Source organism: Amphiprion ocellaris, chromosome 21 (assembly GCF_022539595.1).
Source record: "Amphiprion ocellaris isolate individual 3 ecotype Okinawa chromosome 21, ASM2253959v1, whole genome shotgun sequence".
In the NCBI taxonomy this organism is placed as follows: Eukaryota; Metazoa; Chordata; class Actinopteri; family Pomacentridae; genus Amphiprion; species Amphiprion ocellaris.
Window position 1 is genome coordinate 26,129,145 of NC_072786.1, and position 56,256 is coordinate 26,185,400.

The 56,256-nt window shown below is 36.6% G+C and overlaps 2 protein-coding genes across 6 annotated transcripts; one reads left to right on the plus strand and one right to left on the minus strand.

Annotated features, from left to right (window-relative positions):
• Positions 1-5,831: 5,831 nt before the first annotated feature.
• rab3ip (RAB3A interacting protein (rabin3)) lies at positions 5,832-35,099 on the minus strand. 5 transcript variants are annotated; one of them, XM_055006681.1, is made up of 14 exons: positions 34,942-35,099; positions 25,458-25,585; positions 24,916-25,032; positions 22,793-22,962; positions 22,542-22,707; positions 21,439-21,534; positions 19,567-19,644; positions 16,246-16,449; positions 16,031-16,159; positions 12,582-12,694; positions 12,456-12,479; positions 12,070-12,169; positions 9,605-9,674; positions 5,832-7,680 (listed from the first exon to the last, which is right to left on the minus strand). In XM_055006681.1, exons 3-14 carry the CDS (start codon positions 25,003-25,005, stop codon positions 7,598-7,600), a joined length of 1,323 nt encoding a protein of 440 aa, XP_054862656.1. In that variant the 5' UTR covers positions 25,006-25,032; positions 25,458-25,585; positions 34,942-35,099; the 3' UTR covers positions 5,832-7,597. The 5 variants fall into 5 exon arrangements, with proteins under 5 accessions (XP_054862656.1, XP_054862657.1, XP_054862659.1 ...); XM_055006682.1 differs by lacking the exon at positions 34,942-35,099 and adding an exon at positions 28,670-28,824; XM_055006684.1 differs by lacking the exon at positions 21,439-21,534.
• A 2,679-nt stretch (positions 35,100-37,778) lies between these two features.
• LOC111585443 (proline and serine-rich protein 2) lies at positions 37,779-54,393 on the plus strand. The gene is made up of 4 exons (XM_023294936.3): positions 37,779-37,930; positions 42,060-42,255; positions 47,581-47,875; positions 50,529-54,393. Exons 2-4 carry the CDS (start codon positions 42,184-42,186, stop codon positions 52,052-52,054), a joined length of 1,893 nt encoding a protein of 630 aa, XP_023150704.2. The 5' UTR covers positions 37,779-37,930; positions 42,060-42,183; the 3' UTR covers positions 52,055-54,393.
• Positions 54,394-56,256: the final 1,863 nt, after the last annotated feature.

Genomic DNA, 56,256 nt, shown 5'->3' on the forward strand with positions numbered 1-56,256 from the left:
GTAGGCGGGGAGGTGGGAGGAGTAGAGAGGGGGAGTCGGCCACCCACCCCCCCGCCTACTCTCCGCCTACTCTCCGCCCTGACTCCACCCAGACTCCCCCACCACCCACCACACCTTCCCCCGCCCGACGAGTTTTTCGAGTCTCCACGAGTTCTTCGAGTCTCCTCGAGTTCTTCGAGTCTCCACAGGTTTTCCCGAGTTTCTGGAGTTTCCACCAGGTCAGAGGCAGAACAAGTTGTCATGAAGAGGTGTTGAAGTCGGCCAGGATGGACTGACTTTCTACAGCGACTAGAAGGAAGACGACTAGAAGAGCAGGTCTTTAACCACCATCCATAAAATCCATGGAGTCGCTCCAGAGAAATGAAGGGAGGTCAACTTTTATCAACCTCCATCCACATGTTCAACTTCATATCTTTACTTGGAGATTTTTAGTACCACAAACCTTTAGTATCACACTTTATTATCATTTATTAGGACTTTCATGGAATCCACCAGCAGATTTAGTTTTTCTTGACAAACTTTATTCTTGTCATCGTGGGACTGCAGTATTTAAAACTGTTCCTTCTATTTGACCTCATGTTTATTAGTTTTAGTGGAGAAACTTATTTTAATTGTCCATTAGTCTCTTAAAAACCAAATATAAATTGGATTAGTCAAGAGCTTTAAATTTCTTACTTTGTCATATTTTAAGTATGACAAAAAAATATAAAAATAAAGTGTCTTGAGACAATTTGACCTGTAATTGGCGTTATATAAATAAAATAGAATTTAAATTGTATGTATCTTGTAATGTTGGATTAATTCAGCCATATATGTTGGAAAACACATTTTCTTTGTCCATTAATCTGTTGATTGTTTTCTGCAGTAATTCATTTCTTGTTTTAGTTTATAAAATGTTAAACCCAAATATATTCAGTTTACCGTCATAAAAACCAAAAAGATTTACATTCATGATGCAGGAATCAGGCAGTTTTCCACTTTTTATCTTAGTTTAGTCAGAAAGATAGTTGATAATGTGTGAATTGTTGCAGCTTGTGAGCCGTAAAAGGTTTTAATCTTTGGGGCCGAGTGTCAAAAACATTTAGAAACCAACATCAACAAAACACTCAACAAAGATTTGAACATCATTAAAGGGAAATCCAACTTTTGCATGACAATGTCTAATTAAAGGACATTTATTTCCAACGTAAATGTGTGATATTCATCCTCTGGAGCTTTCTCTTCACATCATCTTCCACCTGGACTGGTTTGGTCGGGAGCATGTGCAACAAACATTTGAAAAACTGCACTTTAACATCAATGAATGACACTGAAGTTTAATCTCTACATAAATGAGACTGAGTCTGGATGTGCTGCTCTGTCATTAACTCCTAAGTTTAGGGAAAGTTCAAACAAAAGAGGACAGTTCAGATCAGACTTGAGAATGAGCTGATTTTGAACAAACATCTCAGACTTTCTGAGCTTCAGCACCTCTAGCAAGATATTTTAACAACAAGCAACTCAAGAGATCCAGAAGTTGGAGAGAGTTAGCTTTAGCTGAGCCAAAGAACATGTGGGACGCTAACCTAGCAAACATTTCAGACTTTTCTCTGTGAATTCTGAGAAATAATTTCCTATTTAATGACAGAGCTACACATCTTAACTCAGTCTCATTAAAACAGACTCTAATTCAGTGTCATCCATCCATATTAAAGTGCAGTTACCCAAAATGTTTGTTGCATGAGCTCCAACAAAACCTGTCCAGGTAGAAGGCCACTTTGACAAACAGGAAGTGGAAGATTCCAAGCAGATTTATAGAAGGGGGAACCGGACTGTACTAAGTGTGGTCCAGTATAGAGGGGTGTTCTGTGGGTTTTTAAGGCTGATAATGATTATTAGTGAGACATTTGGAGTAGATATTCATTTGCAGTAAATGAAAGTATTTAAAATCTTGTTGTTAAACTTAGAAGAACTTTAACAGAAAACTTTGTTGTTACCGTGTTGTTTATTCATGTTTTACAGATGTTAAGGTAAAGGAGACTTTTTGTGACGTATAACCAATCAAATCACTCCAGAAGACAGAGCGACCACAGGTAGATAAAGGTTCAGAGCCAAAGTAAATGTATTTATTACCGGTAAAAAATACCAATAATCAGAAAATCAGTCAGCCCACAATTACTACAATTCTACAGTGTATGTCTCTTTGCTTTGACTTGTTATTTATACAATATACTATGTATATTTTATACTATACTACTACGTTTGTTTCCTCCTCCACTGTTGTTTTCTGGATTGTACTCAGCTTCATGCCTTCGTCCACCAGGCCTCCGTTGACTCGTCCCGCCTGCCGTCTCTGGAGCTGAAGCTGGATTGGAACAGACCAAAGTACAGTCCAATCACGATGCCAGCTGCCTCTCAAAAGGCTCCTTCATCTGGCAGGTGGCAGCACTTCTTCTGAGGGGAAGCTGAGCTGGTCCAGCAGAACTTTGGAGATGTGTTCCAGTGGTTGGTGGATGTGTGGGGAGATAGAGAGGGACCTTTGAATTGTTCAGAAAGGAAAACAGGGAACACATTAGTAGTTTTAGTTTAGGGTGCTACTGTGGTGTGTTTTTGGGTTTTAAGAGGTGAACAGGAAGAGTTTTTTTTCATATTGATTATCTTTTACTTTGTTCCTGGTTGGAATGCCCATCAATGTCAACATGAAGTTCACTTTTAGTTCTGTTTATTTATTTTTATTTTACTAACACCCATTAGTTTTTAACCCCCTCACATGTGTTGTTGTAAACTTACTCTTTCAAATAAATACTCATCTAACCCTCTGGAAACCAGTGTTTGGACTGTTTTTGTGTTGCTCCTCACCTACTGACAGCTGTGGACTAAAGGCTATACTGTGATGTTTTTAGAGCGACATGCTAAACTATGATGTTTGTTGGGCGATACGCTATACTATAGGCTTTTTTAATTGACATATTACTGACGTTTTTTTTTGTTTTAGTTTTTTGTTTTTTAGCAACATATAAGAATTCAGTTTTAAAAGTTACTATACTTTTACTTGTGCAATGAAATTATTATTCTATGGCATTTTTTAGATGACATATTATACTCTGATGTTTTCTTGAATTACATACTATTTTGACAATATCCTGCACTATGACATTTTTTGAACCACATATACATGACAATTTTAGGCAACATCCTATCATTTAGCACTTTTTGAACCACATAATAATCTATGTTTTGTTTTTTTTTCTTGCCAACATGCTGTACTATGAACTACAGGCCATACTATGTTATTCTTGAGTAAAGCATACTATACTTTTCTGAACTACATCCTATACTATGGCGTTATACACAGAGTGCTTTGGTTACATGTTGATTTATAATCTAGATTTTTTTCTGTATTGTTTTTTGACGGGATTACCACAGACCTGACCGTGAACACTGTTGACATCCACCTCAGGGAGATGCTGCCTAAGATCTCAAGGCTGCTTGGTCGTGGTCTTTCTGGCACGTACTCTTCCAATAGGGTCTTTTGACCAAAGAGCACCAGGTGCTAGGTTGGTTCAAAGTTGAGAGCCAGTGCTTTTTTGGTTCAAATCTCATGCCGCCCCAGAACGGGTTTGTGTTTCCATTCGGAAGGAGCAAAGTTGGAGCTGCGTCATTGCGCCACCACAAAACGTGTGTACGTCACTGCGTACGTAGCCGTTCAACAGCGTTCGCGCCGTACGGAAACCCACACAACAACAATGGAGGACTTCATTGGAGTGGTGTTCATGGCTTTGCTAGTGTGTCTCGCCATCGCTGAACAGCAAAACCTTCTGTTAGGGGTTACCCATCGGCATCGCCGTTCCAATGCCCGGCGATCACGTTTGGCAAGAAAGGTAATTATCAAAGACGTTTGGATACTTAACAGTAAACGTGCTAGCGTTAGCTTAGCTACTTAGCTTCGACTACGCTTGCATTGATTACTTAGCGGTTAAACACGCGCAATAAGTTGATGATCATATCTATGTTTATCTTTTTAGATGTTTTTAGATGTCACAACGCCCCCTGCCCGTGACATGCTCGGCTCTCAACTCTGGCCAAGTCTGGCCCAGCAACGAGTTGGTGCCCGAAACAGCCCCAGTTTTTGGAGCTTGGAGCCGCAGCTCCGGTGGTGGAAAGACAAAAAACCGGCGCCAAGTCGGGCACCGGCTCAGACTCTGAACGGGCTCCACCCCGGTCGAAAGCCCCTACAAGATGAGCCGGGAAGTTAAACACTGATGGAATGACACCAGGTCTAAGCCGACAAACTTCCACTTCCTCTTCAACCCATAGTCTCTGGGAAACCTACATGGAGTAAGAAAAGTAGACAGAGAAGTAATTAAGTCTGTACACAACATATTAAAAAGAAATCATGCTAATAAATTAAGTACAAAGAACCAAATTCGCCAATATACTGGAGACCAGAGCTATTTAATTTGATAAGTATAACCTTGTTTAGTAACATTTCAATTAATAGAGCAGTCCTAAAGAACTGCCTGTAATCCCAATCATAAAATGGGTTTGGAGGATGAACATAGATGGTAATCTGGATATACATGAGTTAGGCTTTATAACTACTACTGGTAGTATTGGTGGTAGTAATAGCAATGTGACTACTACTAGTAGTAGTGGTAGTACACTCACTACTGCTGCTGATACTGGCACTGCTACTACAACTTGTAATACTATTACAAATGCTGATACTACTTCTACGACTCTAACAGCTGTTTATACTACTACTGCTGCTTGTACTTTTAGTATTACTACTACTGTTTGTACAACTATACTACAGCTACTATTAATCGTCTGGTATTTGGTTGTCAAGCTGCTAGCTCACCTTAGCGTTTTGCTAGTGGCTAACTAGTTAGCTCTCATAGACTGGAAGCTCTCAACAAGATTTCATAATGAAAAACGAGCCAAAAACTATTCTTACCTATGAAAAGTCATTCCAAGTTTCCTTGTCCCAATCGTACGACGTAATGTGTAACTGTATGCAGCACAGTGAGACGGCATACTTGTTTCCGTTTTCACGCCGTCTACATCAACGGAATGCACTGAAACTTTGCCCCCACTAGCTTAGCCTCGCTGTAGCACGCAGCTCAAAGGGGCGTGTCCTATCTACTCATTCATATCTATGACAACAACGGTGGCTGCACATAAGGACGCCTGACGTTGATTAGCTGCGTAAATACCATTATATACAGTCTATGGTAAATACGTATGTGAATCGCATCATTGGCTGCAGCAGCCAGTCACCTGTCACTCACTGACTCACACTGAAAAATAGCACAGAATGAATTGTTACGTGTTTATTTTATTTACAATTTAGGTTGGATTTTTTTTTTTTGTGCGCAGCGCAGATTTTCTGTGCGCGGAGACCGTGTCAGCAGTGTGCAATTGCACAGCTTAGAGGGAACAGTGGCTGGGAGCCATAATGAAGGACAAAAAGTTAGTGAATGTAGCACAATCCAAGGTGGAGTGCAACCAGAGAATGGAAACAAAGCCGTCTGATAGCGCCACGTGACGACGTATTCATCCGCTCTGCTCGTCAACCAGTTCCACGTAACCAGTTCTGATGTAACAATGAAACGCTGTAGGTGGAGGACGTCGTAAACCGAGGACCTCCTGTATATTAAAGTATCAGACATCCTCAGGTGAAAGCATCATATATTCCCATGCTAACCTTTGTAGCAACTATGAGCCATTTTGGGTTGTAAAAGTCACTTGGCAAAAAGTCTGTTTAAATGTTTAGTGTTTAGTTTGTGTGGTGCAACACATTCTAGCGTGTTGTGTTTCTTACCTGAGAGGAAACAGTCAGACAGCGGTGGTTCCAGAGGTATCACTGTTTTATTTCAGAGTGTCTGAGAGAAAAAGGCACTAAAACCAAACCGGGAGCGACTTTAGAAGTGGGAGAGATTCAGAGATTAAATTAACATTTAGAAAGTTACACAACAACACACACTCTCTCACACATGCACACACACACACAGTCTGAATATCTACACAACGAATCCTCAAACATCAGCAGCTGTTTATCAGAATTTAAAGGCGTCAGAAAATCCGTTTATTTCGTTTTTCATCCTCGAAACTAAACGTCAGAAGAAACGATAAATAAACGTCATTTTTCAGCTTTAAAACACCAGAAATGATCCCTTCTGATTATCTTTACCTCAATAAACTCACATTAAATAGAAGCTTTTACACGGTTTAATAAACAACAACTGATTGTTTTAACGTCTTATTTCTCTGAAACACAATGACAGAAACCCAGAAAAAGAAGATATTAGATCCACTGTGAGGAAAAACAAGATTTATGGAATAATTAGCATATTTTAACACAAATATCACAATATCAGAGAAATTTAACTGGAAATTCTACATATTTTTGAGGAAAAATATCTACTGCAAAAATGAAGCTGTATATTTAAAAGAAAAAAATAATTGAACATTGGAGAACAATGTCAATATCTTGATAGGTGTGTCCTAATTTTGTAATTAAAGGCTCAAATTTTAAATAGTCACAATTTACAAGAAAAAAGTTCTAATATTTTGGTAAATAAGTTGTAATTTCAGGAAAAAAATGTAATTTATTTTATGGAAAAATGAAAAAAGCTGTCATATTAAAGAAAAGAAGTTCAATTATTTCCAAAATAAAGGCTGCTATTTTATTGTAATTTTATGATAAAAGTCAAAATGAGAGTAAAGCTGCAATCTGAAGACAAAAAAAATTATATTAAATAGAAATAATTCATAATTAAAGGAATAAATCATATTATGAAGAATAGTTTGATTTAATTTGCATTTTAACAGAACAAAAATCAAAAAAAGTTTCAGATCTGAGTAAAAACTCATTATTATTTTTTTAACTATTATTATTACAACTTGTATTATGTCAAATTTATTGCGTTTTCCTCTCAAAATTCCAACTTTAAACTCATAAAATTACAACTTTCTCTGTAAATATTTTGACAATAAAACTTTAATCTCAAATCTGATATTTTTCTAGAGAAAATTTGTGTTTTTGTTGTTTTTTATGACCTTATTCTGTAAATATTACTGTTTTTTGTGTAAAATTTACCCAATTTCTCATAATAATTCATACAACTAGATATTTATACATGGAATTAATTTGTTTTTCTTGTGAAATTTCTAATAAGATATTTTTTGGGTAATTTCGGGCTTTATTCAACTTTTTATCAACTTTTGTCAAAATATCTCAACTATATTCCGTAAATTCTAGATTTTTCTCCTCACAAAGTGACTCTAAATCTTCATTTCTGCCCAGAAAATTGTCTTTAATAAGTAACTTAGGACTTAAAATCTCTTCCTGCAGCCTTGTTCTTCTAATTTACTGATTTTTTTTGTCATTGTTTTAGCGTTTTTATACGGGAGGAATAAAGCAAAAGTCCAGTTTCTATTTCACCTCGAGTCCGTTTCTTCACATCTTGGAGTGTTTGAATAAAGTAAATGTGAACCGATGAGTGAAAACCGTCCTCCATGGATAGATTATCCACTCTGAGGGGGGCGGGGCTTCCTGGATGGGGGAGGAGCATGGGGGCGGAGCTTCAACTGGGAGTCTGCTGTGATTGGTCGGTCACAGCTGGTCTTTGTAGTAGCCGAGTTTAGCGAAGGACATTTCTCTGCGGAGCTGCATTACCTCCCAGAACATCTGCTCCGCTGAGAACGCAAAGACAACGTTTCATCAACCAACAACACACTGGGTTACCATGGCAACTGGTTAACCTATAACTTCACATAAAGTACAGAAAAAATAAGACGTACATTCTTTGTTGTCATTTTGTAGTTAATTTGTGTCTCTTTCAGTTGTTTTGTGTCCATGTGGTCGTCTTCTGCCTCTTTGTAGCCATTTTGTGCATCTTTGTAGTCGTCTTTTGGCACTTTGTTGTCATTTTATGGTCATTTTGCCTGTTTGTAGTCGTGTTGTTCTTTCTTTGCATCCAGTTATCGTCTTTTTGTGTCTTTTTATAGTCTTGCATTTCTTTTTAGCCATTGTGTGTGTCTTCGTAGTCGTCTTTTGGTGCCTTATTGTCATTGTATGGTCATTTTGCCTCTTTGTAGTCGTTTTGTGTCTCTTTGTGGTTGTATTGTAGTTATTATGCATCTCTTTATAGTTGTTTCAATTTGTAGTTGTCTTTTGTCTCTTTGTAGCCATATCATAATTAATTTGCATCTCTTTACTGTCGTTTTGTCTTTGTAGTTTTTTTTTGCCTCTTTATAGGAGTTTTTAAAAAGTTTTGTGTCTTTGTAGTTGTCTTTTGTCTCTTTGTAGTAGTTTTGTGTCTTTGTAGTTGTCTTTTGCCTCTTTGTAGTCATTGTATGGTTACGCTGCAGGTTAGGGTCTTTTGTCAGTTGTTTTGTGTCTTTGTAGTTGTCTTTTGTCTCTTTATAGTAGTTTTGTGTCTTTGTAGCTGTCTTTTGTCTCTTTGTAGTAGTTTTATGTCTTTGTAGTTGTCTTTTATCTCTTTGTAGTAGTTTTGTGTCTTTGTAGTTGTCTTATCTCTTTGTAGTAGTTTTGTGTCTTTGTAGTTGTCTTTTGCCTCTTTGTAGTCATTGTATGGTTATGCTGCAGGTTAGGGTCTTTCATCAATTGTTTTTGAGTCTTTGTAGTTGTCTTTTGTCTATTTGTAGTCGTTTTGTGTCTTTGTAGTTGTCTTTTGTCTCTTTGTAGTAGTTTTGTGTCTTTGTAGTTGTCTTGTGTCTCTTTGTAGTAGTTTTATGTCTTTGTAGTTGTCTTTTGCCTCATTATAGTCATTTTGCATTTTTTTGTGTCTCTCTGGTTGTTTTCTAGTTATTATGCATCTCTTGTGCATTATTTTGTGTCCCTTTTACATCTCTTTGTGATCATTTATAGTTAATTTGCATCTCTTTATAGTCATTTAGTGTCTTGTAGTTGTCTTTTGCCTCTTTGTAGCTGTTTTGGGGTAATTTTATGTCTCTTTGTTGTCTGTAGCCTGTTTATAATGGTTCTGACCTACTAATTCCACTGTATATACCTTTAATTTGCTAATCTGTCTTCTCCTGTTAATTTCTAACTTGGTATAAAGTAGAGAAAGTTACCTAATAAAGACATTAACATTCTTTGTAGTTTTATGTCTCTTTGTTGTTGACTTTTGCCTGTTTACAGTACTTTTGTGTCCTTGCAGTTGTTTATCACCTCTTTATGGTTGTTTTGTAGTTATGTTGAGTCTCGTGTTAGACGTTTTGTGTCTTTTTGTAGTTGTCTTTTGCATCTTTGCAGTTATTTTGTATCCCTTTATAATCTTTTTGTGTCTCTTTGTGGTTGTCTTTTGCCTATCTATAGGCATTTTTGCATCTTTATAGCAACTTTATGGTTGTTGCATGAGTCTGCAGCTGCTCTGTTGTCATTTTGTGTCTTTGAGGTCATCTTTTTCCACTTTTGATTCATTTTGTAGTTATTTTTCATTTCTTTTTGTGTTTCTTTGTTGTCTTGACTTTGTGAAGCATTTTTTTTGTTTATTTGCAGTTGTCATGTGATCATTTGGTTTCACGTTGTGTCTTTTTTGTTTTGTAGCGTCTGCTTCTGGTTACTTGTCTATCATTTTGTGTCATTTTGTCTTACCGTCCTGCTGTTTGACCAGCCCTTGGTGGATGTAGCGAATGTAGGTGAAGAAATTACACACCGCTGTGATCTGAGGATGAAAAACCAGAGACAGAAAATGTTAGAAAACACCAACCAGCAGTTTGAAGCTTGTGTTTGTGAAATTTCTTTGAGGCTCCAGATGAATAAACAGTTTCAGAGTGAAGTTCAGAGAGTTCATAATTGAAGCCACTTCATGAATCTGGATGTTTTATGCTTCTACAAGTTTGTATTTCTGTCCGTTTCCATTTCAGGGTGGATTTTTGTCTCTCTTGGAAATGGGAGGATTTTAACAACACGGTATTAATTAGACTTGCATTTATTTTCTGTGAACCTCCTGTAATTTAAATCCCATCCAGATAAAAATCTTTGTATTCTAAAGAAGATCTCTGATTTGTTTCTGAATGTGGAGCTGCTTGCCTGGAAAGCTATAAATCCGACAGGTACAAATTAGTGTTTTTAGACTATATTTTTCACAATTTGTCAAATGATTTCCATTAAAAGCAGCTGAACCGATGGATGCACAGACAACTACCACTGGAGATGAAAAGAAAACTTTCTCAGGCAAGTTCTGCTGTTTCTATGCGTGGACATCAGAAATAATGACATCGGTGTGTTTGGTGCCTGTGAGTTCAGATTTAACCGAGTCATAATTCAAAGAAGACGACTTTTGATTCCTAAAAAAGGATCTTTATCTCCCTTTCAAACACCTCAGTCAGTTTCCTGAAGGCTTCACCTTCCTCTGTAATGTTAATCCTGTTTTATAAATGCCTTCAGTGTTTCTGATAATAAGCAAAAGACACAGCAAAATGTTAATTTTCTGCACTGAGTCATAGCAGCTTTTGCAGAAACAACAAAACCTCAGTCGAGCCGTTGGGAGTTCATCCCGTCGGTGCACTCAGTTCACAGCTGGAAGGAGCTATGAAAGTTATGAAAGCTATTTTTATTGACTTCTTTATTAAAACAATGTGAGTTTGTCTGGCTGCACCGTTAAAGGATATCTCGAATTAAGACCGACGCTCAAAGATAAAAGAATTTCTTCTGACGCTGGTCCACATAAAGTTCTATTGAAGAGAAATATTAAGCGAGCCCAATCAAATCTTCCGACAAGGACGAGCTTCGGGGCTTTTTGTCACTCGTGGGAAAGTCATTTCTAAAATGATCTGTGTAGGACATTAAAGCATAAATATCTGTCTGTTTATGTACATGTACCTTGAGCATAGAGTACAAGGTGTGTTAAAAAAGTTCAGAGATTTTGAGTTTAAATAAAATACACCAAAACCTGCACCTAATTTGATTTTGCCTGCACAGTAAAACTCTGCTCCCAGTGCTCCTGTAATGCTTGTAATGTTTCCTCAACGTCCTGTTAGCTAAATATCTCAAACACCATTTTTGAAAAGCATTTAGTCTCCTGAACTGTGTCGAAACAGTGACTCCTCAACTTGAATTTAATGTTGTGGAAACTACAAGTCCAGCGTTACGCGTCTTTACGTCCAAGTGACATGAATGTCATAATTTGCTCAACTTCAAATCGTCAGGATCCTTCTGTTCGACCATCTCTGATTTGGTTAAAACTGTTTTCATTACAAACTACAGATATTTAAATTGGTATCTGTGAAATTTTTGCTTGATATTTAAAATATTTTATAACCCATAACCACAGATTGTATCATCTACTCCAATATTACAGATTCTGAATCAATGACATCATGAATAACAGGAAAAATTTCAGGTTTTTATCTTCAAAAGAAAAAAAAAATGCGTCAACAGATGATTTTTTAAAAAAAAAAAATCTTTAATCTCGGAGGTCATTAAGCATCACAGAAGTCTTTGTCATGGTGCCCCTTTACTAGTTAATCCCCCACAATGCTCTCTGCTCATCAACATAAACTGTAGTCTGAGTGACACCTCCTCTGGTCTCTACAGTACTAAACAGTAAGAGGCTCCACCTGGTGGAACAACCAGGTACTACAGCTGATCTACAACACATTTATTGACATCATGGAGAGAAAATAGGTTTTCTCCATCTTCTGGACCTTGTAGAACCGATACAGGAATGACTTTTCTTAACGCACTGCAGAGCTATTCAGTTGTCAACCAGATACACTGGATTGATTTTTACAATGTTAAATTATTTAAAGTATGTGTAATTGAGGAAAATTGTACCAGATTAGGATTCCACTGACACTAAATAATAAAGAAGTACTTGACTGGAACATCCCTAACATGAAAGATGGATCATCTAGCTGCTGTTTGTTCTTTGTGGTCACAAAAACATCTGTACTGGTCCTGATGTAGACAGCTTCATCTACTGACTTCAACAGTCCCAGGACTTTTTGATTGCACCTCCTACGTCGTATTTCTACCATTACACTTTACAACAACAGATTTGGCCATGAACACAACAGTGAAAATGTTCAACAGGACTAAAGTGTGTGGATACTCACTCTGTATCTACAGTAGGGAGACACATAGTAATAGTTGGACGAATCTCCAAACTTGATTCTGTGCTTACAGGTTTTGGTCTGACCGCTCAGGGCACATTTTCTATAAAAGACACATCGAGTCAGTTGTTGGTTTTCATTTCTTTCCACAGTGGGAAAAAATTGAATCATTGACCTAAAAAACAAAACTGCACAGGAGCAAAACTACGACTCAAGGAGGCAAAGGAGGGAGGAGAGGGAGGAAGGATGAGCATTTATCAAGGTTCGTCTCGTCGGGATCGCTTTGATAAACCTGGACAGAAGGAGGAAGGACTGAAGGTTATGAGTCAGGAGGAGCCAGGCAGGTTTAACCGAGGAGAAACTACAGAAACGTAGAGAGTCAGACTTACGTGATGAGCTCAGCCATTCGCCCGCTATAGGAGGAAAAGTGAGGGAAGATGGAGACGATGAAGGAGTGAAAGTTTGATGAAGAGGAGAAAGAAGTGACGAGTGTAGGAATGTGTTTGTTTGCTCACTTTGGTCCTCCACACTCCACCGCCGAGGCTTTGACCACCGGCAGCGGCTGGAAACCGACCGGCTCCACACTGAGCGTGTTCTGCTCTACGGCTTCCAGGATGGCCGACCCCAGCTGAGGAACAAGACGACAACAAAACACTTTAAATAATAGCAGCAGCAGAGGACGACACTACGAAGGAAGTCTGACTCCAGGCTTTATTTCTCTAAGTTGGTGCGACTAAACTAAAAAAACATTTTTTAAAAATCAAGTTTTCTGCATCAAAATGAGGCATTTAACGCGTCATGTGACTCTTCTTCTGCACAAAATGAACCAATCGTGCAGCTGCTTCAGTCAACAGGTTGTTTTAATGCAGAGCTACGAGGAAAATAAAAATTTATGATGGTTATTTTTGAAGGGTTTGGAAGCAGAGTGGTATGACCCACTTTCTGTAGTTTTTGAGAAAAATGGGTTCAAAGTTTACTCTTTCCAGAATGTGCCACTGTAACGCTGTATTTGGGTTGTGGATTAGACCACTCTGTCACTAAAACCTAGACCATAAAATATGACAGAATTATATAAAACTCAGTTGGAACATTTTGTGGGTTAGACCACTGCTTCTAACCGCCTCATATTTTATTCTACTGATATGAAATATGTCGACCGCCATCTGCGAGTAGCGTAAAATCTCCTGATCTGTGTTGAAACAGTGACCTTTAACTTGAATTTTATTTTTAGGGAAGAAGAAATCCAGTGTTATGCATCTGTTAGGGTCCATGTGACATGAATTTCATAATTTCCTCCACTTCAAACCGTCAGGACCCTTCTGTTTGACCATCTCCAATTTGCTTGAAATGTTTTCATCACAGCCTTTGGATGTATAAAAGGGTATCTGTGAAATTTTAGCTTGAAATATTAAATATTTTTCGAGATGATTGTTTAAAAAATTGCCCATTAACCCACTTTCACCAGTTTTTGTCTGACTGTGCATTGTGGGAGTTTAGCTAGTAAAGGGCACCATGACAAAGACTTCTGTGACACTTAATGACCTCCGAGATTAAAGTTTTTTTTTTTTTTTTTTTTTTTAAATTAAAACATTTTTTTAAAATCACCCGATGACTAACTTTCAGCAGGTTTTTTTTCGGCACATTCAAATTTGAGGCTGTTTGAACAACAGTATCTTAGAAATTATTAAAGACAAAAACCTGAAACTTTTACTGTTATTTGTCATCATGTCATCAATTCAGAATCTGTAATATCGGACAATAATAATAATAATGGATTAGATTTATATAGCGCTTTTCAAGGCACTCAAAGCGCTTCACAATGAATCCATTATTCATTCACTCACACATTCTCACTCAGCGGTGGTAAACTACATTTGTAGCCACAGCTGCCCTGGGGCAGACTGACGGAAGCGTGGCTGACAATCTGCACCTACAGCCCCTCCGACCACCACCAACATTCACACGCATTCATACTCCAGTGTGAGTAGCAGCACTGGAGGCCAGGTGGGTAAAGTGTCTTGCCCAAGGACACAACAGCACATGACCAGGACAGAGCGGGAATCGAACCGCTGACCCTTCGATCATTGGACGACCCGCTCTACCACCTGAGTCTCAGCCGCCCCCAAGCAGATCAAACAATCTCTGGTTATCGCTGAGTTCAAATATTAAAAAAGCTGATGCCGTCACATATAGTCCGATCTGGGCTACTCCATCTCAAATCATAACATTTTAGGAAAAAATTCTGCTCAGCCATCTCTGACTTGTTTGAAATCTTTATAAAGCATAAAATATGGATATTTATTAAGTTATTTGCAAAATCTTAGCTTGATATATAAAATAATTTACAAGATAATTTATTTTAAAGAACTGCCAGTACTTTCCCAGATCATTTTTCTAAAAAAAATAAAAAGCCTGTTAACTCACTTTTTTCAGATGTTTTTTCACACAGTGATATCTGAAGCTGTGTGAACAAAAACAGGAACTACTGAAGATAAAATCCTGGCGACCACAGTGACTGAAAACAACGTTATATGCCCATACTTTAAACTGTTTTCCTTGGTTATATTCAGAAAACCATTCTCAAACTCCAAAACTCTGTTCTGCTTGGATTATTTCACCTACCAATACTTTAGTTCAGTGGTACAACTTGATAAACCTGCTCAATCAGTTGTGAAAATTCACAGAAAACTACTTTTTTAAAAAAAAAATTTTGTGACCAAGTATTTCATATTAAAAGAACTGTATAAGTTTAGTTTTGTATTCTTGTCCAGTTTTAGGGTCCGTGTGATATGATTTTCAGAATTTCCTCCACTTCAAATCATCAGGATCTTTCTGTTCAACCATCTATGAATTGTTTGACAATTTTTAATCACACATTATAGATATTTAAAAGGGAATCTGTGAAATTTTAGGTTGATTTATCAAGTACTTTCTGAGATCATTGTTCTTAAAAACTTTTCTGTTGACCCACTTTATTCAGACGCTTTTTCTTACATTGAAACGTGAGGCTATGTGCGGACAACGATAACTCAGGAACTGTTAAAAATAAAACTGCTGTTGCAGCCATTTCAATCAGTAACCAGTACGTGGTGCTGTGACCACCAGTGTATTTAAAGGCTACACTAATTGCCACAGGTGTGCCGCAAACAGGAGGCGAATTGTTTTTGACCGTGGCGTGGAGGACTGATGCAACGACTTTGCTCTCTGTAGATTTGATGAACTCCAGACGGTAAATAAATTGATGATACATCTGTTCATAATTGTGAGTTTGGACAATTATTTTTTTGAATATATTTGTTATTTTTGGGGCCACGACGGAGTACAAGAGCACGTCAGAGTAGCCAGAAGCCACGCGTTCTTAACGGAACCAAGTGTGGGTCATCAACTGCATTCAGTTTTTTTTTCTGAGTTACACTACTGTGCAAAAGTTTGGGGTCACCTCAGCAATTTCATGTTTCCATGTAAATTCACACTTTTATTCATGTGCTAACATAACTGCACAAGGGTTTTCTAATCATCAATGAGCCTTTCAACACCATTAGCTAACACAATGTAGCATTAGAACACAGGAGTGATGGTTGCTGGAAATGTTCCTCTGTACCTCTATGGAGATATTCCATTAAAAATCAGCCGTTTCCAGCTAGAATAGTCATTTACCACATTAACAATGTCTACACTGGATTTCTGAGAGAAGCCACTTTGTTCTTTTTCCTAGATATGTGTCACAGAAAACACTCTGGGGCAAAAAACTTGTTTACCAAATCAGTTAATCAGTAAAAACAGCATATCTAACGCTGTTCACTCCAAATAATGGGGATCATTGGTATAATCCTGCACACTGTAGAAACTCCTACTGCTTTTTATTACTTTTATGATTCCTTGGATTTGATGAGCTTCTTGGAAAATGTTCTTGTGCTTCATGTTGACTGTTTTGCACCAAAATATCAAATCCACGTGTTCGTACCTCGCTCTTGCTGAAGGTGAGGCAGGGGTAGATGTCCTCTCGGTAAACTCTCTCCAGGAAGCAGCAGCTCCGGTCGAGCGTCGGTTCTTCCTTCCAGGCCTTGAACTCACCGAACAGCTGACCGTCCAGCTGCATGTGAACGACAGTGAACGTCACACGGTGAAGCTGCAGTTATTTATTATTGTTTTACTGTGTTTACCGAGTTGCATGTTTACCTCTCTACACTCCCGTACGATGGGCTGCGTGGCCGACGGGTCGGGCTGGGTGCCCAGGATGGCGGAGGAGGTGCTCTTGTTCCTGCTGTGGCCTTTTCTGAAGGGAGTCTTTACTCCTGCAGAGGGGAGTTCACCAACGGGGGAGGTGGGGGAGGAGAGGACCAGCGTCTTCAGGGCCTGGACCTCGGCCTGGAGAACGTCGATCTGAACAGGAGACAGAACAGAATCAGGATCACTGGAAAAATGCCCCTCTCAAAACAAGAAAAAAAACTTTTTTCAAGGAATTTTTACCTTGAAATGAGTGAAAAAATCTGCCAATAGAACAAGTGAAATATGGTTTGGTAAGATTTCTTGAAATAAGATATTTAGAATATTGAGATCTTAAAATTAGCTGGGAAAACTTATTTTAAGCTCTATTTTACCAGGATTGTCAAGCTTAGGTGTCTTAAAATAAGGCAGACATGCTAAAAAAAAAAAAAAAAAAAAAAAGAAGCAGTTTTTCACTCAAAAATAGATTTTCGCTTTCATGTAACCTCCTAATTTGAGATGTATTAACCCTCCTGTTGTCCTCATTTATGGGCACCAAAAATTATTATTTCCTTATCTGAAAAAATCTTCAAACAATTTCCCAAAATTTCTGACAATTTGCAAAACATTCAGGAAGAAAACTCCAATAATTCTTTAAAAGTTTCCCTTAAAGGTTTTATTTAAAAAAAAAAAAAAAAGTTAATATTTTCAAAAAATGAGTAAAAATCTTCCAAAAAAATCCTAAAAATATCTAAATTGATTCCATATATATCAATAAAACTTCTAATATTTTCTTTAAGAACATTCACATAAAAATCAACCAAAATCCATCAAATTTCGCTGGATTTTGGTTGATTTTTTATGTGAATGTTCTTAAGAAACATTTTTAGCATTTCTTTTTTTCCCACCAAAAAATGTTCAAAGATTTCCCAAAAATGTTGAAAATGTGGACATGAGAAGTTTCATTCCGAATTTTTTTTTTTCCCCCCACATTTTCAAACTTTAAAACGGGTTAATTTGACCTGCAGGACGACATGAGGGTTAAACTTATTTTGAGTTTTCTTGTAAAATTCTACTGAAAACAAGATATTTTCAAGATTTGACTTAACAAGATATTTAAGATGCATTGTCTTAAAACAAGTCCCTCCATCTGCTGAAATGTCTCTTGTTAAGTAAATTTATCTTAAATCAAGTGGGATGAGACATTTGGACTAAAAATAAGACAAACAGACTTGGTAAGATTTAGAGTTTTTGCAGGGCAAATGAGGAATCTGACTTGGATCATGCGATGGACAGGTGGATCAGTGTGGCGACAACAGTAAGGTGTGCATTGTACCGAACTGTCAGTTTACCATCCATCTACGTTCCAACCCTCGCCTATGGCCAGGAGCTCTGGGTAGTGACCAAAAGAATGAGAACGCAGATACAAGCAGCTGAAATGAGCTTCCTCCACAGGCTGGCTGGGCTCAGCCTTAGAGATAGGATGAGAAGCTCAGACATCCAGAGGGAGCTCAGAGTAGAGCTGCTGATCCTTCATGTCGTAAGAAGTCAGTTGACGTGGTTTGGACATCTGATTTGGATGCCTCTGGAGAGACTTTCTTTGGAGGTTTTCCGAGTATGTCCGCCTGGGAGGAGACCTCGGGACAGACCCAGAACTCGCTGGAAGGATTATGTAACTCGTCTGGCCTAAAAGCGCTGCTGGGGGGAGGGACGTCTGGAACAACCTGCTTCAACTGCCTCCACGACCCGACCCCAGGTAAGCGGAACAAAATGGATGGATGGAATCTGACTTGGTGTTTTGGTGTAAAAACAACGCTAGCGAATACACCGATCAGGCATAACATTATGACCACCTGCCTAATATTGTGCTGGTCTCCTTTGTGCTGCTAAAACTCCTCTGACCCAGTGGTTCATGGACTCAGGACCTCTGTGATGTCCTGTGGCACTGGGATGGTGGCAGTGAGTTCTGTGGGTCCTGTGGGTTGCAGGGTGGGACCTACCTAGATCAGGCTGATCCTGGTACATCCCACAGATACCCAGTAAGAATTGGATCTGAGGAGTGTGGAACCCAGGTGAACATCTTAGTTCTGTCGAGTTCCTCAGGATGCTCCTGTGTGTCATGGTGTCCTGCTGAGGGTGGAAACTGGCATCAAGGACTGCTGCTGCCGTGGGGGGTGGAGGGTTGCCTGATCTACAATGTTTAGGTGGTACATCTCAAGCATCCACATGAATGTCAGGACTCAAGGTTTCCCAGCAGAACGTTGCATTATAACAAGGTGATCGATGTTATTTGCTTCGTCTGTCAGTGGTAATAATGTTGTGGCTGATCGATCTATGCTAAATGTTGATGGTTGTAGCTATCAAGTGTACAAGATAAACAAGCAGCAGTGTTAAAAGTGAAATAAATATGTAAACGAGATCCTGAAATGTGCAAATGTGTTCCCAAAGCAACCTCCTCCTCCCAAAAACAATAAATATCTGAACACAATCTCCTGCAGTCGGTTGCAGCAACAAGGTTTACATTTGGTCTGAAGCTAACTTAACCTGTAACTTGTCATAGTTATGCCATCTGTTTCAACTAGGTTAGCTAGGAGCCACTGATTAACTGATTTAGTGCTTGTACGGAGGATTAAAAGTTACTCGTTCACTTAATCATGGTTTGAATTTATAAATAGAACATAATAAATATGATCTCAAGAGAACACACAAATAAAAAATCATGTAGAATTTTAACAATTTATCTACAAATACAGGTTCTGCAGAGCTTATGTTGGGTCTTAAAGGAAGTCAGTTGTAACTTCATCTCAGTTTAAGCCTTCTTCTTGCCAAGACGTAAAGTGGAATGCTGTATCTAGTGAGAAGGAAGTATAAAGTCAACATCTGGGCTGTTTCTGAGGGTAGTTTTAAGTGAAATCTTCACTAATTTTGTCTCTTGTATCTTTTCCAACCCAGCTGAAACTTCTCTAATAATGTTTTCTGGCTGATGGAGGTCTTTCTTCGTCTTGCTCAGAAGGCCTGTAGACTTTTTCGTTATGTCATTTTATGAATAAATGCTGCCTAAGAACTCTTATTTATGCCATCGGTTATTCCTCTCTAGCCATTCACATGAACATGCATCAGCGAGATCAGATGTCTTAAAGACTTTAGTTTGGTTGTGCAGCTGGCATGAAGAGATTCCCTCCAGTCATAAAAGCATAAATGCAATTACTTCAGTTCCCAGAAGTCACACCACATCTGCATCTTTCTGAGAATTTCATGCCCAGTTAAAACCTTGACAGGATTCAGTGTGGTCACCTTGCCCAGGGCTTCTTTCAGCTGCTTCTCAGCATTCGCCTGCTTGACGTTTGCTTCTCTCACCATCTTGTGAGCCTCCTGGAAAACACAGAGACACTTTTAGAAACATGCACATCGGGGATGAGGTCTTTATTCTGACAGTGAAGCGGTATCTACATGAGCGTAACTTAAGAGAAGAGTTTCAAATAAACACCACAAAACAATAAAGCTACTAAAGGCTGCTTCTTTTCTGCACACATTTAAAGAAAACACAGAAACACCAACAGTCCCAACGCCACGAGACGAAAACACGGAGGAAAAACCAAAGGAAGAAGATGCTGTAAAGGCCGACAGTTTCTTTAAAATTAGATTAAAACTAAATTAACTGATTAAATGAATCGCATTTCATGGAGACTTATCCAGCCAAACTTAAACTGCTTTAACTGGGGCCGAAACTAACAAGTGTTGTATATTTTAATTAATGTTGCTGTCATGTTATCACAGTATTTTTAACTAAAGCGGGATATCATCAAACGTGTTGTTTGTCAAAGATAGGTTGAGTATTTGAATCCAAAAGAACAGCAAATTGTCATATTTATTTACAAGTGGTAATGACATTGATTAAATGTGTTTTATTCTTATTTGGTCTTGTTGATTTTACATTTATTAGTGCTCATTATTCAGAATTAATTTTTTCTTCTTCTTCTCCTTGGTGGCGTAAAGGGAGAGGATTCTGAATAATTTCTTAATCTACAGCACTACCTGTCAATAATTGGTTAATTGATGACACAAATTACATATCATGGATATTAGCATTGCACTATTACAGCTAGTTTAGTCAACACATATGACATACCACTGATATGATATAAAAATGCTGCTCTAGTTGGTAGAGGCATGATTCAAACATGAGCTCTGGTCGGAGGTCATTAAGAACAACAAAAGTCTTTGTCATGGCGCCCTTTTGCTACCTAATCCCCCACAATGCTCTCTGCTTGCCAACATTAACTTCCTGTAGCCCGAGTGACGCCTTCTCTGGTAACTTCTGCATTATCAGTTTTTTTGTTATCATGCTCAAAGATGGGACTTTTCAAGACTGTTTCAGTTTACTTTTAATCAGAGAATATTTTATCTGCTTTGATCTATTGCAGATTGTGAATCATTGACATGATGAGAAATAACTGCAAAAATTTAAGATTTTTATATTTTATAGTTCCTGAGATACTGTTGTTCAAACAGTCTGAAATTTCAATGTGCGGAAAAAACCTCAATGGATGATTTTTTAATAAACTTTAATCTCGGAGGTCATTTGCTTTTTGTTTTGTTTCACGTCTCGTTTTTGTCCTTTTTGTATCATTTTTGTTACATTTTGTCTTGTTTTTGTTGTTTTTTTGTCTGACTTTTGTCGTTTTGATCATATAGTAAAATAGTATATTGTTCAGTTCCAGATAACTGTGACTGAATGTTTTGTTCCTTTGTAGATAAACTGTGATCTGGAAGTTGTAATGTGGAAATGATAAACTGTGACATCATGTTGTTGAAATTGAACTTATTTTTCTTAAGAAAATCCAGTTTGTTCATACTGTTTTGTAAAAAGATAATCCCTTCAATGTGAACATATTCAGAATGTACTGTTTTGCACTTAAACAAAGGAAAAATCTGGAGTTTTTGATATTTATAGGTTATCAAGCTGTGATTTTACTGGTCTGGTCCAGTGGAGATCATATTGGGCTGAATGTGGAACCTGGACTAAGATGAGTTTGACACCACTGATTTATCCAGCTGCTGCTAAAGAATAACAAATCCTGTGTCAGTAATGTTCATATTTCCTGTCTGGTTTCTGTCTGGCCTCTGGATGAAGGAATAAGGACAGACGGGTGAAGGCGAACCGACCTGGAAGAGGCTGGCGGTGAGTTCCTCCAGCTCCTGGCCGAGCTGATCTCTGACTTTAGACAACCTCTCACACTCCTCATCCTTCAACAGCAGCTCCTTCCACACACACACACACACAATAACACAAAAAAACAAGGCGACACAACAGAAAAACAATGGCCAAATGAACAAATCGTAGCATGGCGACAACAAACAAAGAAATGAAGAAAAAAAAATTAGTGAAATATGTGTGAAAATTTCATAATAAATCATAAAAAAGGCACAAAAAGGAGTTAAAAGATGTATTTAAATGAAATATGGAAAATTACACGACGTCGACCTGAGTGACACACACACACACACACACACACACACACACACACACACTCTCAATCGCAACTTCTAATCCTTTATTTTTAAGACTGCTGGTGTGTCTCTATCAGTGATGTCGAGGATATAAATATAAATAAGGACATAAAGAGTCTTAGTTTTGCTGTTTGAGTTCACTTTTACTTCAAAATGTGCATAAAAACAGGTTATAAAAGCTAAATTTATGTGCCTAATTGGAGCCATAATTTCTGGCTGTGACACTACACATTGGTCACTGACCAATCAGCGCTCATGCAACCTGTGTGATGTCATCAGGAAGGAGGAGCAACAGTCTGACTTCCAGAAAAAATGTAAACAAACTCTACAAAGCAAACTGTGATGTTAGAAAAGAATAAAAATCAAAGTAGAGCCATATGTTTGTGTGTGTGTGTGTGTGTGTGTGTGTGTGTGTGTTAATGCTGTTTTGTGTATTGTGTTGTATGTGTGTGTGTATATATGTATGTTTGTGACTATGTGTGTAAATGTATCTGTGTCTACTGTGTTGTGTTTCTGTATGTGGGTGTTGTGTATCTATAACCGTGTCAGTGTGTATGTTATTTGTGTTATGTTTTTTATCTGACAGTGTTGTGTGTGTGTCGCTGTGTGAGTCTTTCTGTTTTAGGTCTGTATCGGTATGTGTGTGCATTATGTCTGTGTGTGTTATGTATATATGTATTATGTTGTGTGTCTGTTGTGCATTTGTGTTATGTGTCTATGTGTTTATCTGCTGTGTGTCTGTTGTGTGTCTCATCTACCCTCTGGGCCTTTGCCAGCTCCTCCTTCAGCCTCTCGTATCCTTTCTCTCTGACCTCCATCACTGAGGGGCTCCGGAGCCTCGACAGACCGTCGCTCAGAGCGCTCATCTCCTCTATGTCGCCTCCCAGGTTTCCCTCCGCCGACTCCGCCTCCAGGCCCGGCACGCTGTAACCATGGAAACCACACTCTCAGTCACATCAAAAGCGGGAAGCTCCGACGCCAGCGCCGAGCCTCGGTGCGTTTGCGTTACCTTCCATTGTGGCTGTGTCGAGGCGTGGAGTAAACCGGCTGGGTGGGGAGCTGGTCCGCCCTCAGGCCCGGAGGAGGAGCTCCCAGACTGTGGGTCCGGTACAGGGAGGTGGGCGGGGTGCTGTGGCGGGCCGGGGGGCGCTGGTCCGGGGGGCGCTGGTCCGCTTGGTTCTGCAGAATAACACGGAGATCCAATGAGGAAAGAGACATTTATCATGTCGAATTTATAGTAAAACAGCAAAATAGAGGTCTGGAGGACTTCACTCAGACTGCAGGCTTACTTGTTGTTCCTAGAATCTCTAAAAGCAGAATGGGAGGCAGAGCCTTCAGTTATCAGCTCCTCTCCTGTGGAACCAGCTCCCAGTTTGGGTTCTGGAGGCGGACACCCTCTCTAATTTTAAGACCAGGCTTAAAACCTTCCTTTTTGACAAATCTTATAGTTAGGACTGACTGGGGGACCCTGAGGGGGTCAGCTGGAGTCTTCCTCTTGGACGTCCCTTAGTTCTGCCCCTAGTTCTGCTGCTACAGGCCTAGGCTGCTGGAGGACCTCTCTGGATGCACTGAGCCCTTCTCTATCTACCATTAGATTTAATATATATATATATATATATACCATTATTGCATTATACTCACTCTGTTTCTCCCTGTGTCCTTTCTCCGAGTGTCCCTGATCCCAGAGCTGGATGCTTCAGATCTGTGGTGGTTCTCCCACCAACTGGCCTAATCTCCATCTGTGGGATGCTGCTGCTGCTGACCTTCCTCCAGCCCACTGCTTCCAGCTGCACATTTCCACCAATATACTCTGCATCGCCCTCACTATACTTGATATGTTCATCTATTTACTGTTTGAATTTTACTACCAGCAGAGCCTTACACCATAACAGTAAATTTATGAATCAGTTTCCACGCTAGCTTGTACTTTGTATGTATCATTTATGTCATCATGCATGTATCCAGCTGTTTGTTATATGTTCCTTGTCCGTCACCCTCCTCTTCTCCCATCCCTCTCCTTCACCACCTCTACTTCTTCTGTCCCTCTCAACCCTCCTTCCAGCAGCAGATGGGTCCCCCACATAAAGAGCCAGGTTCTGCTCAAGGTTTCTTCCCGTTAAAAAGGTGTTTTCCTGCCACTGTCTCCTTAGGGCTGCTCTGGGGGTTCAGCCATATGGGTTCTATAAGGTGTTCTGAAACAATGTGAATTGTAATTGGTAATAAATAAAATTGAAGTGAACTGAGAATCTACAAAGAAAGTTCAACAAATCCAGGATTTATATTTGTTATCTGGATAAACTAAACCTAAAAATGCCAGTTAACTAAATGAGTAGGTTAAGTGTGCAGATCAGAGGCTGAACCATGAAGCCAGTTCAACATAGTCAGACTTTCTTTGTGTAAATCACCTCAACAAAAAGTAAAGCCTCAGTGTGAGTGAACAGGTATGAAGGTGGTTTTCAACTTTCTTCAACTCATGTTTTCTGCTTCAGAGTCTGTTCACATAAAAGCAGGCATTTAACAAATCATGTGACTCTTCTTGTGCATAAAATGAACCAATCAAGTTCAGCTATATTTAGTTTATCGATCAATACAGCTGATTATTGATAGCAGACAGCTGCACAATTAAACTATTACATTTTAAACTTCATAATATTTAAACACAGTATTGTACTGAAGTGCATTTAAGTCTGACACTATCCCATAATGCAAGATATCACTGCAATTTTAAGCCAAATCAAAGTGAAATTAATGTTACTGATTGAATAGTCTCTGTAATAAAACCAGTAGAATGATCAATGTTCTAATCTGTCATCAGTTGCAGTACTAGCATGTAAAAATTACCACATTTGTCATTAGAAATGTGTCTTTAGCATGTTCAGTAATTGACAAACAGCACTGTTTTTGCGACTCAAAATGAACAATCTGGTGTGTGTGATGCACCTAAAAGCAGCTTATTTAACACTCTGATGATTTAGTTTTCTAATACAAGAGATGACAGGGTTTAGATTTATATATTCAGGGTGTAAAAGTGGCTCTAATCCTCGTTTATCACACATTTAATTGTCTGATTCATCACAAGTCTGTCCTGAAATGTGCTAAAATAGAAGGACCTCTGCTGGTGGAGGAACCTACCTGGAGGTCAGGTGTGGTGGGCGAAGCCAGGTTCACCTCGTGGAAGCCCTCCAGAGTCTCGGCATTGTTCTGACCGCTGCTGCAGGCCATAGCAGCTGCTGTCAGACATCATACGCTCTGCAGACGAAAAAACGCTGTTACTACCAGACGTCGGTCTCACTTTAAGACCAGGATGAAAGCTGAGAACCGAACAGAAACAGCAGGAGGCCGAGCAAAGCCTCCAAACAACATTTCCCTCCCTGTGAGACCGCAATTAAAAAGTCTGTCATCCAGTCAGAAACCCTTTCAAATAACTTCAGAGTGCAGCATTAAAAAGATCTGTGGCTAATAAACTCTGACTGGAAGAAATGAAAGACAAAATCTGCAGTGTTTGTTCTGATTTAAAGTGTTTATCTGTTAAGTGCAGTATTTTTTAAAAAATGATGGAAATCAAGCAGTATAAAAGCCAGATTTAAAAAAAATAATAATAGAACATTAAAAACATTTTTTTTAAAAAGGAAGAAGAGCACCAGAGAGCACTTCAGAGTGTTGGTTTATTTTACCATTGTGCTGCTGCAGATGGAGGCTGGAGGTTCAGATGGAGGTTCAGTCAGACGTCATCAGACCAACAGTCAGTAAAATAAGGTTTACAGGTGAGCAAGAGATCAAACAGGTAAAGGTCGTCCTGAACCTGAAAGATAAACAGAGGAAATCTTATTTTATTATTATAGATCATTACAGAAGGTTTCATTGTAACTCAGAGCATCATATAACCCTAACTGTGATAAGGGTTTTATGGCTGATACTCTTCGTAGGCTTGTGGTTGGTTGGTTGGTTGGTTGTGGTTGTATGGTTGATTGTTTGGGGCTAATTCTTTAGTTGGTTGGTTGGTTGGTTTTTTGTGGTTGGTTGGATGGTTGTGGTTTACCGTTTAGTTGTTTTTTTGTGGTTGATTGGTTGCAGTTTGTGGTTAACTTTTCAGTTAGTTGGTTCCTTGTGGTTGGTGGTTAGTTGTTCAGCTGTTGGTCGGTTGGTTGCTAGGTTGGTTGAATGGTTGCTAGGTTGGTCGGATGGTTGTGGTCCACTGGTTGGTTGGTCATTTGCAATTAGTTGTTCAGTTGTCGTTGGGTGGTTGGATGGTTGTGGTTTATTGTTTAGTTGGTTGCTAAATTGGTTCTTTGGTCGGCTGGTCAGTTTTGGGTGGTCGGTTGTTTGTGGTTAATTGTTTGGCTGGATGGTTGTGGTTTACTAGTTGGTTGGTTGCTGGGTTGGTTGGATGGTTGCATTTTACTGGTTGGTTGGTTGGTTGGTTGCGGTTTACTGGTTGGTTGATCGTTTGCGGTTAGTTGTTCAATTGTGGTTGGTTGGTTAGTTGGTTGTTAGGTTGGTTGGATGGTTGTGGTTTACTGTTTAGTTGGTTGCTAGATTGGTTCTTTGTGGTTGGTTGGTCACTCAGTTTTGGGTGGTTGGTTGTGGTTAATTGTTTGGTTGGATGGTTGTGGTTTTCTGGTTGGTTGGTTGTTGTGTTCAGTTTGTGGGTGATCAGTTGGTTGGTTGATTCTTTATGGTTGGTTGAAGTTGGTTGGAGGGGAAATTGCAGTGTAGCAACAGCAATTAACATCACAAAACATGCAAAAAGACTATTTTAAAAACGTACTAGACTCTATAAAATCGGAATAAAATAAAATTAAAAAGAGTTAGTAGAGACATAGAAAGAGGTTCTTAATCTGACCAGTGATTATTAACTTTACCACAGTTGAGTAAGAACCTAATACACACCTGTTACTCTACTTTTTTTCTTTGCATGGCTGCATTAAAGATATTATTATTTTTGCTGATAACAGTCTTATCATGGAAAGTTGGCACCTCACAGGACCTGCAGTTATACATTTCCAAAAGTTTATGATCCGGTTTATTATGGAGATTGAACTTTTCGGGGTCAAACTCCAACGGACGGACTGGAGGTTCTCATTTAACACAGCAGAGACTGAAACTCATGCTGATACCAGAGATCCTCCATTACTACTATTAATATCATCATCATCTTTGTGTTGTTTTGCCTCCTCAGCAGGAAGCTTCATCACACCGGTCCCACCTGCTCGGCCTGGTTGTGTTTACTGGGTGTGAGTCTAAACACACAAAAGGCTCAATTCAGCGACTCGAACACAAATAAAGTGACTCATAAAACCTGTCGTCACGCCCTGAGTTTATTTAAAGAACGCAGTCCAAGTGTTTCTGCATCATCATGACACATTCTTCTGTTCACATCTGTCACTACGTTGGTTTCTAATCGGTCAAGTATGATGACGAAACATTCCTCACTGTTTAGGAGTTTCGTCGTTATTAAAAAGGGGCTGGTGGTGCATTCAAGGACAGTCAGTCGTCTTTTGCTGTTTTACAAACTTTAAAATCACAGAAAATATCATTACTAAATATGTTTTTTAACAAATGTGTGGCCATTAAATATTACTGTTACTGCATGTAAATCAGCCAAAATCTAATTTTACAAATACATGACATTATTTTCCTTCTTTTTGCCATTATTTTCAGTAGCAATTAACCTACTGATTGTTTATTTTCAGTTAATCATTTTGTATGTACAACAAAAACCAACATTTGTTGTAGAGCATCAATGAACAAAACAATAACTGAAAGACAGATATCTAAAGATGAATCAATTATTTGTCAAGTATTAAACTAAACACCAGCTGTTTTGATGAGCAATTAATCTCTCTGATTAAGAAAAACTGTCTAAATCCTTTGATTGCAGCTTCTTAAATGTGATTCATTTCTGGTTTCTTTCCTCATCTATGAACAAGACATTTGTCATGTTGGTTTTTTGGAAACACTGATGGTCATTTTTCACCACTTTCTGACACTTTACGGACAAAACAACTCACCAATTTAATAAAAAAAAATGAAAGTAATTGTCAGTTGTAGCACTACTGAATTCAATTTTTAAAGTTTGCTGACAAGTTTTTCTGTTTATTGACTAAATTTAACTACAATTTTATGTCACGGAGGCACTAAAATACAGTTAAGTGTTTTTGTCAATTTAGTTAGTGTTTTATGGACTTTAAAATCATTAAAACAGCATTAATTTACACGCTGACAGTAAAATCTAAATCAAAAAGTAAAAACTGGCTAAAATTGTGTATATTGTCCACATCAAAAATTAGTGTTTTCACAAATGTGACCTTGAAATAAAATTTTTTGAATTTTTTCACCATTTTCTGAGATTTTACAGGCAAAACGACAACAATTTAAAAAAAAAAAAACTGTTAGCTGTAGCACTACTGAATTTAATTTTTAAAGTTTTCTGACAAGTTTTTTTGAAAAACCAACATTTAGTCTGTATTTTAGAGCATCACTGAATAAAAATAAATCTAAATCATTTGATTGCAGCTTGTTAAATGTCAGTAATTTCTGGTTTCTTTCCTTGTCCATGAACAAGACATTTGTTATGTTGGTTTTTGGAAAAACGCTGATGGACATTGTTCATCATTTTCTGACATTTTACAGACAAAAAAACTCCACAATTCAATAAAAAATTAAAATAATTACTCATCGTATAAAGTTTTCCTGATAAATTTTCTGACTGATTGACTCTTTATTGATTAGACTGAACTACAACTCGAGTCCCCTGAGGCATTAAAATACAGTTATTGAGTTAAATGTTTAGTATCAGGCAGAGTAGCAGATAAAACACTTTGACATTCTCTCTACGACGTAATAAACATGATGATGGACACGTCAAACTCAGGTGAAACCCCACCTGCCTCCAACCAACCAATCCCCACTCTTCCCCTTCTGCCCGTCTCTATGGAAACGGTCCCAGAGAGCCCACGGTAACCGGACCCGGTCGCTGAGGGATGCTGCTGAAGGATCTGGTTACTGCTGCCGCCTGGTCAAAGCTCATCGTTGGTGTTTACTGGGTTCAAACCGGCTTCATTTCATCCCCAAACGCTAAAAAACAAGTCGACCGAGGAGCCGAACTGAACAAACAAGGAAACAAAAACAAAACAAAAAAAAAAAACAAGAAAACCGATGCGTTCAGGCTTTCACTCCACAGATGAAGTGTGAAACAGTTTGTTGGCTCCATTTTAAATCTGGTTTCTGCTGAGTGGGTTCATTAAATCCAACAAATCATCCCTGGTTGTTTTATTGGTAAATATTATGGTTCAACCAGCATAGTATTTATTTTAGAGGCAATATCGACACCGATTATTAGCATGAAAGGAAACCAACAACCAGTATTTAGAACTAAAATAGATTAAATGTTATAAATAAACAGCATGTGACAGCAGTAAGGATCACTCAGATTACAGATCATGTTAAAGCAGAGAGCATTGTGGGAGTTTGGCTGATGAAGGGGCACCATGACAAACACTTCCGAGACGGTTAATGCCCTCCAACCAGAGCCAAGATATCCAAAACATGCCAAAGTACACTGGGACTGTGTTTCCATAATTTAACAGCAAATGAAAAATGTTTAACAGTTTTTACGTTGGTATTTTAAGTAGTCACTGTTTTGTTAAATTACAGATAACAGGACTAATAAGGTTTAATTTACATGTTTACTGTAAAAACGTTCAAACTGTACAGAATGTCCACATGAAAAATCTGTATTTTTTATAAATGGAAAACATTTATCCATAAAAATTACACTATTTTGTTGTATTTTAATAGTAATAAATTTATTTATAAAGCGCTTTCAGTCAAAGTGCTGTACATAGAGATAAAAACAATAAAAACAGATATTTTAGATTTTGTATTTAAATTAGCAAAAAATATCACTATTTTACAGATATTTGCCATTATTTGAAAGGAAAATTATGTATATATGAATTATTATTTTGCATATTTATAAATCAACTTACATACCGAGTATAAAAAATAATTCAAAATAGAAACTGGCCAAAATTGTACATATTATACATATTAAGATTTTATTTTTACTAATGTGTGACCTTGACACGTTTTACTGTGTTTAAATTAAAATATCCTTATTTTACAGATATATTCCATTATTTGAAAGGAAAAATTAAGTATATTGAGGACCGAAAAATGGTAAATAAATTTTCCGAACTATTATTTTGCAGATTTAAAAATCAATTTACATGCTGAGTGGAAAAAAAAATATTAATTTAAAATAGAAACTGTCCAAAATTGTACATTTTGTCCACATTAAAATCACATTTTTACAAACGTGTAAACTTAAAATTACAATTTTACTGTATTTAAATTAAAATATCCTTATTTTGCAGATATTTGCTGTTATTTTCCACATTTTCATAGTTTTTACACATTACACTACTCCATGATGGGTTTTTTCACCGTTTCTTTATTTTTTTGTGTCTGTTGTTCTACCAACATATATTCAACAATTAATTAATTAACGATTGATGAAGCTGTTGGTTGTTGATTAAAGCAACTGTTTAAATCTGCATCCCTCAATAATTCTGGACTATTTTATTAGTCTTTCACTGTTTTATCACTTTTATTTTACATGTAATTCTGTCTCTTACTTTAGAAAGATGTTACAGATCCTTCATACAATATTAATAGTTAATAGAAATACCAATAAATGACATATTTTGGTCCCAAAATGGGTTGATCCAGATTAAAGATGACATTAGTGTTGTCTTGTTTGCAGGTAAATCTTCCTCCAACATTCAGCAGCTGCAGCTAATTAATGCTAATTGTAGCTTGGCCTTTAGTCTGGTGGTTAATTGGAGAAATGATCAGCTGATTTACAGATCCTTTATTTGACTCACTTTCATAAACACAGTCAATATAACTAAATCTTGCATTCTGTTCACTAAAAGTAATTTAAATGTCTCTGAATGTTTCCTTCCAGCTCAGATCCTCCTCTGTCCTCCAGCAGGAAGCTCCAGAAAGTATTTGCATAAAATCTGCATTACCTACCACCGCCTACTGCCTAATGAATAATGTACGTTTCCTTACGCTGCATGTTTTAGAGCGAATGAAAGCTGCAGCTGGAGTGTAAACAACCCACTGTAAAGTCTGAACAACCTGCTGCTGCTGCACAGACCAGACATCGTGTTATCTGACAAACTATTTCACTTTTTCAGGAATATTTATTGTCAGTTTCCCTTTGTTAGATATTCACAGTACAGACAGACATAAAATATAGGAAAAGGAGGAGGAAATTACATAGAAAGGTGTGATCAGTCAGGAATTCAAGGAGTTTGGTTGAAAACATCATCATTATATTAATACTTGAGCTGCAGAAATTAGTCAGAGATCAGAAAAAGAATCAGCAGCTAGAAATAGGTAATAAAAATATGAAATATTTCATTTAACTTCCTTTGCATATTTAAAGAAATGTAAAATTCAGACCTGGTCATACTTCATATTGTGTCAAAAAAACAACCAAATACTGATTTATTGGCAGGATTTTAACCTTTAAATGTTAGTTTGTTTAAACTGCACCCTGCTGCTTTGTAGTTTTTAATTTAAAAAAATAAAACATATGATTTCCCACAGAGTAAATGCTAAAATTATGTCTGGGATACGTCAGATATTAGCAATAACACTGATTTTGATGCATTATGATATTTATGCAATGCCAGAATAAACAAAGAGTTAAATTCAAGATCTTAAAGACAAAAGTGCCAAAAAACACTGCCAGAAAAATGTCAGATATCAATATTACTGTTTACTTTGTTTGACGTTTTAACCAACATCAGCCCTGATCATAACTATTAGAACAGAACAGAATATTTGCATATTTGAATATATGTTTTTGCACTACTTTAAGATTTCCTTGCACTGTAAAGGAGAAGCTCTGCAATCTCGTTATACATTGTATAATGACAATAAAGAATATTCTATTCTATACTATTCTATTAAAAATTAATTCATTTTCAGGATTAAATACCAGTGTATTTGCATGGAACCACTGCTGGTTTTTTATGTTAAAAAATATAATTATCCATGTACAAAGAGCTAAGATTTATTTATTTTTTTTTAACATAACAGTCTGCAATATTTCAGTGATTAGCACCAACATTGATGTTAGAGCATAATCAGTTTTTGTACAGTGCATTTTTGAAAAAAGCACACTCAGGACCTTACAGGCAGAAAATGTCTACATCAGAAACACAGCCAGAAAAAATTACTTTCCACTTTCACATATTTAACCAACATCAGTCCTCAACATAACTACAAATATTCGTTAATTTTTCAGGATAAAAATGGTTTTGTTTACATAATACTACTTATGTTTGTTATGAAAAGAAGGAAACAAGCATTTATTTTCTAATATTAAATTAATACGTTTTCCCAAAAATCACGGTGGTACTGTGAAAACAAAATGACATTTAAAGGGTTAAAATCCTAAAAATGAACGATAAATTCATATTTGATGGTTGACATAAACAATAGAGTCACTGAAAGAGGAAAATTAACACAAATATTTGTTCATTTTTCAGGATATAAACACTTTAAATGCCAGTTTGTTTACATAATATCGCTACGGTTTGTTATGAAAAGAAGGAAGCTGAAAAAATTTAAGTATTTCTTTTCTAATATTAAATTTTAAGATGTTCTGAGTGGCACAGCGTAGCAAATATTTGGCATAATTTCTGTGGTTTTCTTCATTTAAAAAATCACATTGGTACTGTGTAAACAAAGTGACATTTAAAAGGGTTAAACTCCTACAAATTAATTATAAATTAATATTTGATGGCTGACATAAACAATAAAGTCACTGTAAGAGGAAAATTAACAATAATAACTAACATTTGTGTTGCAGTTATTTTGACATGATTTTGTTGTCTTTAAGGTCCTGAATGTGTTATTTTTAAATCGGACTTTGCATTAATGCATCAGAATCAATGTTATTCCTAATCATTGACATATTCAACGCAGTGATAATCCGGGAAAAAAAATACAAAATATAATTTTTTTGTCAGTGATTAATAGCATTGATTCTCGTGCGTTATTGTTTTTGTGCAGTCAAATTTAAAAATAACACATTCAGGACCTCAAAGACAAAAATATTCATGTCAAAAACACTGCCAAAAATATCTTCCAGCTTTTCCCTGATTCAACCAACATCAGTCCTCAACAGAACTACAAATATTCATAGATTTTTCAGGATCTAAACACTTTCAAAGCCTGTTTGTTTATGTATCATCGCTGTTGTTTGTTATGAAAAAAGGAAAGCTGAAAAATCTACGTATTTCTATCTAATATTAAATGTTAAGATATTTTTTGTGCTGTCAGATTAAAGAAAAGTCACACTCAGGACCTTAAAGACAAAAAATGCAATACACAGTGCAAGAACAATATTTAGTTTCTCTGAAAAATTTATCAAAAAAATGACTAATAGTTTAAGTTAGATGTTGTGTCATCTATTCAGGGTTTCTGCAGAAATCAGCCAGTCAAATTTAATGCTTTTTAATGCCATTTTAATGCTATATTGTAAAAATTTTAATGCCACGACCGTGAACACAACAAATTACACAGGTTTGTTTTTTTGTAAAAGATGATTTTTATATGAAAACTGTCCCTACATTTCACTCTTTCTGAATCCAGAAACCAGCCCTGACCACCAACGGGCTGTAGTAATTCTCTGAATTCCACATTTTCTAGCCATTTTTGCTGGAATTTGCATTTCCCCATTACCCAGCTCTCCTCCTCCTGGTCCAGCCTGCCAGCCACTTTAAAAACATGCAGTTTTTAGCAGCTGTACCCAACTGGCTGGAACAATTATCGCAGTGCTTCGGCATGTTTACGCAGATGCATATATCTGACGAATCGCAGTCTGTAATTATATATTATTAGATTATTATTATCAAATATTTTCTGGAAAATTGCAGAAAGAATTTTTAATGCCAATGAGAATCAAATTTAATGATTTTTAATGCCATTTAAGGCCTTAATTTTCACAAAATCAACTTAGTGACTATTAATGTTTTTAATGCCCGGCAGAAACCCTGTTATTATTACTTTACTTTTTTCTGGTGTTTTTGTTGTGGTGTTGTGTCAGTATTAGCATATTTAACACATTTTTTTACATGTGGCAACACTAGAGGGCTACATCACATTTCTATAATTAATTATAGTACTAATTATAAATACTTTTGCATTAACTAGTAATATTTAAAATGATCTGTATTTTTAGTGAAACCTGCCTCTGAGCTGCCATGTCTGCAACAATCTGAGTTTCTACAACAGCTTCTCTGTTCATTCACGTGATTTCCAGTTTAACAAACAGCTGACAGTTTCCTATTTTCTGTTTTCCGTCCAACCTGCTGCCAGTTATCAGCCTCATATGACCCGAACAGGCTCCGTGTTGTTCACCTGTTTCTGGGCTGTTAGCCGCCGTTAGCCGCCGCTAGCATGAGGATGCTGTTAGCCACATGCTAACAGCTGCGGCACCGTGCGGGCGGGAGGCTGAAAGCTAGCAGCTGAAACGTGACACCGAGCGGATGAAAGATGCATGAAAGCGACGTCTGTCGGCGGAGCTCCGGTTTCGCTGCTGCATTAAAGCTAACGATAAATTCACATTAAGATTAGCCGCGCTAGCTAACGTTAGCAGGTTCATTCAGAGGGAGGCTTGTAGCATTCCTGCTAACGCTGACAGTTATATCAGAAAGACATAAACAAATGAACATGTGGAAACTATTTTAATATTTTAATAAAGAAAACGTGTCTGGTTTTAATCTGAATATTCAGAATCGGACCGTTGGAGGATTACTGATGATGATGACGGGGATACCTGCTTCCAATACCGGCCAACCCACACAGCCTGGCCACAGGAGATAATTCCTGTAATAAAACAACCCAAACAGGGATGCATCGTAAATAAAAAATAAAATAAATAACGTTAAATGTGCGTAAACTTCGACAGACTTGGCGTGTTTTGCTCAAATGTGAGGAAGCTGAGAAATACTACGACGCCGTCCGATAATGGACGCAGCTAGCTGAATGGTGCGTTTACATGTAGCCCAGCTGACGGAGCGAGTTCGTCCAAACACGCAAACACCGGCAACGGCGGGTGAACCGGGGACTCACCGGGGCTCTTTGTGTGCACGGCGGCCGGGCCGGTCGGTCTTCCTCCCGGTAACGTGGAGAAAACAGCCCGAGAAGGAACCAAACAAACGGAGCCGCCGTTGACGCAGAGCGGAGCGGGTTACGGGAGGTGCGTTCAGGGACCGCTGGGAATCTGGAACACGATCAACAGCTTCTTTATGAGGCGACAACAGGTTCTGAGACTGCAGCCTACCGACGAGAAATACTCAGTACAGGAGACAGACGCCTCTTCGCATGGAATTAATGGAAACATCAACCAAAAATAAATAGATAAAAATAATAATCATCAAAAAAATCGTGTTATTTTTTTTAAATATACAAAAATAAAACTTCTGAAGGAGCAACAAGAAAACTGGGAGATTTTAGATATATATTCTAGACACAGGTAGAAATAACTTAAATATGCTCTTCACAAATAAAAAGAACTTGTTCAAACAACATTTAAAAAAGCCTGTGCAGTAATGTTGAGTTGAAATACACAAAAATCTAAATAATAGAGGATAAATACAATAGAAATGTGTGTGTATTAGCTGTACTTTTTGTAGTTTTTGTGTGTATTAGTTTTAGTTTTAGTGTCTTTGTGTGTATTAGCTGTATTTTTGGGATCTTTTGTGTATTAGCTGTAGTTTTCTGTAGTTTTTGTGTGTATTAGCTGTATTTTTTGTAGTTTTTGTGTGTAATAGCTGAAGTATTTTGGACTGTTTGTGGTTGCTTGTAGTTTTCTTTGAATATTAACAGTATTTTTGTGTGTTTTTGTATTTTTTGGTGTATTAGCTGTAGATTTTTGCATCTTTTATGTGTATTAGACATAGTTTTTGTATTTTTTGTATCAACTGTATTTTTTATATTATGAGTGTATTAGTCGCATTTGTTATTTTTTGCTTGTATTAGCTGTAGTTTTTTGTATATTTTCTGTGTATTAGCTGTAGTTTTGTTGTCATTTTTGTGTGTATTAGCAGTAGATTTTTGGACTGTTTGTGGTTGCTTGTAGTTTTCTTTGTATATTAGTAGTATTTTGTGTGTTTTTGTATCTTTTGTGTGTATTAACTGTATTTTTTTGTATTTTTGAGTGTATTAGCTGTATTTGTTGTATTTTTTGTTCGTATTAACTGTAGTTTTTTGTATCTTTTCTGTGTATTAGCTGTAGTATTTTGGACTGTTTGTGATTGCTTGTAGTTTTGTTTGTATATTCATAGTACTGTTATGGGTTTTTGTAGTTTTTGTGTGTATTAGCAGTATTTTTTGTGTGTATTAGCTGTAGTTTTTTGTAGTTTTTGTGTGTATTAGCCGTGTGTATCAGTCGTGTCTCACTGTTGTTGTTGCTTGTAGTATTTTGGACATTTTGTGGTTGTTTTGTACGTCTTTGTGGTAGCAGCAGTGGTTTTATGTTTTTTCATAGTGTTTCCTGCGTCCCTGCATCTCGAGCACACCAGCTCATGACTCCAACCCTGGAAAACTCCTATAAGCTGTAAAAATCACATGTATGAGTAATTTAGCCACATATTTTCACACCAGAAACTGATTCAGAAGAAGAATGACACAGAAAGTTCCACCCTGAAAGCTTTGAAACTCACCTTCAGAAGGAATTTGAAGTATTTGAATTACTTTGTCCACATATTACAACAATCCTGTACTATTTATTACAGTCTGAGGCCAGCAGGGGGCGCATACAACTAACTAACCACACTGGGAGATCTTTATTATGTTTTAATTAAGACTTTTTAGAGTTCATTATTGAACTCTGTTATAAAAATTAATAAATTCATTCATAACTTCATTTGATTTGTTTAACTGGTGATTAATTCTGTAAATTTCTACTTTAAAAACACCAAAAGAAATCATTTAAATCACAGTTTTCTCAAGACGCTGAATTCTGTATCTGTTGTTTTTAGATTAAACTTAATCAAATGAAATATCTGTTAACTTGCCAACAAAAACACATTCTCATGATCGATCATTCACATTTTATCTTCTACAGCACTCAAAATTATGCAGAATTACCAGAAAAATCCAATTAATCAGCAAAACATGGTTAATAAATTAAAAGTAGCATCACAGTACAGCAGCTACGGTCAGTGATTTTATATTAAATGTTGGATATTTAACCATTTTTCTGTCTACAGGCATTATTTTTAACTATTTTAAACACGTTTTGGGTATAAATCCAGGCTCCACACCCACATGGGGATAGATGGGAGGTCGTAGGTTACACAAGATTTCGTAAAAAAGTCACTCCAATTAATAAATATTTGTCACAGATTCAGGAAACATCTCTATAGTTACAGCACAGCTTTAAAAACAGAAGCTTCCTCATTGTTTTGGTTCATTTATGAATTAAAATGAACCAACAGTACAGTGAGGATGCTTTAAAAGGGATGAATGTTTAGTTTTTATTTATAATTTAATCCAACAAAAAAACATAAACTAAATTAAACCAGTGTCAGTTCTCCTTTAAGTGCATTTTTTTGTGCACAAGTCACGTCGTTTCAGTGTTTTTTCTCCTTTTATGTGATCCAAAATTAATGAAAAATAGCGTAAAAGCAACATTAGGTGATAAACAAATAGTCTGGATTCATTCAGTCAAAAGGAAAAACAGGATAAACCTCAAATGTCCTGCAGTTCATGAACTCATCCTGGTGAAACTCTGAGGTGTGTTGACAATTTTCCACTTCTGTTACCTGAAAACACAAAAACACACACACACACACACACACACACACACACACACACACACACACACACACACACACACTGTGGGCGGGGCCTACTGGCGGGTTTAAAGTCGTGCGTAACGCGCCGCGCTGGTGCCATTACGCACGCGGAGTCTCCAAGAGCGCAGCAGGAACGACTGGAATATTCAAGAAGAAACGCGTTTTCCAGCAGAGATTCGAGCTGATTCTGTTTCTCTGAAGGAGAAAAAAAACGACTTTTCTGCTGCTGGTTTATGATGACAGATCTGTGGAGGTGTTTGGTGAGTAGAAAAAAAAACATTTTACTCGCAATTAAATCCAGGAAAAAGTCGGAAATGAGGCTTCATCTCATTGTATTTGCTTTATAACAATCCTGAAGACACTTAATACAACTAATTTTGCCACATTTATGTCATTATGTGACCAAACCGTAATAAATATTGTATAAATGTTCGAAATATTGCAGTAAAATCAGTGTATCCTATTAGATTCTTGTCATTATGTAGCTTAACAGTGTCAAAAACTGTAGAAATAATGAAAATATTACAGTAAAATGCAACAAAATCAGTGTACTCTGTTAGATTTATATCTTTATGTGATCAAACAGTGACAAATACTGTATAGTTGTCAGAAATATTAAAATAAAATATAACACAATAGGTGTATGCTACTACATTTATGTCATTATGCGATCAAACAGTGACAAATACTGTAGAAAGATTGGAAATATTACATTAAAATGCAGCAAAATTAGCGTTTTCTGTTGTATTTATGTCATGGTTCAATTAAACAGTGACAAATACAGTATAAATATTAAAATAATACAGTAAAATGCAGTCAAATAAGTATATAAACAGTTAGTTTAGCATGAGAACAGATTATAAATGTTAAAATATCAAATTTTCTGCGTTTATTCATGAAGAAAAATATGTTGTCCAATGTTTAAAAGGTAGAAATATGTGGTGTTTATGTTCCAAAAATGTAAATACGCAACATTAAAGTAAGTAAGTAAAGATTCATGTTAAAGCTGAGTTTTTTCCTTTCAGACTGTGAAATTTTAATATTTTTAGAGGTTTAACTAAACAAATGTGTTTTCTGAGGTTTTGAATCTCTTTGCTTTTTGCAGCTTTAACAATGAATTGTGAATCTAAATATTAATTGTTGATAAAGTTTGGTTTGATGGTTGAGCAGAAGTTTAACCCTCGTGTCGTCCCGCGGGTCAAAACTGACCCCTTTTAAAGTTTGAAAATGTGGAAAAAAATATATTTTCACAGTGAAACTTCTGATGTCCACATTTTCAACATTTCTGGGAAATCTTTGAACATTTATTGGTGGAAAAAAAGAAATGTTAAAAATGTTTCTTAAGAACATTCACAAAAAATCAACCAAAATCCAGTGAGTTTTGCTGGATTTTGGTTGATTTTTATGCGAATGTTCTAAAAGAAAATATTAGAAGTTTTACTGATATATATGGAATCACTTTAGATATTTTTAGGATTTTTTTGAAAATATTTACAAAAATTTTCTTGCCAGATTTGGGGGATTTATTAAAAAAAAAACTTTTAAGGGAAACTTCCTTTAGGAATTATAAGAATTTTATTCCTGAAGGTTTTGCAAATTTTCAGAAATTTGGGGAATTTTTTTGCTAAATTTTAGGATTTTTTTCAGACAAAGAAACAATATTTTTTGGTGTCCGTAAATGAGGACAACAGGAGGGTTAAAATAGCAGAGAGAATAAAAGAAAAAAACTTTAAGATTGTGACACAAACTCGGTCAAAGGTGATTTTTCTTAGTCGTCTACTTAACAAAGTCAACAGAAGGATTAAATCAAATCACATCGGTGTGTAAATAAAAGCGTTTTCTTGCGTGACTCAACAAGAACTTCAGTAACTGATTCAATATTTTACTACATGAGTCACAGTTAAATAAGCAGCAGTTTATCGGTAATTTACTGACTCAATATCAGGAAATTTACCCAAAACTGATAAGAATTATATAATATCTCATTATAGAAAGAAGAATATCCTGCTGGGAGAAAAAGGCAAACATTTAATGTCATGAATTATAGTTTTATTTTTTCATTTTAAGGTTGATTCTTTCACTCAAACTACAATCTGGTTGTTTGAATTTAGTGTTAAAAACTAAACTGAAAATCTGGTGGAAACACTGCCTGAAAAATGCTTTAAAACATCAGAATGTTGTAATGTTTAAGAAATGTAGACATTTTTGAAATATTTGTCAAATAATTATGCTTTTATCCAATTTAAAAACAGTAAAATTAAGTAATCACATTCCATGACAATAAAACAATTATTTGTAACAATACAGATTTTTGATGCAGAAATTATTTAGAGTTTTGACCTTTTTTTTACACTCAACACGTAATTTCATTTTATTTAATTTTATTGTATTTTTTAGATTTTACTAAATATCTATAACAAAACAAGGAAAAGTTCACTTTTTTTTAATATATTAAAATTTAAAAATATATCAATTGTCTTTTGCTAATAATAAAAAATGTAATTTTACCACTAAACATTGTCAAACAATTAATTTATATTTATAAAAATACATATTTTTAATGTGGAAATTATTTACAGTTTTGACCCACTTTTATTTTTACAGTCAACATTAAAAAAATTCTTTTTTCTGAGATTTTGGAAGATATTATCTGTAATTTATCAAAACAGGGACAAAATATCAAATAAAAAGTTAAAATATAATTTAAAATTTTTCAATCTTAAAATAAGTAAATATAATTTGTCTTTCAAATAACATGTAAAATAACAATATTGTTTTTGCTAATTTACATGTTGTAAAAATAGTGTATTTTTACTGCCAAACATTGTAAAAGTGTAAATTAATATTTATTTAAAAGAAATACAGATTTTTGATGTGAAAATATATTTTTTAAAATTTTGATCCTTTTTTTTTACAATTAACATGTAAATTAATACTTTTTTCTTTAGTTTTATTTTATATTATCTGCAATGTCATAAACGATCTATAAAATAGTGAAATAACAGTTTAAAAAATATTTAGCATTTTTTAATTATAAATTTATAATAGTAATAATTTTTTCTTTTAAAATAATTGCAAACATGTTTTTTAAAAACTATTTTTTGCTGGCTTACATATTGTCAAAAATACTGTAATTTTACTGCTGAACATTGTAAAAGAATGAATTATTTTTTAAAAGTATAGATTTCTGTTGTGGATATCATTCACAGTTTTGGCCTGTTTTATGTTCAATTTTTATTTATTTATTTTACAATTTACATGTAAATTTAATTATCCGTAATTTAAAAACAATTACAGATTACAGAAAATATGTAAAATAACAATAAATTGCTCATAAATCAGTAAAACTTGCTAAAAAACATAAATTTTGACAGTTTTGGTGAATAATCCACCAGTGATATTAAAACACTGAACCAGAACCACCTGATGCTTTATTAAATACATGTAACTTCCAGTAAAAACTACAGAATAATTCAATTTTACAGTGAAGCTTTGGATCTTCACTCTGATTCTAAACCGCCTCCTCCTCGTCTTTATCCTTTATCCTTTATTCTTTATTCCGGATCTTGGTGTTCCGGTTTGTTTCTTCCTCTGAGCTTCAGTCAGGAATGTTTCTGTGGTTTCGGCTTCTTGAACCGGTTCTTCTGGACCTGAACCGGGTCGACTGGTTCTTCTGGTGTTTCTGCTGCTGGAGGAAATTATACTCTCATTCTGAAGTACTTGTACTGCAGTATTTCCAGCTTGTACTACGCTACTTGCCTCTGTGTGTTTATCTGGCAGATAAACTGATGAAACTCTGTTAGAGTTTAAACCAGAACTTTTAGCTCCACAGCTGAACTACTTCCAACATTAGTTTAATGTACCTACTTTTCAAGGTATTCTGGGTGTATGAGCTGTAGTTTTGTGTCTTTTTGTAGTTTTTTGTGTGTATTAACTGTAGTTTTGCATCTCAGCTGTCTCACTGTGGCTGTTCTGCCTCTGCTTGTAGTGTTTTTGACTCCTCATAGTTTTTGTGTGTTTTTTAAGTACTTTTCTGTTTCCTGTGTGCATTAGATGGTGCACTAAATTATACTGAAGATATTTTTTTATCAATTCCAAGACTACAGAAGCACCTATAGACTTTAAATTTCACATATTTGACCCTTCTAAGTTAGTAAAAGCTGCATTTATGATACAGAATTTAGGTTTTGGTTAAAGAGCAGCTTGGTTCAACTCGTCTATGAGTTCAGTGGCTGTTTGAGGCCTGAAGACATCAAAAATATCAAATATTTCAAGCAACTATTGCATCAAACCATAAGTAATATAGATTTGTGTATGTGATCTTTCTTTTTTATTTTTCTTCCTCTACATTCTGTCAGTTGTTTGACGTTGGTTCTTCTGTGTTCTCAGACTCTCGATGAAAACATCAGATGATTCTTCGGACTGAACCCAGATGTGATTCTGGTTTCGTCGTAGCGTCGCTCAGGAACATCAGACCTCCGTCATAATGTCAGCTGACCTCTGACCCTTCAGCATGGACGTCCGTCTCCACGGCAACTCTCAGCTCCACTATGGAGTCAACGGAGGCCAAAGCTCCAGACCAGGAGTGAGTATCTAAAGAGTTGATGTGTTCCTCACTTAGAGAGGAGATTTACAGGATGAAACATCTTCTGAACTTTATTTTTCATTGCTGTGTGGCTTCACTGAGTTCACTTTTTTGTTAATTTGGACCGAAAACAAAGTTATGTTGAATATTTTGGCAGAATTTTGCGAATCTGAAATGTTGGAGACTTGAAATCTTTGTATTTTTACCCTCAAAAAAACCCATGAAGCCTTTCTAAGGGTTCAATATCTCCAGAAATGAAGCTCCTACAATTGTTGCCATGGTTACAATACTAAACGCATAGTGAAACTTGTAAAATGCTCAAAGGTTAAAGTTACAACGACCGATAACGGTTTGAAACTGGAAAAGAACAACGGTTTCCATATTAACCCTCTCTGCTTTGAAGGTTTAAATGAACATCTTAGCTGGGAAGACATATTTAGGGCTCAACATCTCCAGAAATAAAACTCCCACTGACATGAAATTTGATGAGGACTCAGACAGAATAGTTTCCAGTAGAGTTAAATGATTGAATGGGTCCAGCAGAGGACATTGTTTTAATTATTGAACCTTGAAAATGGAAAAAAAAAAGTGTCAAATATTCAAACTATGGTGGTATTGTGGTTCCATAAAGTTCCTGTAAGTGTATTTATATGGATGGATCTGTATTTCCTACTAAAAATACAGTCTTTGATCAACATTTCACCTTTGAGGTTCTAACAGTATAATCAGTAGAATTTAATGTGTAGCAAGTATGGCAAGGCAAAGTTCCTGTTTTTTTGCTATTTTGACTTAAAATCTGCCAATATATCCCCAAATCTAAAGTGATTTGAAACTTGTCCAAAATGACTAAATATTTATCCAAAATAAGATAAAGACAGTCCAAACCTACACAAAATGACTTAAAATTATCCAAAATGACAAGAATGTATAATTATTAGACCTAGAAAATGGAAAAAAAGTGCCAAATATTCAAAGTGTGGTGGTATTGTGGCACCAGAAAGTGTATATATATATGGATGGATCCATATTTCCTGCAAAAAATACAGATTTTGATCGACATTTCACCAACTTTTAAGGCTCTAACATCAGTAGAATCTGATGTGTGGTAAGTAGCTCCACACAAGTTTCCATTTTTTTGCTATTTTAGACTTCTGGGTTACGAATACCATTGTCTTTTGAAAATTTTGCACTATTTTACCATTTTCAAAGGCCACTGATTAAAAATATAAGTTCTGCTGGAGACATTCAATCATTTGAATCTGCTGGAAACTATTCTGTCTGAGTCCTCACCAAATTTCATGTCAGTGGGAGTTTAATTTCTCTAGATATTGAACCCTAAATATGTCTTCCCAGCTGTTTATTTAAACCTTCAAAGCAGAGAGGGTTAATATGGAAACCGTTGTTCTTTTCCAGTTTCAAGCCTTTAACGGTCTTTGTAATTTTAACCTTTGAGCGTTTTACAGGTTTCACTATGCGTTTAGTATTGTAACCATGGTAACAATTGTTCTCTAAGTAACTCAGGACGCCGATGACTCACTTATCAGGCTGTATTTGTGTTTAAACCTCAATAACCAACAACTTGTGAGTCGTATTCGGAGGAGAAGGAACAAAGTACATCTATGCTATTCATATTTTAGTACAGTGGACAGAGCTAGGCTAGCTGTTTCCCTCTGTTTTCAGTCGTTATGCGAAGCTAAGTTAACTAGCTGCAGGCTGGGGCTTCATATTTAATGTACAGGGGTAAGAGTGACATCAATCTTTTCATCTTTTCCATAATTTCCACCTACAATAAACAGCTGATTTAACATTCTAAAAGACTCAAAAAATAAAGGCACCAATTGGAACCAATAATGGTTCTATGCAGTGATGCCATAGTAGAACCAGTTTTAGTTCCACAAAGAGCCTTTTAGCAAGAAGTTCTTTAAAAAAAAAAAAAAAAAAACACTTCTTCAAATTGCTCTTCAAAGAATCTCTCATAAGAACCAACAAAGAATGGTTCCAGAACTTGACTTTTTTTAGAATTTGCAGCATTTCTGGGTTCCATCCATTGAAACACCTTCAATATTTTGGGTTCTTGGTTAAACAGAAACAGAACACCATGTTAGTAGATGGGATTTACGAAACTGTGCTGAACATTTCTGTTTTCTGATGTTTTATAGAACAATTGAAGCCAAATTAATCCAATACAAATGAAGAACCTTTAGTTCTTTTCCGTCCTCTAAATAGAGACATTTATCAGTAGACAACGGCACTTTAGGCACCTTAATAACCACCTTTTTAAATGGCCCCTTCAGGAACTGCTGTATGGAACCAACAAAAAATGCTTCTTTAGACAACATAGATGCTGCTCAAACAACTAGTTATTGGTTGTAGTAGCAAAAGAAATCGAGAAAATGTGAGAATTGCAGCATTTTTTGGTTCCATCCAATAAAACACCTTCAATATTTTGGATTCTTGGTCTAACAGAAACAGAACAACTTGTTACTACATGGGATTTATGAAGCTGTGACAGACATTTGTCTGATTTCTGATGTTTTATAGACCAAGTGATCAATAAAGAATGAAAATAATCCAACCAAATAATCACAATAAAGATGAACATCCTTTAGTATTTTTCCATCCTCTAAATGCATTTCAGTAGATGAAGGGACTTTAAGAACCTCAACAACCAGCTTTGATGTTTTATAGACCAAATAATTCATTGATGATTAAAATAATCAAACTAATTAACTCCAATAAAAACGAGCATCCATTTAGTACTTTTAAATCCTCTAAATACAGATGCGTCTCAGTAGATGACGGCACTTAAAGAACCTCAACAACCACCTTTGATGTTTTATAGAGCAAAATGATTCATTGATAATTAACATAATCAAACCAAATAGCTCCAATAAAAATGAGGAACCTTTTGTACTTTTCCGTCCTCTAAATAGTCGTTTGTCAGTAGATGACAGCACTTTTTAATTTCTCTGAGATCAGGTCAAAGATTTGTCCTTCAGCTGCTCTTTGTTTCCTTAAACACAGTAAACAAACTGAGCGTATCCGATGACCGGCCGATAAGTCAAACTGTAATTCACGCTGTTGTGTTTACACAAAGCAACCAGTCATCTTACACCTGCTCAACAACTTAATCCGCTCACATACCTCAGGGATGACTTTCATTCTCAACACACAACAAACCGGTTGAGCTGCAGTTTTCTGGGTCCTGAGCTGCTTCGTCACAATAGGCATCATTGAAGGCAGCAGAAACCGGCTTTTATCTCGACCCAGTTTCAGTTGGGTGTTGCTGCAGGTGTCTTTGTCTGCCAAGCACAACAAGGATCTCAGTAAACCCTGTTGTGGCATTTTTAATGACACTGATGTCAGCAGAAAACCTCCCATCGACCGCCGGCTCAAGGTCATCAGCTACAAATAGATGAAATGAGCAGCTTCAGTCTGAAACCTGCCAAATCAAAACAAACCCTCTGTTGACCACCTGAGTCAGAAAACTGCTCATGTTCAGAGGTAAACGCTCATCACACTGTGGAGAAAAACTAGTTATAGGGAAGTAGAGCTGAAAAAATGGTTCAGTTTGGAGGTGAATATTAACTCTCTCTGAAACAAAAAGACTAAAAGATTGATGCTACTTATGCCAAGACTAGAAACAGGCCACAGAATGGTGACAAAATCACCTACAAACACAAAAAAACGGTCACAAAAGTCAAGTATATTGAAGAAATATACAAGAAAACAGCCATGTTTTGCCTTTGTTGTGATGCTTTATTAATATTTCCATGGATCTGATAAAACATTCTTAAAGAAAGACTGTAAAGGCAAAATCTGGTGATTGATTGAGATACTGTTTGGGATATTTTTGCTTCCATAGCATGTTTTCTTTCAGTCTGAAGGGGAAAAATGTACAAAATTTGAATTTCGTTTTTAATTTAACTACAGTATGTCAATTTAGAAGTGATTTTGGGGTTATTTTGCTCCCATGACGTGTTTTGTTTCAGTCTAATGGAAAGAAAATACAAATTTAAATGTTTATGTTGCAACAGTTTGTCAAATTACAGGCAGTTTTTGGGTTATTTCACTTCTATACCACATTTTCTGTCAGTGTAATTGGAAAAAAACATCCAAAATACAGATTTGTGTTTATGTTTTACTACAAATCGTTGACTTTAGGTCATTTTTCTGAATATTTTGCTTTTGTTTTCTCTGTCTAATGGAATGGAGACATTCAAAATGTGTATTTAGGTGTTTATTTTACTATAAATTGTCAATTTTAAGGTAATTTTTATTTACTTTTTGCTTCTATGCCAAGTTTTCTTCCACTTAAATAGAAGGAAAACATCCAAAATGCATATTGGGACATTTATTTTTGGACAGGTTGTCAATTGTTAGGGTAAATTTTGGGTTATTTTGGTTCCATACTGTGTGTTTCTTTGAGTCAAATGGAATGAAAACATTCACAATCATTATTTAAATGTTTATTTTACTGCAGTTTGTAATTTTCAGGTAGTTTTTGGGTTATTTCCACTTATAGAAGATGTTTTCTTTCAGTCTAATTGAAAGGAAAGATTCAAATATGTATTTAGATGTTCATTTTACTATAGTTAAGGTTATTATAATTATTTGCTTCTATGCCATGTTTTCTTTGACATAAAAGGAAGGAAAACACCCAAATCTCGTATTTAGATGTATATTTTACAATTTGTCGACCTGGAAGTAATTTCTGCCATATTTTGCTCCAAAACATGTTTTCTGTCAGCCACATGGAAAGAAAACATCCAAAATACACACTTAAATGTGCATTTTACAAGAGTTTATCAATTTTTAAGGTAATTTTTTGGATTATTTTGCTTCAGTAACATGTTTTCTTTCAGTCAAACGGAAGGAAAACATCCAAAACACAGATTTATGTGTCTGTTATGATATAATTGATAACTTTTCTTCATCTTCTTTTTTTTTGTCAGTTCAACTGTTGTGCCTTCAAAAGGGTCCCTTTACCTAGAATGTATTGCTTTTAAACTCTCAATCATCAAATATAGTTGCAGAAAAAGCAAAAAAGTCAGTTTTGCGTCAAAAATATTTTGTTAAAACACTCGTCATGAAAACTGGAGAATACTAATACATATGGTGCATAGCTGCAGTTTAAACTTCATTATATCCACATGTTTCTAAAATAAATACAGTTTTGGTCAATTAAATGATCTCTCCTTCCATGAAGACTATAAACTGTTTTAAATAGAAGTGTTGTCTACGTCTGCAGTGGTTGATATTCGACAATAAAACCCTGCTGAAGGTCTGAAGATAACAGGTTTCTTCTGTTTGTCGACCCTCCAGGAGGATGAATCTCTGCAGTCTCTGAGTCCGGAGGAGCAGGAATGTCTGCAGTTCTTCGAACAAACCATCGACTCTCTGGAGGAGAGTCTGGAGGACGACGACCGGCGGCAGGCGAAGCCTCCAGAGATCCACGAGGTTGATGAACCCGTCGCCTCAAGTCCGAGAGCCGGATTCACCGTGTCCCCAAACCTCAACAGACCACCGAGTCCCAAAGAGCAGGACATCATCGACCTGGTCCGACCAGAACCGGACCTGCTGCAGACTAGAGAGACCGTCTTCAACCCCACCAGTCCAGGTAGACAGTAAAAAAATGTAGAGAAATATCAAGAAAATCACACAAAACCAGACTGGATTTACATGTCTAAATAACATAAAAATAAGATGCAATTTTAATGTAAAATAACTTTATTATTTATAAGTTTATGTATTTATGGTCACGTACTTTTTTAACATTAAAGATCGTCAAATGTACAAGATTTTAATGTAAAGTTAAATGTAAAAACTACACTCGATAAGATCTAAAATTAACGATAAATTCTTTCAATTTCAAACCAGATAATTAGTTTTACAACAGTATTTTAAATTTTTAAGGACTTTTTTTAAAATAATAATTGCATTTTTCTGTAGCATTTGGCCTGATTATTTGCGTAATGACATTATTCAAACATATTAATAGGTAATTAATACTTTTGAATAATGTGAACTGGTTTTCATATGTAAAACCAGTTACCATATGTAACTGGTTTTACATATGAAATATTCTTCATTAAACATATAAAGGCAAAAAAAAATGTAAAATTAATCCGTGTATGGTTCGCTCATTCGTTTTTCCGTTTCAAAATAAAATCTAAAAAAACAATAAACCGCGTTGATTTTTTGTGTCAGTTTTTAAAACCTAAATGTAGAAGTGTATTATTTAACTAATGAAAAACCCACAGTGTTGGATTTTTGCTCTAGCTTTTTAAACCCGAAATACAAAATACGGCTGTTTTATTTTGTAGCAACACCGGAAGTCACCGAGGAAGAACAGTTTAGAGCTGGTCTGGACCGTGAACACATCAAGAATGGCTGTCCTCGAGCCCCTTTCCTATTTAATTTTCTTTAAGAGTGGAAAACCCACGCAGAAATCATGGAGCTCCATGTTGTTCTATAATGAGAGTCAGGAGGTTCTGCTGGAGAACAGTTCAAGAAGATCAATCATGTGTCTGATGCTGATTTGGAGAGAGCTGGAATTTGTTCTGTTAACCACAGATGTTATTTTTAGTGCCATACTTTATTAAGTGTAGAATGTTACGTTTCACTTCTGTGTGTTTTACAGTCAGATCCGACATGTGGACGACAGTCTATGACGGGATACTGGTCATCTACTGGTGTTCCAGTTTAACTGGTGATCAGTTTAACTGGTGATCAGTTTAACTGGTGATCAGGTTAACTGGTGATAGTTTCCTTCTCCAGATGTTTCTTCCTCAGATTCGTCCAGACCAGACCTGGCTGTTTGTCAAATAAAGATACTAGATAAAGAAAACCTGCCGAAAAACGTCGGCATCACTACTTAATAAAGTCTGTATCCATGTAAATATCATCTACAGACAATAAAAAGAAATGTGCTGGTTGCAATAAAAAACACATATTTTTTATGAACGGTGAGAGGAAACGATGGAATCCAGAGATAAAAATAGAGACCACAGTCTGACTCATCATGCCACCGATCAGTCCGATAAACATCTTCACAAGGATGTAAAAAGCATTACAAAAATGTAACACAAACTACCTGCGTAGTTTACTCATTCAGACTGTACAGTACTGGAAGTATTCTAGTCTTGCGCTGCCATGTCTCTAAAAGTCTCTTTTTGCCATTTCTAAACCAGCCAGAGTTTTTGGAAAGACACAACTCACAAATATATTGTTTGTTTTGACCAGATCGGATCCCTTTACTTCATTTTTATTTAATATTGTCAGCGGTTAACGTGCTCTGAAATGACGGTTAGAACGGAGGACTGAACGTGTTTTATTGTTTTTTGAGTGACTAGTTTTAACAACATGGTCTCAGTTTGTTCTGATATATTTTATCAGATCCAGTTAATGTTCTGCTGCGTGTTCTGATGGGAGGCTGCTAAGGGGCGCTACAAGTTCTAACTTTGATTTCCGGTTCTCCCGGCAGCTTCCAAATGGGAAAAGACTTTTTCTTTTGTTTAAACCTTAAAATTGATAAAAGCGCAGCGTTTTGTTCTTTCTCTACTTTTCGTTTTTCAAATTTGGTTTTTAAACAAAAAAAAAACAAAACAAAAAAAAACGATTATTTGGTTATTCTCATTTTATTTTGAAACGGAAAAACAAATGTGCAACCCATACACGGATTAAAATTATGGCTAGAAACTGTATTTTGATTATGTAAAGTTACAATATTTTTATGTTATTGTACCTTTTTGTTATATTGTTGTTTTTTTGTTTGTTTCTTTTACATTTTACAGTTTTTAAAAGGTAAATCTGTTCATTTTAAAAGTAAACATACATTTTCTGTCACGATTTAGTAAAGTTACATGTAAAAACTCACATTATACATTGTAAAATGGTCTGCATTTATATAGCGTTTTACTATACCTGTAATGATACCCAAAGCGCTTTACATTATACATCACATTCACCCATTCATACACTGATGGTGGAATCTGTCATGCAAGGCGCTAACCACGACCCATCAGGAGCAGTTAGGGGTTCGGTGTCTTGCTCAGGAACACCTGGACATGAGCTCTCCAGGCGAGCATCGAACCGGTAACCCTCCAGTTACAAGACGCCCACTACCCACTGAGCCATGCCGCCCTTGCATGATATATATTATCCAAAATGTATTAATTCTTGCAATTTGAAACCAATTTAGAAACCAAGTTTTACAATAGTACACAATACAAATTTAATATAAATTTAATTTTCCATTTTGCTCCTTCCAGATTTCAACAGCATGATGCTGAATCCTGAGAGTCACTTTGAGATAAAACCAAGACGAGATCCGTCCGATAGTTTGCCTTCAGAGTACAACCCTCCTCTACCGAGCGGCAGCTTTGGGTCCACAGACTCCTCGTACCATCCTCCAGGCTGCATCCCCACTCCGGTTCTGATCGCCCAGAAGATAGCCGAGAACCAGGCAGGTGGAAGTTCTTCCAACTTACTTCCCTCAACGCTGCTCCGACGTCTCAGCCTGAAGTCTGAAAAACCAGCCGACTACAGCACAGATCCTCCAGCGAAACAGGGACCTCCTATGTCAATGAAGCCGACACGATTCCCTTCCAACATCAGCGTGATCCTCGGCAACAAGGAGCACCAGAACCAGTCACTGGCTAACGTGAACATCCACGAGAGACGAACCCAGATGCTGGCAAACCTGTCGGGTACATCCCACCCTCTGCTGCAGGAAAACTCCCAGCCGACTGAGCAGCAGAAGCCTCGAAACACTCCGACTCGCAGCATTTCCTTCAGGGACCCGACACCAACCAAGTCCAGGATGGAGGCGCTGTCGAAGCTGGGTCTGACCAGGAACCGAGCCCTGTCTGGGGGGATGTCGCTGCTCGTCACCCCCGACAGCACCTCACTGGATCCCCTCAAAGCTGCAGAGTCCAAACCTCCAGAACCGACCCCTTCTCCAACAACCAGGACACCAGAAGTCAAGACTTCAGAAGTCAAGACTCCAGAAATTACGACTTCAGAAGTTGCAATGCCGCCTCCGAGCCAGATTCACGTCGACAGAAACCCAGAGGTTCTGCCGACGGATTCCTTCAACAGCCATGAAGAAAGAAGAAACCTCCAACCAAGTCCTTCGCCTCCTGCTGTCACACAAACCAGCTACTTCCCACCTCCTTTGGACCGTAAGCTGTCTATCTCCCCTCCGCCTGAAGTCACCACACCGGAATTCAACAGCTACGGAGGTAAATCCCTCGTGGTGAATCCTTCTTTTTCCAGGAACGAACCTCCTGCGATGTCTCCAACCAGCCCCGAACCCAGAACCCTCCCGCCAGCGCTGTCCAACCCCACCGAGTTCAACTCCTACGGAGGAAAGTCCAAAGTCTTGACTCCGGCTCTGACAGCCGTGACCAGGACCGACCTTCCCGACATCCTCAGCTCCCACATCGACAACAGCCAAAGCCTTCCCGCCAAACCGGAGCCCATCGAGCTCAACAGCTATGGAGGAAAGAGTCGAGCCATCAACCTGACCACCGGACCGACCCGACCTCCAGAGACCCCGGTGAAGACCTACAAAGCTCCGGCTCCGACTCCAGCTCCACGGCCTCCTCGGCACTCCTACCATGGAGCTCTGAGTTCCCAAAAAGCAGCATCTCGAGCTCTTTCTCCAGACCACAAACAGAGATCCAACTCCATGTTCCGTCCTCAAGGCATCACTGTGCAGTTTTCTGGTCGAGGGGCGACGAACGAATCGCGAAGGGAGGCGTTGAGGAAACTGGGGCTGCTCAAAGATTCCTGATGAACTTGTTGAATCTCTGGAGTTTACCTGCTGGTGAAGGTGGGGTTGGAGAAAAACCCAATTTTTTGACATCGTACGAGTCAGTTCTCACTTTCTGGCCTTTAAAAACAAACAAACAGTGTAGCTGTTGCACTTCGGACACTGTTTCTATGCTGAGTTTCCATGGATACCTCTGCCCAAGATAGTCTGGATGCTACAGATCATTATCTTCTTCCTCCAGATTTCATCTCAGCGGACTGTGAAGAGACCATTTATTTTAAAGCTGAGATTTGCTTCCTGACAAAATTTTAGAAAACCAAAGACCTGGAGATGTTCTACATACGTGTCTCACAATGTTTTCTGACTTTTTAAGGTGTATCTCTTAAAAAACACCTCACAAATATGTAGTTTCATTTGTTTAAAAGGGCTCGGGGGTTTCCTTCAATGCGGTTCTTACAAATATGACTCAGATACGAGGAAAACGTGAGCTTTCTGGGGACTATTTTCAGCGGTGGATGAATACATAACTGAAACTCTGGAGTTTTACCAAGTTGAGGGATGGTTTAAAATGATGCTCTTTGCAAAGGTCAGATTACAGGTTCTATTGATGTTTACTGGTAAATTATATGAATACTGTTCACTCTGCAGGACCCCGATTTACGTGGCAGCTAAATTGTGGTAATTTTATTAATTGCATATTTGTTTAACTAAATACATAATTTAAAGATTTTATCATGTGTTTTAACCTTCTGAACCCCAACAGTGGGTTTTAGGCGTTCAGAAGGTAAATATCATCACTATTTATCCATAAGTGCTTAATCAAACTGCCACAAATTACCTGACAAAAAATTAAATTATACAAAAAGAATTATAATTGTAAACACTGTTCGTATAGCACGTTTAATGTCAATAAATGTCCAGAACAGAAATGTACTAAGTTGTTGGGATTTCCCCTTGCAGGACCAATAGATATTTGCATATAAAATAAATAAAATAAGTTATTATGGCTACAGCTGCACAAATTTACAGTGCAAACAGCTCAGAGAATTATTGCAGTTCTAAAAACAAACATAAAACTTTGCACAAGAATAATTTAGGTATAAATAAAAGAATAAATGGAGTTTTTGTATTATAAATTTCATGTAAATATTTGCAAAAAGTAATTAAATATCCAATTATTAGGAAAACTGTAGCCCTGATTGAATAGGTTCTTTCTGAAAATATAAATATTCATAAATTCTTTTTAGTAGCCAAACAGGGGGACACATTATATTTGTTAAGGATCGTTTCAGCAGTAGATTTTTACATTTTTGTGTTTTAAATTACAAAAAATATCAGCAGCAGCTCCAAGTTCACACATATCTACGTATATTATTTGTTCTAGCAGCTGTCAGGAAAGTGAAATAAAGTTCACAAATAGGCTATGAAGTCTTTATCGCCTCTGTTACACGGGAACCTTTTGTTGTTTTCTGTTTACCGACTTCTTTGGGAATTTTCACGTGTTCGAGTGTGTTGGTTTGTTTTTCCTCTTAAAGCTTTGGGATCATGTTTGAAGCACTTTTCTGTGCAGCGGTTTGATCAAAATAACACAAAATATAGTGTAAAGAGCACAAAGTGAACAACTGAGGAGCCTCAGAACAAAATCCTCTGATGTCCTGGAATAACGTTAGTGAAAAAAAAAAAAAAAAAGATGCTGCGTTTCTTGGAAGTCGAGGAGCTGCAGGATATTTTTACTGCAAACCTCCCACACCAAACCACAGGCGTTTGCGGCAGGACTTTCACTTTAAATCGGCTCTTTAGGGATGGGCGAGCACATGGCATTGTACAAAACACAAGCACTAAAACCGCACAGTCCAGAAATACATTCTATATATTTTTACTGCCGCCGTTGATAACTTTGCAGCGTGTTTTTTAACTGTTTACTGTGTTTTTTAATCTAGACTCCGGTCCTCTGTAGTTCGTCTGCAGCAACTCTGAAGTTTATTTTGTGAATTTTTGTTTACAGACTCCGGTTCTCTGTAGTTCATCTACAGTCATTTTGAAGTTTAAAGGTGCAAACATGCAACGTATGACTCTGTATGAAACATGAGGCTTAACGAGATAATATTTCTGCAAAGTGTGCACACAGCATCCGCACAGAGCAAAGGTTTAAAAGTGCTTTTATTGTGGTAAATGGGAAAATCGATGACGTGTGAAAGTTGCTGCTATAGATCAGCCTGGTAAACTTTCTGACTTTTGAAATGTCCACATTATATTCTGTATATAATCTGTTTGGTGATTTTTTTTGTCATTAATTAAACAGGATAATGTAATGCCTGTGTGTTTGTTTTTCTTTCATTAAATGTGGAATGTGCTAAAAATTCCGCTCATGAGTGCTGCTTTAACCCTCCTGCTGTCTTCATTTATGGGCACCAAAAAATATTGTTCCCTTGTCTGAAAAAAAAATCCAAAAATTCAGCAAAAAAAAAATTCCCAAATTTTTAAAAATTTGCAAAATCTTTAGGAAGAAAATTCAAATAATTCCTTACAAGTTTCCCTTAAAAGTTGTATTTTTCAAAAAAAATCCCCAAATTTGGTAAAAAATAAAAAAGCAAAAATTGTAAATATTTAAAAAAATAAATAAATAAAAATCTTCCAAAATAATCCTAAAAATATCTAAAGTGATTACATTTATATCAGTAAAAGTTCTATTTTCTTTTAGAACATTCAGAAAAAAATCTTTTTGTGAATGTTCTTAAGAAAGTTTTTAAACATTTTTTTCCACCAAAAAATGTTCAAAAATTTCCCAAAAATGTTGAAAATGTGGAAGTTTTCACTGAAAATTTTTTTTCTCCACATTTTCAAACTATAAAACGGGTCAATCTGACCCGCAGGACGACACAAGGGTTAAATTAACTCCAAATAATATATTATTGTAGATATTACCAGTACAATATTTTTGATGTGTTGAGCCCACATTGTTCATTTTTAAGTAATTTTGTTTGAAAATGCTGGACTTAATAAAAAAAGTTCCATATTATGCTGAGTGTTTTTTGTTTTTGTTGTTAAACTACAATTCTAGTTTAAAAAAAATCCCCATTAATCCTCCTTAGGATACATTACTTACAAAAATTATACTCATGGTTTATCAGCAATGTTGAGCAGAGCTGTTTTTTTTTTAACTGAAAATGAATTGCCGTAGCATTAGCAGCTATTTAGGAGAAGCATTATTTACTGTGATATATCAAATTAATATGTTTTAGCAGTAAAATATCATTAAATAACTTTCTACTAGTGAATTATGAGTCCATTTTAGTTGGTTTAGGCCTTTTTTCTTTGGTTCAAACATCTAAACGCAGCAGAAAAGTTTAAAATTTCCATCACATATCAACTGTTGATATCAACTAAGACATCTGTGCTTCTGTCAAAGTATCTTAAATTACTTACAATATTTTTTAAAAAAAAGTTGGTCAATATCTCAGAATATATGCTCATTTGTTGCCTGTGTGTTGGTTAAATATGAAGCTACAGTCAGGAGCACGCTAGCTTAGCCTAGCATAAAGACTGGAAACAGCTGGCTAACAGCTAGCATAGCTTCTCTGCTTAATGTGAAAAGAATTAAAGAGTTAAAACAACAGCTAGCTGTTTAATAAAGGGCTATGTGGTGGATTTTACCTGTTCATAGCCAAGAAATAGTTCTGCAGATTGGGTCAAGTGTTTCCCGTCTTGTCTTTTTATCATATAACAAGGTTTTCCATGATTTTCTGACGTTCCTTTCCTTCACGTTGGACTACTTATTGGTTTACCGGCAGCAGCACTACGGAGCCGTCTGGGCTGCAGACTGTTACGTAAGACGTCAACACTGAGGCTTTGATTCCCACAGAGAGCTGCTGAGTGTTTGAGGGCGTGTCGAGGATGACTGACGTTCTGCTTCACCATTGTTTCTCTTAATGAGCACGACGTGTTGAAAACTAACTTTAACACATTTTAATTTAAACCGTTGCTCCCATGGTGCATATTTAGCCGCACATTTGACTTCGACATACTAAAAACACACACACTGGAAAAAATGCTCCCTCAGAACAAGAAAAAAACGCTTATTTCAAGGAACTTTTACCTTGAAATAAGTGAAAAAATCTGTCAATAGAAAAAGTGAAAAATGTCTTGGTAAGATTTCTTGAAATAAGATATGATATTTAGAATCCTGAGATCTTAAAATTAGCGTGGAAAACTTATTTTAAGCT

Excerpts from the sequence above, each read along its gene's own strand:
- rab3ip (XM_055006681.1), bottom strand. The coding sequence starts at position 25,005 with ATGGCCTGCAGCAGCGGTCAGAACAATGCCGAGACTCTGGAGGGCTTC. Across the intron at positions 22,963-24,915 it reads CCACCACACCTGACCTCCAG|AACCAAGCGGACCAGCGCCC; the intron begins GTAGGTTCCTCC and ends GTTATTCTGCAG. Across the intron at positions 12,695-16,030 it reads TCACCTTCAGCAAGAGCGAG|CTGGGGTCGGCCATCCTGGA; the intron begins GTACGAACACGT and ends CTTGTTCCTCAG.
- LOC111585443 (XM_023294936.3), top strand. The coding sequence starts at position 42,184 with ATGGACGTCCGTCTCCACGGCAACTCTCAGCTCCACTATGGAGTCAAC. Across the intron at positions 42,256-47,580 it reads GCCAAAGCTCCAGACCAGGA|GAGGATGAATCTCTGCAGTC; the intron begins GTGAGTATCTAA and ends TCGACCCTCCAG. Across the intron at positions 47,876-50,528 it reads CTTCAACCCCACCAGTCCAG|ATTTCAACAGCATGATGCTG; the intron begins GTAGACAGTAAA and ends TGCTCCTTCCAG.